The sequence below is a fragment of the Hyperolius riggenbachi genome, chromosome 8 (genome assembly GCF_040937935.1).
Source record: "Hyperolius riggenbachi isolate aHypRig1 chromosome 8, aHypRig1.pri, whole genome shotgun sequence".
Classification (NCBI taxonomy): domain Eukaryota; kingdom Metazoa; phylum Chordata; class Amphibia; order Anura; family Hyperoliidae; genus Hyperolius; species Hyperolius riggenbachi.
The window spans coordinates 254,655,090-254,718,407 of record NC_090653.1 but is presented as its reverse complement, the minus strand read 5'-3'; the positions used below and the strand labels follow the sequence as shown (position 1 = coordinate 254,718,407).

The window sequence follows — 63,318 nt, the reverse complement described above, 5'->3', positions numbered from 1 at the left end:
CTGGTGGCAGTTTTGGGTTGCACGGAAAGAGGAGGAGGGAGCAGAGGAGACCACTGAAGAGGACCGGCTGCCTGAACAGGCCTCAGTGTCGGCCGGAGTGGCACTGGTAAAGGGGGTTCTGTTGGTGCTTTTGGACGGAGGAACACTGCCAGCGCCAGCTTCCTTCAGCATCTTGAACTCCTGATGTTCGTGATGATGTTTGTTGGCCGGGTGGTTGATGAAGCTGGAGGTGCCGTAGTTGGAGGGGTTGCAACCTCTGCTCAACTTCACCTGGCACACGTTACAAGTCACAAACTTGCTTTCCACTGAGGGCAGATTAAAAAAGTGCCATATTGGGGATTTAAATTTTCCCTTACGCCCTGATTGGGCCGCTGCTGCTTTTTTTTCCCCCCTGCGGTGGTTGGGGCCTGGGGTTGAGTGGTGCGGCTGGTGGTAGCGACAGAAGATGAAGCAGCAGGCTGTGGGTCCCACATTCCACGCCCACTGCTGCTCCTGCCAATGTCAGCGATGCTGATCCTCCGTGCCAGACCCACGGATCCATCCTCCTCCTCAGACTCACAGCCAACATCTCCCTCCTGTGGTTGGTAGTCACGGTCCTTCATCTCGTCATCATTATCAGCATCATACTCCCCCTCCTCAAACAACTGCTGGGATGTTGATGACCCCCCAAACTCCTCTTCTGCTGACACCTCAGTCAAGGAATCCCCCCCAACTATCACCGTGACCATCTTTGACTCCTCCGCAAACCCCAGTGCGCCTAGAATGTCCTGCTCAAAGTCAGTGGAAACAGCCCTGATTGTGCTCGCTGTGTCTAGACTACAGAGCACGCTGACTGAAGAAAAAGACAGTGTGCACACTAACGGACGGTCTATCTGTCACACACACTGACAATCAGCAGCACAGCAGAAATGCAGTGATCTGTACCTAACACAGACACAGTACTAGTCTCTAACAACTAAGCACTGCAGTAATAACTACACAATAACACCGTAATCCCTATGCCCTAAACTATACTGTAGCTAAGGCAATACAGCACAGGCCTGGCCTGTGTGCACAAACAGCACACACACACAGACACAGACAGGACCTAGAGAGCTGCTGCAGCACCAGAGACTGTCACACACACTAGCTAAAATCACAAAACAATAAACTAGCTAAACAACAATAAAAGAGTGGTATAGTACAGGTGTTTATGTGTAAAAATGCTGGGTTTAACACAGTACAATGCACTTTCTTTAGCCAAACAGCACTGGAGTGTCTCTCAATGTGCAGTCACAAAGCAAGGACGAGTTCCCCTAAAATGGCCGCTTCTATATACAGGGGGACTGGCCAGAGTTCCCCTCTGTGATTGGTTGCTAGGGCTTCTGCTGGGAGCCCTCTGATTGGCTCAGAGACGTCAGGGGCGTCATCTCCTTAGTTATAGTATCCGGATTCGGATATCCGACCCATATCCGCGGATATCCGGGTATGCGACCAAATACCCGCATAGTGCTATGTGGATTTCAGCCCAGATAGCCAGAATCTGAATCCAGTCGGATAGCATTAAAAAGTTCGGATATCTGGTTTACCCGGATATCCGGAATCCGGATGAGCACCACTGCTGGAGACAGCTCATATGTCTGGACAAGATTCTGTTTGGTGCATATACGCTGTCAAAAACAAGCTTTTCCACTTCCTTCAACATATAACCGGAAAACTGACTTTTGTGGCGGGTAAGATAAGATCATGCTTAATATACTGACCACAACTTCACAAAAATGCTAAGAGGTGTGATCTGCAACTCAGAAACACCAGTGACTCTGTGGTCTGGAGACCCGTGGTGGGTGATGGGCATGGATGATGTGGTCCTTAGCATTTATATAACTAGAGACAGCTTGTTTGTTTGGACAAGATTCTGTCTGGTGTATTAACGCTCTGTCAAAAATAGGCTTTTCCACTTCCCCCTAACACATAACCGGAAAACTGACTTTGTGGCAGGTAAGCTCACAATCTAATCCTACCATAGTTATAGTGTAATGTCCCACCATATTATTATTATTATTATGTATTTACTGTATATAGCAGTGGCATCTTCTTCAGCACTTTACAGAGCACATAGTCATGTCCATTGTAGCCCCATACACACTCTTAGGAGTTCTGGTTCACCATGAGCTTGATGGGTACTCTGTACCTCTGGGTGTTTTAAGTCCTACCCCATAGAGCCACATTAATCCATGCCATGCACTGAAGAGGATAAATCAATTCGAAACAGTCTGTATGCCTGTTGGATTATTGTGGCTCTGTATTATTAAAAAGCTGACACATCAATGCATTCCAGGGGATCTGGAGGTGTGGCTAGCTCACAGGGACAACAATGGATAATTTGCATATTTCTGCAGTGATGCACTGGGAGACATCTCGGAGCTCACTCCAACCTGAATTATCGCAAATACTCTCTGTTTGAAGAAAGCAATCTTTTGTTTTCCATAGTCATTTCACTGAGTGTCCTCAGTGGAGCTCACAATCTAGCCCTACCGTAGTCACAGGGCTGGTCCAAGACTTTTAGCTGCTTAAGGCAAACTTGTGAAGATTTGCCCCCCCCCCCCCCCCCATTCCCGATTTGGAATGATCGCACAGCATCCAAAAATGTACTATGATTCATTTAATTCAGATGAATCACTGCTATTCCCCTGCCTTCCCCCTCCTCACTCACTTTTAGACTCCTCACACAGCACGACAAGCTGATTTTCCCCAATGATGATCTCTCCCCCTTCGCTCACAGTACAAAAATGCTGCCCCTGTAATCTCTGCGCCTGATGCGAATGTTTCACCTTGCTTCATGACAGAACCGGCCTTGCATAGTCATAGTGTAATGTATCACCATATTATTATTATGTACAGCGAGTGCAGAATTATTAGGCAAATGAGTATTTTGACCACATCATCCTCTTTATGCATGTTGTCTTACTCCAAGCTGTATAGGTCCGAAAGCCTACTACCAATTAAGCATATTAGGTGATGTGCATCTCTGTAATGAGAAGGGGTGTGGTCTAATGACATCAACACCCTATATCATGTGTGCATAATTATTAGGCAACTTCCTTTCCTTTGGCAAAATGGGTCAAAAGAAGGACTTGACAGGCTCAGAAAAGTCAAAAATAGTGAGATATCTTGCAGAGGGATGCAGCACTCATAAAATTGCAAAGCTTCTGAAGCGTGATCATCGAACAATCAAGCGTTTCATTCAAAATATTCAACAGGGTCGCAAGAAGAAAAACCAAGGCACAAAATATCTGCCCATGAACTGAGAAAAGTCAAGCGTGCAGCTGCCAAGATGCCACTTGCCACCAGTTTGGCCATATTTCCGAGCTGCAACATCACTGGAGTGCCCAAAAGCACAAGGTGTGCAATACTCAGAGACATGGCCAAGGTAAGAAAGGCTGAAAGACGACCACCACTGAACAAGACACACAAGCTGAAACATCAACACTGGGCCAAGAAATATCTCAAGACTGATTTTTCTAGGGTTTTATGGACTGATGAAATGAGAGTGAGTCTTGATGGGCCAGATGGATGGGCCGTGGCTGGATTGGTAAAGGGCAGAGAGCTCCAGTCCGACTCAGATGCCAGCAATGTGGAGGTGGAGTACTGGTTTGGGCTGGTATCATCAAAGATGAGCTTGTGGGGCCTTTTCGGGTTGAGGATGGAGTCAAGCTCAACTCCCAGTCCTACTGCCAGTTTCTGGAAGACACCTTCTTCAAGCAGTGGTACAGGAAGAAGTCTACATCCTTCAAGAAAAACATGATTTTCATGCAGGACAATGCTCCATCACACGCGTCCAAGTACTCCACAGCGTGGCTGGCAAGAAAGGGTATAAAAGAAGAAAAACTAATGACATGGCCTCCTTGTTCACCTGATCTGAACCCCATTGAGAACCTGTGGTCCATCATAAAATTTGAGATTTACAAGGAGGGAAAACAGTACACCTCTCTGAACAGTGTCTGGGAGGCTGTGGTTGCTGCTGCATGCAATGTTGATGGTGAACAGATCAAAACACTGACAGAATCCATGGATGGCAGGCTTTTGAGTGTCCTTGCAAAGAAAGGTGGCTATATTGGTCACTGATTTGTTTTTGTTTTTTGAATGTCAGAAATGTATATTTGTGAATGTCGAGATGTTATATTGGTTTCACTGGTAAAAATAAATAATTGAAATGGGTATATATTTGTTTTTTGTTAAGTTGCCTAATAATTATGCACAGTAATAGTCACCTGCACACACAGATATCCCCCTAAAATAGCTAAAACTAAAAACTAACTAAAAACTACTTTCAAAAATATTCAGCTTTGATATTAATGAGTTTTTTGGGTTCATTGAGAACATGGTTGTTGTTCAATAATAAAGTTATTCCTCAAAAATACAACTTGCCTAATAATTCTGCACTCCCTGTATTTACCATAGGCAGCACGGTGGGGTAGTGGTTAGCACTCTCACCTTGCAGTGCTGGGTCCCCTGTTTGAATCCCAGCCAGGTCAACATCTGCAAGGAGTTTGTATGTTCTTCCCGTGTCTGTGTGGGTTTCCTCCGGGCACTCCAGTTTCCTCCCACATCCCAAAAACATACAGATAAGTTTATTGGCTTCCCCCTAAAAATGGCCCTAGACTACAATACAATACAATACACTACACAATACATACATAGACATATGACTATGGTAGAGATTAGATTGTGAGCCCCTCTGAGGGACAGTTAGTGACAAGACAATATACTCTATACAGCGCTGCATAATATGTTGGTGCTATATAAATAAATATAAATAAATATAAATAAATGTATTAATATAGCACTGACATCTTCTGAAGCACTTTACAGAGTACGTAGTCATGTCACTGACTGTCTTCAGACTGGCTCACAATCTAATCTCTACCATAGTTATGGTCTAATATTTTCAATATACGTTTGTTTTGGGGTGAACCAGTTGACGTATTGGTATGTTTTTGGGATGTAGGAGAATATGAAGTGTCTGATGACATAAAATCCATGTAGATTTTGCCCTTGCCAATCTTTAAACCTAGGAATCAGCACTATAATACCATAGTGCTATCCAGTATGCCTGTATCACTTATATATCTATCTGCTAATATTTGTCATCAATTGGGACCCTCTACTACCCTTCCTCCCTCCATTTTACTTCTCTTCTATTGTCTCACTTACACTACAAACACGCTGTGCTTATCTCCAGAATGGGTTATGAATAAAACTATTAAACCATCTCACATTGGCCTCAATTCACTAAGATTATGCTGGAGATAATAAGGCAAGAGAAAACTTGCCACTGCACAGTGAGAGAGTTATCTTATCTCTTCATTCCTTAAGTTACCTTCTTTGTAGTTAAGGGCTGTTCACATGAGCTTCTGCTTAGCGTTTCGTTCAAACGCTGTGTTTTTTTTTTTAAGCATTCAGTCTAGCTTTGCCCCGAATGATTATGGCTGAGTCAGTCTTCTGTGATGTCTTTTCAAGTCCAAGCATGCCCCCTTGTGGATCTGATTTCCTGCTATGTATCCTCGTAGCAGGAAAGCAGAGCTACAAGGGGGCAGGCTTGGGCTTGAAAAGACATCACAGAAGACTGACTCAGCTATAATCATTATGGGGCAATGCTAGACTGAATGCCCAGTCGGTGATTTTATCAGAGCTGTTAACAAGCAGGCTAAGCAGTGAAAAATGAAACAAAGAGCAGAGTAGGTGTTTACTGTCATGTTCCCATTGATATATATGGTAAAACACATGAGGGTGCTTCGTCTCTTGTTCTCGTTAAACTTTTGTTTGCACATTTTTCCATCCCTTGCTTCTTCTGATGCCAAAACCTGGTCAATACATTTCACAGTCTTCAATGCTCTCCTCATGTTGTCTTTGCAGAGAAGGAGACAAGAAAGTGTCAAACCAAAAAAAATAAGTTCATCCAAGTTGATTGGTGATTGGTCAATAATGCAGTCAGAATTATTATTTGAGCAATCTTGCACTGTTACTTTTTGTCTGTTTCTTTCTTCTTTTTTTTGAGGATCTTTGAGATCATCTTAATTGTAGTTCTAACAGATTGCTTCTGAGAAGTAAGTAGGTGACTACCGGTTTCTATCTAAATACAAAATGTCTTTCCTAAATCAACTTTGCCTTTAAATCAGTGCTTAGTTTTCCCACTCAACCACTGTAGCTGGCCTTGTTTCTGAGCTGTCCATAGTTATAAGAACAGTGCACTGAATATTTTTAGATTCTTCAGTCTGGCCCGTGGAGTCAGAGACTTTGATGTTCTCTTGATGTTGTCTTTGCAGGGAAGGACACCAGAATGTGCACAAACTTGTGAATGTAGCTCTATATTTATCAGAAGCAAAGCAGTACAATATGGGGTCCATCAAGCAATTTGTTAACTGTATTGTTGCAGTAAAATTTAAGGCATCTTCAGCATTTTCCAACCATGAACAATAGCTTGGGAAGATCCATGCAATGGTGACAGCCACCACCCTGGCAATGTTGCTGGGAATGGAGCAGATTATGAATATTATCAAACTCACAAATATAGTCAACACTGACTTGGATAACACGATTTTGCTGAGGGTGTTCATCGGTTTAACCCGGATGAGATGCCTAATTAGTAGACTGTAGCAGGCCAACATTACAGAGAGAGGAATGAGGAGCCCAGACATGACGCTGACCCAGGTCCAGACAAACATTAAGTTTGTTTGTTCATTTTCATGGATGTTGAAGCATTTTTTTACTCCATCAATCTCTGAAGTTTTAAGGAAAAAGAATGAAGGAATACCTTGGCATATCAGTAAACTCCAGATAATGAGGCAAATTTTTTTGATAAATGGTTTACTGGTCAAAGCCTTTCTTTTGACATTGCGGGTAATTGAGAAATATCGGTGAATGCTGATTAAGGTGAGGAAATAAATGCTCCCATACACATGGATGCTCATTATGAAGACTTTGGACTGACATAAGAACACTCCAAAACTCCATTTGTCCGTCAGGGCATATGTAATGAGCAAAGGAACCGCTGGAGTGACCACAGCATCAGAGATGGCCAAGTTGAACTGGAGAACCACCATTGCGTTCCATTGCTTGACCTTGAACCAGAAGATCCATAAACTGATACAGTTCAGAACAAAGCCAGTGAAGAAGATGAAGCTTAAGAAGATAGGGATGAAGGGGTTGATGGGTTGTGGTTGGCAGCCAGTAATGTTCCCAGAAGAGTTCAACATCATGGGTGGCAGGTGTCTGTAGGATGAATATCAAGCAAGAGATTAACTCAAAGAAATTCAGCCATAGCTTGAACCGAGACATTTCTTTGAAATGCTGGGTTTGTTTCATAAATCTGATGCCACAAATTTTCTCCCCTTACTTATTTATGTACTAGCCGGACGCCCGGCATTGCCCGGGTATGTATTTGGCTGGTGTTGGCCCCGCCCACTTTTCCTAACCCTAACACACAATTACTTAATTACTTAATGACCACGTTTGTGAGCTTTGCGGTCTTTGGCACCAATAATTTGAATTGAAATAAAATATCTTATTGGCTGTGGCTCCCCCACTTTTCTGAATTTGAACCCCAATCACCCAATGGCTAAGTGTACCAGGTACAGGTGATTAACAGTGCAAAAAGCTTGTGCCATTAACAGTGCAAGAAAGGCAGCAATTAAATATTCCCCTTAAAAATCAATAGGTAGATTTTAATTGGCTTTTTTAGGCTCCACCCACCTTTCTGATTATTAATCCCAGTCACCCAGTGACCAACTGTGCAAAGCTTGAGAACCCTACCATTAACACAGGCGCGGAGCTAGGGCGGGTCGGGGTAGGACAAGTGCCCCGGGGCGCCTGGTCCCCAAGGGCGCCCAGCTGAGCTTCGGGGTTTTTTTTTTGTTGTTTTTCTTTTTTTGCGGGGAAAGGGGGGGGGGGGGGGTGAGGGGAGCAGCGCAGAGAAGAGGGAGAGCTGTGCGGACGTTGGGGAAGGGGGGCCATCTCCCCCCTCCTTCCCTCACCTTAGGAGCTCTCCCTCCCTCGCTGTCCCCTCCAATGTCCGGGTGGCTGGCAGCGGCGGGCGGAACTCACCTCCGTCTCGCTCCAGCGCCGGCCGGAAGTTCGGGTGCGCAGCCGCTGCTCTGGTCTGGACCAGACCAGAGTAGTGGCAGATCCATCCGGCGCTGCGACGAGACGGTGGTAAGTTCCGCTCCCGCCGCTGCCAGCCACCCGGACATTGGAGGGGACAGCGAGGGAGGGAGAGCAGCTCTTCCTCTTCTCTGTGCTGCTCCCCTCCTGCTGGGGAGGGGGACACCTGACTACCTACTCTGGGCACATATACCCCTAACTACATATACTGGGCATATACCCCTGCCTACCTACTCTGGGCACATATACCCCTGGCTACCTACTCTGGGCACATATACCCCTGGCTACCTACTCTGGGCCCATATACCCCTGGCTACCTACTCTGGGCACATATACCCCTGCCTACATATATTGGGCACATATACCCCTGGCTACCTACTCTGGGCACATATACCCCTGGCTACCTACTCTGGGCACATATACCCCTGGCTACTTACTCTGGGCACATATACCCCTGCCTACATATATTGGGCACATATACCCCTGGCTACCTACTCTAGGCACATATACCCCTGGCTACCTACTCTGGGCACATATACCCCTGGCTACCTACTCTGGGCACATATACCCCTGGCTACCTACTCTGGGCACATAAACCCCTGGCTACCTACTCTGGGCACATATACCTCTAACTACATATACTGGGCACATATACCCCTAGCTACCTACTCTGGGCACAAATACCCCTGCCTACATATATTGGGCACATATACCCCTGGCTACCTACTCTGGGCACATATACCCCTGGCTACCTACTCTGGGCACATATACCCCTGGCTACCTACTCTGGGCACATATACCCCTGCCTACATATATTGGGCACATATACCCCTAACTACATATACTGGGCATATACCCCTGGCTACCTACTCTGGGCACATATACCCCTGGCTACCTACTCTGGGCACATATACCCCTGGCTACCTACTCTGGGCACATATACCCCTGGCTACCTACTCTGGGCACATATACCCCTGACTACCTACTCTGGGCACATATACCCCTGCCTACATATATTGGGCACATATACCCCTAACTACATATACTGGGCATATACCCCTGGCTACCTACTCTGGGCACATATACCCCTGGCTACCTACTCTGGGCACATATACCCCTGGCTACCTACTCTGGGCACATATACCCCTAACTACATATACTGGGCATATACCCCTGGCTACCTACTCTGGGCACATATACCCCTGGCTACCTACTCTGGGCACATATACCCCTGGCTACCTACTCTGGGCACATATACCCCTGGCTACCTACTCTGGGCACATATACCCCTGGCTACCTACTCTGGGCACATAAACCCCTGGCTACCTACTCTGGGCACATATACCCCTAACTACATATACTGGGCACATATACCCCTGGCTACCTACTCTGGGCACATATACCCCTGCCTACATATATTGGGCACATATACCCCTGGCTACCTACTCTGGGCACATATACCCCTGGCTACCTACTCTGGGCACATATACCCCTGGCTACCTACTCTGGGCACATATACCCCTGCCTACATATATTGGGCACATATACCCCTAACTACATATACTGGGCATATACCCCTGGCTACCTACTCTGGGCACATATACCCCTGGCTACCTACTCTGGGCACATATACCCCTAACTACATATACTGCGCATATACCCCTGGCTACCTACTCTGGGCACATATACCCCTGGCTACCTACTCTGGGCACATATACCCCTGGCTACCTACTCTGGGCACATATACCCCTGGCTACCTACTCTGGGTACATATACCCCTAACTACATATACTGGGCATATACCCCTGGCTACCTACTCTGGGCACATATACCCCTGCCTACATATACTGGGCACATATACTCCTAATTACATATACTGGACATATACCCCTGGCTACCTACTCTGGGCACATATACCCCTGGCTACCTACTCTGGGCACATATACCCCTGGCTACCTACTCTGGGCACATATACCCCTAACTACATATACTGGGCATATACCCCTGGCTACCTACTCTGGGCACATATACCCCTGACTACCTACTCTGGGCACATATACCCCTGGCTACCTACTCTGGGCACATATACCCCTGGCTACCTACTCTGGGCACATATACCCCTGGCTACCTACTCTGGGCACATAAACCCCTGGCTACCTACTCTGGGCACATATACTCCTAACTACATATACTGGGCACATATACCCTTGGCTACCTACTCTGGGCACATATACCCCTGCCTACATATATTGGGCACATATACCCCTGGCTACCTACTCTGGGCACATATACCCCTGGCTACCTACTCTGGGCACATATACCCCTGGCTACCTACTCTGGGCACATATACCCCTGGCTACCTACTCTGGGCACATATACCCCTAACTACATATACTGGGCATATACCCCTGGCTACCTACTCTGGGCACATATACCCCTGGCTACCTACTCTGGGCACATATACCCCTAACTACATATACTGGGCATATACCCCTGGCTACCTACTCTGGGCACATATACCCCTGGCTACCTACTCTGGGCACATATACCCCTGGCTACCTACTCTGGGCACATATACCCCTAACTACATATACTGGGCATATACCCCTGGCTACCTACTCTGGGCACATATACCCCTGGCTACCTACTCTGGGCACATATACCCCTGGCTACCTACTCTGGGCACATATACCCCTAACTACATATACTGGGCATATACCCCTGGCTACCTACTCTGGGCACATATACCCCTGGCTACCTACTCTGGGCACATATACCCCTGCCTACATATACTGGGCACATATACTCCTAACTACATATACTGGGCATATACACCTGGCTACCTACTCTGGGCACATATACCCCTGGCTACCTACTCTGGGCACATATACCCCTGGCTACCTACTCTGGGCACATATACCCCTGCCTACATATATTGGGCACATATACCCCTAACCACATATACTGGGCATATACCCCTGGCTACCTACTCTGGGCACATATACCCCTGGCTACCTACTCTGGGCACATATACCCCTGCCTACATATACTGGGCACATATACCCCTAACTACATATACTGGGTACATATACCCCTGGCTACATATACTGGGCATATATACCCCTGGCTACATATACTGGGCACATATACCCCTGGCTACATATACTGGGCATATATACCCCTGGCTACATATACTGGGCATATATACCCCTGACTATATATACTGGGCACATATTATACCCCTGGCTACATATACTGGGCACATATAACCCTGACTACATATACTGGGCACATATACCCCTGGCTACATATACTGGGCACATATACTCCTAACTACATATACTGGGCATATACCCCTGGCTACCTACTCTGGGGACATATACCCCTGGCTACCTACTCTGGGCACATATACCTCTGCCTACATATACTGGGCACATATACCCCTAACTACATATACTGGGTACATATACCCCTGGCTACATATACTGGGCATATATACCCCTGGCTACATATACTGGGCACATATACCCCTGGCTACATATACTGGGCATATATACCCCTGGCTACATATACTGGGCACATATACCCCTGACTATATATACTGGGCACATATTATACCCCTGGCTACATATACTGGGCACATATAACCCTGACTACATATACTGGGCACATATACCCCTGGCTACATATACTGGGCACATATATCCCTGGCTATATATACTGGGCACATATACCCCTGACTATATATACTGGGCACATATACCTCTGGCTACGTATACTGGGCACATATACCCCTGGCTATATATACTGGGCACATATACCCCTGACTATATATACTGGGCACATATACCTCTGGCTACATATACTGGGGACACATACCCCTGCCTACATATATTGGGCACATATATCCCTGGCTACCTGTTCTGTGGACATCTCTACCCCTGGCTACCTGTTCTGGGGACATCTATACTGCTGGCCACCTATTCTGGGGACACCTATAGACCTGGGGCTACCTATTTTTGGGGAAGCACTGCTGTCAGATTGAGTGTATTTTGGGGAACTGATGCCAGGTGAGAGGTGTCTATCATATTAAGGGGGCATTCTGCCTATTTATGTGAAATGCTGTCTATTTATGTCTGCTGAATTTGTCTTGTTGGGGGCCTCATGGTTACTGAATTTGTCTTGTTGGGGGCCTCATGATTTGTTGGGGGCCTCAAGATCGCTGAATTTGTCTTGTTAGGGGCCTCATGATTGCTGAATTTGTCTTGTTGGGGGCCACAGGATTGCGAAATTTGTCTTGTTGGGGGCCTCATGATTGCTGAGTTGGTCATGTTGAGGGCCTCATGTTTGCTCATGATTGCGGAATTTGTCTTGATGGGGGGGCTCATGATTGCTGAATTTGTCTTGGAACATGCTGGAAGGTACATACTGAGGGAGGGTGGGTGAGCGTGAGCCTGCTAACCTCCATGTACATTTGAAGGGGCGTGACCAAATGTGGAGCACCCATAACCACGCCCACATTTGCTCACGACCCTTCACCTTAGGGGGCGCATTAATAGTCTTTGTCCCCGGGCGCTGAAAACCCTAGCTACGCCTCTGCATTAACAGTGTAAGAATGGCTGCAGTTTACATTTTCCCAATGAAATTTGTATTTTTCTCCACCCACTGATTTCCTGACATTGTTCGGGTATGTATTTGGCTGGTATTGGCTCCGCCTACTTTTTCTAACCCTAACACACAATTACTCAATGACCAAGTTTGTGAGCTTTCCGGTCTTTGGCATCAATAATTTGCATTGAGATTAAACATATCTGATTGGCTGTTTGTGGCTCCACCCCTTTGTCTAAATTTGAACCCCAGTCACCCAATGACCAACTGTACCAGGTTTAAGGCTTGTGCCATTAACAGTGCAAGAATGCCAGCAATTACATATTCCCCTATAAAATCAATAGGTGAATTTTGATTAGCTTTTGTAGGCTCCACCCACCTTTCTGAATATTAATCCCAGTCACCCAGTGACCAACTGTGCAAAGTTTGAGAACCCTGCCATTAACAGTGTAAGAATGGCTGCAGTTTACATTTTCCTAATTAAATTTGTAATTGTCTCTGCCCACTGATAACCCGGTATTGCCCAAATATGTATTTTGCCGGTGTTGGCTGCGCCCACTTTTCCTAACCCTAACATACAATTACTCAATGACCAAGTTTGTGAACTTTGCTGTTTTTAGCATCAACAGCCTGCATTAAAATGAAACAAATAAGATTGGCTGTTTGTGGCTCCACCCCCTTTTATCCATTCAAATTCAAGTCACCCAATGATCAACTGTACCAGGTTTGAGGCTTGTGCCATTAACAGTGCAAGAATGGCAGCAATGAAATATTCCCATGAAAAATCAATAGGTAATTTTTGATTGGCTTTTGTAGGCTCCACCCACGTTTCTGAATATTAATCCCAGTCACCCAGTAATTAACTGTGCAAAGCGTGAGAACCCTACAGTTAACAGTGTAAGAATGGCTGCAGTTTACATTTTCCCAGTAAAATTTGTATTTGTCTCCGCCCACTTATGACCCCGTGTTGCCCGCTTATGTATTTGGCTGGTGTTGGCTGTGCCCACTTTTCTAATCCTCACACACAATTAATCAATTACTCAATTACCAAGTTTGTGAGGTTTGCTGTGTTTGGCATCAATAATTTGCATTGGAATGAAACAAATCTAATTGGCTGTTTGTGGCTCCACCCCCTTTCTGAAATCAGTGGCGGACACAGCCAGCAGTGGGCCCCTGTGCAAAATTGCAATTGTGGGCCCCTACGACCTGCGCGTCGTGGCAAAAAACGGGTGTGGCTACAAAAAATAAGTGTGGATAGAACCGGCAAAAAATGGGCGTGGCAATGATCGGATGAGGGCGGAGCTAACTAATTTAAAGCGAACCCGGGGTGAGGGTTTATTTCCTTTTAAACAATACTAGTTGCCTGGCAGCCCTGCTGATCTATTTGGCTGCAGTAATAAACTGAATTACACCAGCAACAAGCATGCAGGTAATTTTCTCAGTTCTGACAATATTGTCAGAAACCCCTGACCTGCTGCATGCTTGTTCAGGGTCTATGGTTGAAATAATAAGAGGCAGAGGACCAGCACGGCAGCCAGGCAACTGGTATTGCTTAAAAGGAGAGAAATATGGCAGCCTCAAGATTATTCTCACCTCAGTTTCCCTTGAAAATTGCAACGCAAAGACAGTGGGCCCAAGTTTTGGTGACCCTTTCCCCCAGAAAATTCACATAATTGTGCAGGTTGTCTCAAGAAAATACACATCATGTCGGGAGATATGCCCAGAAAATACGTGCAATCATGTCGGCAGATATGCCCAGAAAATATGTGCAATCATGTCCGCAGATATGCCCAGAAAATACGTGCAATCATGTCGGCAGATATGCCCAGAAAATACGTGCATTCATGTCGGCAGATATGCCCAGAAAATACGTGCAAACATGTCGGGAGATATGCCCAGAAAATACGTGCAATCATGTCGGCAGATATGCCCAGAAAATACGTGCAATCATGTCGGCAGATATGCCCAGAAAATACGTGCAATCAAGTCGGCAGATATGCCCAGAAAATACGTGCAATCAAGTCAGCGGATATGCCCAGAAAATACGTGCAATCAAGTCGGCAGATATGCACAGAAAATACGTGCAATCAAGTCAGCAGATATGCCCAGAAAATACGTGCAATCATGTCGGCAGATTTGCGCAGAAAATACATGCAATCATGTGGCAGACCTGCACAGAACATACACCTGCTAATATAACTAAAAAAACTAAAACATTTACTCACCTGCAGCAGCAGACCTCCTGTCCCAGCCTCCATCCGGCGCGCAGCTCCCATGGGTGGTTGGGTGGATAGGTAGCCTGGTGGGTGGGTGGGTGGATAGGTAGCCTGGTGGGTGGGTAGGTAGGTAGGCAGCCTGGTGGGTGGGTAGATAGCCCTTAGCCAGGTGGGTAGGTAGCCTGGTGGGTGGGTGGGTAGGCACCCGGGTGGGTGGCTGGTTAGCTGGGTAGGTAGGTAGCCTAGTGGGTGGGTAGCCGGGTGGGTGGATAGCCGGGTGGGTGGGTAGGTAGCCCTTAGCCGGGAGGGTAGGTAGCCTGGTGGGTGGGTGGGTAGGTAGCCCTTAGCCGGGTGGGTAGGTAGCCTGGTGGGTGAGTGGGTAGGTAGCCTGGTGGGTGGCTGGGTAGCTGGGTGGGTAGGTAGCCTGGTGGGTGGGTAGGTAGCCTGGTGGGTAGGAAGCCAGGTGGGTAGGTAGCCTGGTAGGTGGGTTGGTAACTAGCCCGGTAGGTATGTAGCCGGGTGGGTAGGTAGGTAGGTAGGTAGCTGGGTGGGTAGGTAGGTAGGAAGCCTGGTGGGTGTGTGGGTAGGTAGCGCTTAGCCAGGTGGGTAGGTAGCCTGGTGGGTGGCTGGGTAGCTGGGTGGGTAGGTAGCCTGGTGGGTGAGTAAGTAGCCGGGTGGGTGGGTAGCCGGGTGGGTGGGTAGGTAGCCTTGTGGGTGGGTAGGTAGGTAGCCAGGTGGGTAGGTAGCCTGGTGGATGGGTTGGTAACTAGCCCGGTAGGTAGGTAGGTAGGTAGCCTGGTGGGTGGGTAGGTAGGTAGGTAGGCAGCCTGGTGGGTGGGTAGCCAGGTGGGTAGGTAGCCTGGTGGGTGGGTTGGTAACTAGCCCGGTAGGTAGCCGGGTGGGTGGTTAGGTAAGTAGCCGGGTGGGTAGGTAGCCGGGTGGGTGGTTAGGTAGTCGGGTGGGTAGGTAGGTAGGAAGCCTGGTGGGTGGGTAGGTAGCTGGGTGGGTAGGTGGTTAGGTAGCCGGGTGGGTGGGTAGGTAGGCAGGTAGCCGAGTGGGTGGGTAGCTATCCGGGTGGGGGGCCCGACTCCTATCCTCCCCCCCCTTCCTCACCTCGGAGGGCCCCCCTCCTGATATGCGCGGCGCGAGAGCGGCAAATACAGGAAGTCTTCAGGGCTCCAGGCAGACGCTAGAGGCTCAGCCGCTTGGTCTCCAATATGTCTCCAACTCTGTATACTGCTCACTACTTCCTGGTTTAGTAGCGAGCCGTATATAGAGTTGGAGACATTGGAGACCAAGCGGCCGCTGAGCCTCTAGCGCCTGCTTGGAGCCACGGAGACATCCTGTATTTGCCACTCACCCGACGCGCATACCGGGAGGGGGGCCCCCCGAGGTGAGGGAGGGAGGGAGGATAGGAGTCGGGGCCCCCCAGGGAAAAAATATATATATATATATTAAAAAAAAATACTTAATGGGCCCCTGAAGCAACGGAACTTCAGGGGCCCTTGTGCGGCGGCACGGCCTGCACGGCCGTATGTCCGCCACTGTCTGAAATTGAACCCCAGTCACCCAATGATCAACTGTACTAGGTTTGAGGCTTGTGCCATTAACAGTGCAAGAATGGCAGCAATGTAAATATTCTCCTTGAAAATCAATAGGTGAATTATGATTGGCTTTTGTAGGCTCCTCCCACCTTTCTGAGTATTAATCCCAGTCACCCAATGACCAACTGTGCAAAGTTTGAGAAACCTACCATTAACAGTGTAAGAATGGCTGCAGTTTACATTTTGCTAGTAAAATTTGTATTTGTCTCCGCCCACTTATGACCCCCTGTGGCCCCCTTATGTATTTGGCTGGTGTTGGCTGTGCCCACTTTTTTAACCCTCACACACAATTAATCAATTACTCAATTACCAAGTTTGTGAGCTTTGCGGTGTTTCACATCAATTATTTGCATTGGAATGAAACAAATCTAATTGGCTGTTTGTGGCTCCACCCCCTTTCTGAAATTGAACCCCAGTCACCCAATGATCAACTGTACCAGGTTTGAGACTTGTGCCATTAACAGTGCAAGAATGGCAGCAATTACATATTCCCTTTGAAAATCAATAGGTGAATTTTGATTGGCTTTTATAGGCTCCACCCACTTTTCAGAATATTAATCCCAGTCACCCAATGACCAACTGTGCAAAGTTTGAGAACTCTACCATTAACAGTGTAAGAATGGCTGCAGTTTAAAATTTCCAGTGACATTTGTATTTGTCTCCGCCCCCTTTTCGGTTATGGGAATACAAATTCTCCTTTACTTTATTCCAGGTAATGTAATGTGTGTGTCAAATTTCATTCAAATCCATTCAGTCATTGTTGTGTGATCGAGTAACAAACATCCAAACATACAAACATCCGAACTTTCCCATTTATTATATTAGTAGGATTACGATTACCTCTATGGCAGGGAAGTCAAAATCCAGTCCTCAAGGGCCCTACCTATCCGCACACATTTTTTGGCACAGCTAGAATAAACTTAAAGGGACTCCGAGCAGTGCAGAAACTATGGAAAGATGCATATCATTTTAAAGCTCTCTTTCTCCTCTTTCCAATGATATATAAACCGCCACCCTACGCCGTTTAGTTTTCGCTAGTTTCGCGACTGAAAGTGCCGCGGCCGCAATTTCAATCGCGAAAATAAAGAAAACTAAAAGGCGTAGATCGACGATTTAGGTTTTGCCAGAAAGAGGAGAAAGAGAGCTTTAAAATGATATCCATCTTTCCATAGTTACTTGTATTACACAGGACGACACTTTCCCCAGTGTCAGCAGCTCCATTCAGCAGAAAAAGTCGGCCTGTGTAATACAATGTAACTATGGAAAGATGGATATCATTTTAAAGCTCTCTTTCTCCTCTTTCTGGCGACACCTAAATCGTTGCCCTACGCCTTTTAGTTTTCTTTATTTTCGCGATTGAAATCGCGGCCGCGGCAACTTCAATCGTGAAAATAGCGAAAACTAAAAGGCGTAGGGCAGCGGTTTATATATCATCGGAAAGAGGAGAAAGAGAGCTTTAAAATGATATGCATCTTTCCATAGTTTCTGCACTGCTCGGAGTCCCTTTAAAGAACTGAACCAGGAAAGGTTTGGTTCATCAAGTAGAAGACATTTCTCAATTTCTTAGTCCATCCTAAGCACTGGCATGGATATTTTTAGAACTGTCTAAGCAAAACAAAGCTACTCATAAAAAGTTGGGGTTCTTTTATCTATTAACTTAATTATTACTTTCTTGCCTTATTTTTAACACCTCTTTGCTTGTTGGGTGTTTAAAGTTCAACTTTTATTAAAAAAAAAAAAGTTTAAAATTTAAAATACATACATAGAAATGTACTTTTCTCTATAAATAACTTTTTCTTATGTTGCTGCAGCTTACGGAAGGTAGAGAAAATCTGACAGATCTGTCAGGTTTTGGACTAGTCCATCTCTTTATGGGGGATTCTCAGTTATTACTTTATTTACAAAAGCACTTACTGACCTGCAGTTGGTCAGTCTAAGGGCCTTTTTCCACTAGCCTGCGATTTGCGATTTGCTTCTGATCGCAAATCGCAAGGCACATTAAACTAATGGAAACTGCAGCAGCAATTTCCATTAGTGCGATCCGATTGCGATGCGATTTTGGTCAAATCGCAATCGTCGTCCTGCTGCGTTTTGTATGCGATTGAGCTGGACTATAATGAATATAGTAGCTCAATCGCAATCGCATGGTGGAAATTGAAACGCGATCGCGATCGGAATCATTTCATAGTGGAAAAGAGCCCTAAAGGTGGCCACACACGATACAATAAAATGATCCGATTTTACAGTAATTCGATAAAAACGATCGTATCTCTCGAAAACATCGAAAGCTTTTTTTTCATTTGACTGAAAAATCCGATCAGATTTCCCGTTTTTGTCGATTTAAATCGATCAGGAATGCCAGATATTTCTCTTCAATTTCTACTAAAGATTGTATGGTGTGTGTTGGATTGTTAATTTATTAATATACACACCCTAGCAACTTTCTCTGAGTTTCCAATCATTTTATCATAATTGAGGAAAAAATTGAACATTCCGTATATACTCGCAAGCAAGCCGACCCGCATATAAGCCGACCCCCCATCTTTTCCCTAAAAAACCAGGGAAAAATGATTGACCCTCATATAAGCCGGGGGTAGGAAATGTTGGCCGTGTGATCCCCCCCAGTGTGTTCCTGTATAGTTAGTATAGTGGCCAGTATGGGTAGGTAGTGCCCAGTATAGCTAGTGAAGTGCCCAGTATAGCTAGTGAAGTGCCCAGTATAGCTAGTATAGTGCCCAGTACAGCTAGTAAAGTGCCCAGTATAGCTAGTATAGTGCACAGTATAGGTAGTATAGTGCTCGGTATAGCTAGCATAGTGCTCAGTATAGCTAGTATAGTGCCCAAGTATAGCTAGTAAAGTGCCCAGTATAGCTAGTATAGTGCACAGTATAGGTAGTATAGTGCTCGGTATAGCTAATATAGTGCCCCAGTATAGCTAGTATAGTGCTCGGTATAGCTAGTATAGTGCCCAAGTATAGCTAGTATAGTGCCCAGTATAGCTAGTATAGTGCCCAGTATAGCTAGTATAGTGCCCAGTATAGGTAGTATAGTGCTCAGTATGGCTAGTATAGTGCCCAAGTATAGCTAGTATAGTGCTCCGTATAGCTAGTATAGTGCTCAGAATAGGTAGTATAGTGCCAGGTATAGCTAGTATAGTGCCCAGTATAGCTAGTATAGTGCTCAGTATAGCTAGTATAGTGCTCAGTATAGCTAGTATAGTGCTCAGTATAGGTAGTATAGTGCCAGGTATACCTAGTATAGTGCCCAGTATAGCTAGTATAGTGCTCAGTATAGTGCTCAGTATAGCTAGTATAGTGCTCAGTATAGCTAGTATAGTGCTCAGTATAGTGCCCAGTATAGCTAGTATAGTGCTCAGTATAGCTAGTATAGTGCTCAGTATAGCTAGTATAGTGCTCAGTATAGGTAGTATAGTGCCAGGTATAGCTAGGATAGTGCCCAGTATAGCTAGTATAGTGCTCAGTATAGTGCTCAGTATAGCTAGTATAGTGCTCAGTAAAGCTAGCATAGTGCTCGGTATAGCTAGTTTAGTGCCCTAGTATAGTGCTCGGTATAGCTAGTTTAGTGCCCAAGTATAGCTAGTGCCCCCCACCTCACCCAGCGTGTCCCCCCCTCCCCCCCCCCCCCCCCCCCCCGCGGCCGCCGCTGCTATTAGCTTACTGTGCGGCTTCCTCTATTCCCCTCTCCGTCTCCGTCTCCCGGGCATGTAAATAGTTCACAGCAGCTTGCTCCACGGCGGCTGCTGTGTGATGACAGGAAGCTGTAGGCAGAGCGGTTTCCTGTAACGGCAATGTGTATCGCCGTTGCTATGGAAACCGCTCTGCCTCCAGCTTCCTGTCATCACACAGCAGCCGCCGTGGAGCAAGCTGCTGTGAACTATTTACATGCCCGGGAGACGGAGAGGGGAATAGAGGAAGCCGCACAGTAAGCTAATAGCAACGGCGGACGCGGGGGGGGGGGGGGGGGGGGGGTGACTCGCAAGCAAACCGACCCCCCCACTTTTGGCCCACTTTTGGGGGGTCAAAAATTCAGCTTGCTTGCGAGTATATACGGTACGTATGTGGTACATTGGTCATATTTTGGAAATGTTACAATCAGTCAGAAAAATGTATTACAATTCTTAAATTAAACAGATATTTAAAAAATTGTATGGTGTGTGGCCACCTTAACTGGCAAATTAGTGTGCAAACAAATAGGCCAGCTAGCTGACATCTCTGTATAGATTCTTTCCAGGGAGTGCTTTTGTAAAGAATATGTGACGGATTGCGGAGAAACCGCCGCGCGTTCTGGCAGTGAGGCGGCGGAATCCGCGCACAGAGCGGCGGTTTCCCCGCAGCAACATGCTTCTGGTTTGTCTGGACCTAGTAATGCACACAGATGGAGAGCTACGCGCGCGTGCGCCTCAAGACAGGCTCTTTATGCCAATAGGAGAAGGGTCAGCTGATCGAGGCGGTCAGCTGATCCCAGCTCAGCAGGTGATTGGTTGATGGGAGCTGGGCGGCGTTGTGGAGCGCTTTACTATATATATCTCTTGCTGTTCAGTTGCTGGTTGTCTGGCGTTGCGAATACCTATGTGTTAGCACTCAGACCGTAGTCAGATCCTTCAGTGTGGTGGAATCAGAAGGACCTGGGAATCCACACTTAGCCAGTTCGCTGTATTATTATCTGTGTTATTCTCTAGCATAGTTCCAGGGTGTAGAGACCACGGACCTCACACCCCAGACTAGGAATATTGTACAACATCTGTGTTATTCTCTAGCATAGTTCTAGGGTGTAGAGACCACGGACCTCACACCCCAGACTAGGAATATTGTACAACATCTGTGTTATTCTCTAGCATAGTTCCAGGGTGTAGAGACCACGGACCTCACACCCCAGACTAGGAATATTGTATATCATCTGTGTTATTCCTTAGACCAGTTCCAGGGTGTAGAGACCACGGACCTCACACCTCAGACTAGGAATATTGTATATCATCTGTGTTATTCCTTAGACCAGTTCCAGGGTGTAGAGACCACGGACCTCACACCCCAGACTAGGAATATTGTATATCATCTGTGTTATTCCTTAGACCAGTTCCAGGGTGTAGAGACCACGGACCTCACACTCAAGACTAGGCATTATTGGATATCTGTTTATGAATTGTATCTCTCCTGACTTCTCTTCTGTTTTCTGATTCGGTACCTTCGCACATCTGATCTACTGTTGCCGACCCTGCCTGTCCCTGGTTACCGAATCAGTGTCCTGTCTCTGTACTTTATCTGCCTGTGTGTTGCCGACCCGGCCTGCCCGACCCTTCTGGCTGTCACCCACCCTTTGGGTGCTCAGTCCTCCTGCAGGGGTCCCCTGCTCCTCAGAGGGGGGCCCTGCCGCAAAACCAGTCGGGGACTCTCCCTCCTGGAGCCCTTGACTGCAGTAGAGTCTTTCTCTACTTATTGGACCACCTGCTACCCCCGGTGGTTCAATTCCTACAGTTACACCAAACACTTACACGCTTCAGGTGTCTAGAGGTTAGTACTATATCTGTATTATTGGTGATTCTACAGATCATCCATAATCAGGTATAGATCTGTATTCTTGGTGATACTGCAGATCACCAATAATCAGATTCTCTCTGGTTGCTGACAGCCATCGTTACAGAATAAAAGTACCCCCATGAGGTGCTAGAATAGTCCAACATTTGTCAGATTTATACTAGCTACTGTAAGTGACAGTAACATACTGTAGTAAAAAGGCAATTTATAGTACAATTTACTCTGGGAGAAATGTACATTTTATATGTTTATATTTATAATTTTACAGTTTTCTCAATAGTGGTACTTTAAATGGTGATTAGTAATCTGCTAATTATGATTATGCGACATTTTGCATAAAGTTATGATTTGGACATTCACTTGATTTTATGTAATTCATTTGCAATTTCACTTAATTTTCGCTTCCTTTTTGCATTATTTCGTGCCAACTTTAGCAGTTAATATTAAAGCCTCCAAACGTGCTGTGGTCACCAAAACTGCTACTTATGTTGAGGAGAATTGTGGGAAAAAGTAAAAAAAATACAAAAATAAAAAAGACCTTGCAGTTTTTGATAAAACAACAAAAAAAAAAGATTTTAAAAATGCAAAGGAAAAATGATTTTTAACCACTTCATGATAACTGGACGTTTATAAACATCCAATGTATTTGTGGAGAGTGCACCACCAGTTTGTTACTAATTGAGGTATCATTTTAAATATGACGAGTTGTATAATGCATTTTGATGCGTCTTAAAGCTTGGACACACATCACATAAAAAATAGGTAGGGACAAACTCAATCCAACATAAAAAAGTAATTTTCAAAATGATAATCAAATCTGTGAAAGTTTTAGCAAAACCTCAAGAAACATATGTGGTAACATTTTAACCGTGATAAGTAGTAGAATAGAGTTTGGAAAGTTTTAGGGTTACTACTTGGTAAACATCTGATAAACCTTGGATAAAGTTATGCAATTGATCTAATACAGTGATGCTCAACCTTTTTTGGCCCGAGGGCCGAACTTCAAATCAAGAAAAATCTCGAGGGCCGGAACACATACAAAATTTCGATGTAAAACTTTTAACGTTTTTCTAGTAACAGTTAACATGGTTTTGGAAATGGAAAGAAAACGACAATATAAGAATTGTTGTACTCACCATTTGATGCACATTTTCTTAAAGAGACACTGAAGCGAGACTAAATCTCGCTTCAGGTCTTATATATAGCAGGGGCACGTGTGCCCCTGCTAAAACGCCGCTATCCCGCGGCTTAACGGGGGTCCCTTCACCCCCAACCCACCCCCCGCAAAAGATGGTCGGAAAATGGTCGCTGGCTGTCTCTCTTCCTGGAGGCAGGGCTAACGGCTGCAGCCCTGCCTCCCAGCGCGTCTATCAGACGCGCATCGCCGCCTCTCCCCCGCCCCTCTCAGTGAAGGAAGACTGAGAGGGGCGGGGGAGAGGCGGAGATACGCGTCTGACAGACGCGCATGGGGCAGGGCTGCGGCGGTTAGCCCTGCCCCAACCAGGAAGCGCTCCCCCGCTGCACGGAGGGGGTTTGGGGGGACAGGGACCCCCGTTAAGCCGCGCTATAGCGGCGTTTTAGCAGGGGCACACGTGCCCCTGCTATATATGGGGTCTGAAGCGAGATCTATTCTCGCTTCAGACTCTCTTTAATGAGAAGTCTTTCAGAAACCAATTTCTGGATATTTGGCTCCAAATTTGTAACATTTATTCTTAATACAGAATGAAGATGATCATCTGTGATGCGAGAACGTGAGCCATTTTTTTCCCTTTCCATCACTGAGAAAGTTTGCTCACAGACATAAGTGCTGGCAAACGTTGTGGCCATTTTCAGGCCGTGTTTCCGCAAATTTGGAAAGTCCTGCAGTGGGAGTTCCGCATAAAATTCAGGTAGCAATTTTTCTCTAAAGTTGTCCTGCAGCTGCTGAGGAGGCTGTCAGCTCTGCTGAGGAGGAACAGAGGCTTAATTACCAACACGTGGCCTGTAGCGTGCTGGCTGAGGAGGCTGTCAGCTCTGCTTAGGAGGAACAGAGGCCTAATTACCCACACGTGGCCTGTAGTGTGCTGGCTGAGTGAGCTGTCAGCTCTGTGTGTGGCTGAGGGGGCTGTCACAGCGTGTGCCCCGGTGTCTGCCCGCGGTGTACTGCGGAGGGGGAGAGGTTCGGGTGGTATTGTGTCTCGCGCATACACCAGCGTGTGCTCCGTATTCAGCCCCGGGTAGCGCTGGGATAGTTAGAAAGCCTCGCTCATTGGTTACTGCAGGAACCTTCCTCCAATAGGAATCAGCCTAATTCCTATTGGAGGAAGGTTCCTGCAGTAACCAATGAGCGAGGCTTTCTAACTATCCCAGCGCTACCCGGGGCTGAATACGAGCACACGCTGGTGTATGCGCGGAACGCAATACCTGCCGATACTACGCAATACCACCCGATCCTCTCCCCCTCCGCAGGACACTGCGGGCAGACACCGCGCGGGCCACAGAAACTGGCTTCGCGGGCCACAAATGGCCCGCGGGCCGTAGGTTGGGCACGCCTGATCTAATACATGAGATGTGTAATATCACTCTTTTTCTTTGTACAAAATTATAATCATTAAGTCTATTGTACTATGAGTGTAATACATTGTAACTGAATTGACAATTGCCAAGGTTGTTAATGCTATAAATGGTACTGTTAAAAATTATTCAATAAAAACATAAAATGAAAAAAAAATAAAGTTTTAAGGTTGAGGCCCATGTGTTTTGTATTCTTTTTAGTCACAAACTGAATCAAAGGCAATTACATTTTTGCATATGCTGTACCTAAATAAAAGACTTGTAAAATGAAAACAAAGTGACAGAATATGAAAGAAACAACATATATTGTTACCTTAGGAACTTGGCTTTTTAATTATGTATGCCATGAGAGTATATTACTATTATTTTTGCAAATAAGGTCTTATAATCATCAATAGTGTACAATGAGAAAGCAAAAAAATGAAAAACACACCTTTATTTCCAAATACAATATTGTCGCCATACATTGTGCTAGGAACATAATCTAAACTTTGTTGTAACCAGGGTGAATAAGCAAGTAAAATGTGTGGGTTTAACTTATAGTTAGCACTGTTTATTGTAAAGCTATAATGGATGAAATGGAGAAAGTGTGTTTTCAGTTTTTGTTTCACCCTTCTTTTCCCTTTAAAATGCCCTGAAAATAAGGTAATTACTAAACAAAATTACCACGCACCAAAAGCCTAATTTGTCTTGAAAAACAATATATAGGTCATTTAGGTGTGATTAGTAGTAATAAAGTTATTGGCGAATGAACGGGAACAGTGCTGATACGTGAAAATTCGTTTGGTCCTGAAGTGGTTAAATTGTCATTTTTCTGAGTTAAAAACCATTTTTCCTTTTTATTTTTAAAATAGATTTTCTCAAAAACTACAAGGTCTATTTGAAAAATTATTATTTTGACTTGTTTCCACTCTTCTCCTTAACATGCATTGCAATTTGTGACACTGGAATGTATGGAGGTTTGCTATTAACCGCTAAAATCGGCATGAAATGATCCCCAAATGTACACTAAATTGCAAAATTATTTTTCCTGAAATTTTGCATTCAAATTTCGCAACATAATTGTGAATTGCGATACGAAATTACGATTATGTGAAATTCATGCTCTTATGCATACAGTGAAAACTGATACGGATAGATCATTTATAAGAAAGCACAAAATAAGGAGAAATATTGGTTGATAAAAGTTTATAAATAATCCCCAATGTATTTTGACAGTGCCCTACATTCAAAATTCAACTAGTAAATTATAACTAGTAGATTATAACTAGTAAAGGACAATGTACTAACCTGCTTGAGACAGAACCCAGAGACAGCTCATATGTCTGGACAAGATTCTGTTTGATGTCTATACTCTGTCAAAAATAGGCTTTTCTGCTTCTCCCAACACATACTGTAACCGGAAAACTGACTAGCAGGTAAGATAAGATCATTCTTACTGACCACAATTTTAGAAATACTGTACATTGAGAGGTGTGCTCTGAAACTCAGAAACAAAAGGCAAGTCCTTTGCACCAGTGACTGCCCAACTGTGGTCTGGAGACCCGTGGTGGCTGATGGGCATGGATGACGTGTTAAAGAGGAACTCCAGCCTAAACAAACATACTGTCATTAAGTTACATTAGTTATGTTAATTAAAATAGATAGGTAATATAATCTCTTACCCACACTGTTTTAAAAGAACAGGCAAATGTTTGATTTCATGAGGGTAGCCATCTTTTTTGTTGAAAGGGGGTGACAGGGAGCATGAGACACAGTTCCAACTGTCCTGTGTCCTGAGCACCTCTCCCAGTTGCTAGGCAACGTGAATAACAACATAGGAAATCCCATCATGCTCTGCACAGCATCAGGGATGGGTGGAGCTTAGATAAAAATGCAGCTAAAAATGATGCTTTGGTAAGAAAAAGAAAGTTCTGATGCTGTGAAACTGTTAAAGAAACACCAAGCCTTTTCAGTTCTGCTGAGTAGATTTTTAGTCCGGAGGTTCACTTTAAGCTTAAAATAAAAAAAAAACAAAAAAAACAGATATACACCTATGGAGAGGGAAGGCTCTGGGTCCTTATACAGCCTTCCCACTCATGGTCCCCGGGTTCCAGCAATATCATGCCGGTTTAAATCCCCTGCTGTAGGAGGCTTCAGAAGTCTTCAGTAGCACGAGTGGTCCTGAAGATGGGCGGCTCTGTACTGCGCATGCGTGAGCGCGCTAGAGAGCGCACTCAAGCATGCACACTATGGAGATGCCTATCTTCTGGAGTACTCAGGTTTCTGAGAACATCCCAGGCATCCCGTGGCAGCACATAGCAGTATTCAACCGATTGGTCAGATACTGTTATGGGTGACAACGCTGGAATGCGCTGACCTGGAGAGGAGCAGGAAGGCTCTATAGGACCCAGAACCTTCCCCTCAATAGGTGAGTATCTGGTTTGTTTGTTTTTTTAGTAAGCTTAACATTCACTTTTAAGGGAACCTGAACTGAGTAAAATTATTTAAAGGACACCCGAGGCGAAAATAAACAAATGAAATAAACAATTGTATCTATCCTCCTTCTCCTAAAAAAATGACTTTTTATTATATTCCACAGTTTTATTTTATGTTTTATTTTATGTTTACTCTACTCCATAGAGCCAAATTAATCCATGCCATGCACTGATGAGGATCAAACAATCCGAAACAGCCTGTATGCATGTTGGATTATTATGGCTCTGTACACATTAACCTGCTGAGCGGTCTGGACGAGCTCAGCTCGTCCAACACCGCCAGAGGCTGCCGCTCAGGCCCTGCTGGGCCGATTTTTGTCAAATAAAAAGCAGCACACGCAGCCGGCACTTTGCCAGCCGCGTGTGCTGCCTGATCGCCGCCGCTCTGCGGCGATCCGCCACGAGCAGCGGCGAAAGAGGGTCCCCCCAGCCGCCTGAGCCCAGCGTAGCCGGAACAAAAAGTTCCGGCCAGCGCTAAGGGCTGGATCGGAGGCGGCTGACGTCAGGACGTCGGCTGACGTCGATGACGTCACTCCGCTCGTCGCTATGGCGACGATGTAAGCAAAACAAGGAAGGCCGCTCATTGCGGCCTTCCTTGTTTATTCTGGGCGCCGGAGGCGATCGGAAGAACGCCTCCGGAGCGCCCTCTAGTGGGCTTTCATGCAGCCAACTTTCAGTTGGCTGCATGAAATAGTTTTTTTTTAATTTAAAAAAAACCCTCCCGCAGCCACCCTGGCGATTTAATCAGAACGCCAGGGTGGTTAACAAGCTGACACATCATTCCATTCCAGCGGTTCTGGAGGTGTGTTTAGCTTCTAAGGGTACAATGGTTAATTTGCATATATTCAGCAGTGGTGCCTGGGAGACATCTCGAGCTCACTCTAACCTGAATTATCGCAAATTCTTTCTGTTTTAGGAAAGCAAACTTTTGTTTTTCTTAACATCTTAGTAAGGGGGCTTTTAGGACCATTGTAGTCCCTTACACACCCCAATGAGTTCTGGGTCACCATGAGCTTGCTGGTTAGTCTGTGCCTCTCGGATTTACAAGCCCTACTCCATAGAGCCAAATTAATCCATGCCATGCACTGATGAGGATCAAACAATCCGAAACAGCCTGTATGCATGTTGGATTATTATGGCTCTGTACACATTAACAAGCTGACACATCATTGCATTCCAGCGGTTCTGGAGGTGTGTTTAGCTTCTAAGGGTACAATGGTTAATTTGCATATATTCAGCAGTGGTGCCTGGGAGACATCTCGAGCTCACTCTAACCTGAATTATCGCAAATTCTTTCTGTTTTAGGAAAGCAAACTTTTATTTTATGTTTAAATCTACTTTTTAAATTGTAGCAGTTTTATTGTTTTTGCTAAATGACACGTTCATCAAAGAATGCCAAAGCTAAAATCTATTAACTATTGACCCTTTTTATCTCTTTCCTGCTCTCAGAAGCCATTTTCTGCTAGGAAAGTGTTTTATAGTTACAATTTCTTATTAGAGAGGTGCACACTGTAGTCACTTCCTGTCTGGGTCAGGACTGAGTCAGCCACTTACATACCTGATATTTAACTTTTTCAGGCAAAGAAAGAAAAAAAGGAACACAGCACAGTTATTTGTATCTCATCATGTCACATGTCACCTAGGGTTTCCTTTAAAATAAACACATAATGTACATGCAAATGAATATTACATACTTACCTCGTCATCAGTTCCTCTTAGAAGCTCACCATTTTCTTCTTACAGTGACCCCTTCCAGTTCTGACAAGATTTTGTCAGAACTGAAATATACTAGTTGCTGTCATTTATATATCAGCTGCTGTCAGTTACAACTGAATGTGCAAGGTAATGTCCATGTTTCCCTATGGCTGAAGTGGGTGATATAACAGTGTGCTGACCAGGAAGCTGTTATGGGGTAATGGCCATTTTCAAAATGTAGGACAGAGAATTCCATTGATCACAGTGGAGAAACAGGATGCAGGAGAGGAGAACGAGATTGTTGAGCAGACTACATGAGAGGTAAGTATGACCTGTGTATGTTTATTTTGACTATTTATTTTCAGGTCAAGTTCTCTTTAAGTAAAAAGAGGTTATACTGTATAACCACTACTATTGCAAAAGGATACCCCATAACAGAAACATTACAAATTATTCAGGATACCGATTTTTAATAAGCGTTATCCTGGTTTTAGCATCAAACATGCTTCTTATGTCTTTATATTGCTATACTAGCTGATGACCTGGCATTCCCCGGGTATGTATTTGGCTGATGCTGGCTCTGCCCACTTTTTCTAACCTTCACACACAAATACTCAATGACCAAGTTTGTGAGCTTTGGGGTCTTTGGCATCAATAATTTGTATTTTCCCATTGAAATTAAATGAATCTGGCTGTGGCTCCACCCCCTTTTCTGAATTTGAACCCCAGTCACCCAATGAATAACTGTACCAGGTTTGAGGCTTGTGCCATTAACAGTGCAAGAATAGCAGCAATTAAATATTCCCCTTGAAAATAAATAGGTGGTTTTGATTGGCTTTTGTAGGCTCCACCCACTTTTCTGAATATTAACCACTTCACCACTGAGGGGTTTTACCCCCTGAGCACCAGAGCAATTTTCACCTTTCAGCGCTCCTTCCATTCATTCGTCTATAACTTTATTATTACTTATCGCAATGAAATGAACTATATCTTGTTTTTTTCGCCACCAATTAGGCTTTCTTTAGGTGGGACATTATGCCAAGAATTATTTTTTTCTAAATGTGTTTTAATGGGAAAATAGGAAAAATGTGGGGAAAAAAATAATTATTTTTCAGTTTTCGGCCATTATAGTTTTTAAATAATGCATGCTACTGTAATTAAAACCCATGAAACGTATTTGCCCTTTTGTCCCGGTTATAAAACCATTTAAATTATGTCCCTATCACAATGTTTGGCGCCAATATTTTATTTGGAAATAAAGGTGCATTTTTTTCAGTTTTGCGTCCATCCCTAATTACAAGCCCATAGTTTATAAAGTAACAGTGTTATACCCTCTTGACATAAATATTTAAAAAGTTCAGTCCCTAAGGTAACTATTTATGTATTTTTTTTAATTGTAAATTTTTAAAAAAAAATTTAATTACAAAAAAAAAAAAAATGGGGAGTGTGGGAGGTAATGAGTTAATTTTATGTGAAAAAGTCATTTATTTGTATGTGAAAAATGTGTAGGGTGTAGTTTACTATTTGGCCACAAGATGGCCACAGTAACTTTTTGTTTTAATGCGACCTCCAAGCTTCCTTCCGGAAGCTTGGAGGAAGAATAAGGAGGCTGGACACGTGAGTTTTTTCTCACAATGATCGCGCTGCCCATAGGAGAGCAGCTGATCATTGCGGGGCTTAGATCAACGAACGGGAATGGATTTTCCCGTTCATTGATCTCTGGGCGAGCGGGCGGCGGCGGTTTTACTAGCGGCGGGCGGCGTGTTTACGAGCGGGAGCGCGGGCAGCGTCGGGAACGCGGAAAGTACGTGTTTGTCCGTCCCTGGTTTTTAAAGGATGGAAAAAGGGGCGGAGAAATACGTACGCGCGGGGGTAAAGTGGTTAATCCCAGTCACCCAGTGACCAACTGTGCGAAGTTTGAGAAGCCTGCCTGTAATGCTTGGGGGGTATACTTTCTGAGTCAACGTGTATGCTCAAGACTGGAGGGCTCGCTCTTCACCTGCTGACCCTGCCTGGCACACCACTAGCTGACCCTCAACATGTCCCTGCCTGGCACACCACTAGCTGGCCCTAATAGGACTTAGGTGAGCAAGCATACAAGCTGATGCAGAAAGCAGACCTATCACCAAGAGCAACAAGACTATGTAGCTGGGTAATGGAAGAGGCTACACAGGTGGCCACAGGAGTAATGAACAAGGGAGCAAGATTGCCCAGAGCAACTGCAGCTCTGGCCTTCTGATACCGCCTATCACGCTAGATGCTATGTGATAGAATACACAACAGACGTAGTCGGTAAAAGGCTCGAGTCATACAGGTTAATTCAGATGGCTGCCGTACAATGGACTAGGCGGAATCGGAGTCGTTAACAGGCTAAGGTCATACACGTTAGATCAGATGGCTGTGGTACAAAGGACTAGGCGAGAGAATGGTCAGTAAAGCTAAGATCGTATCTAAGTCAGTCTGGCAGTCGCATTGAAATACAATAATTGAGTAATGAAAGTTGCATCAAGACACAATGGCTGCTTAGTGCAAAGCCGCACTAAGCCCCAAGCTGAGTAACAAGACAAACAACAGACAGACAGGCGGAATGCTTTGCCAATCTAGTCGCTGCCCCAGCGACATTCACACTGACATAGACAAGACAAACAGGTAGGAGCATAACTAATGGCAACCGCTGCTTCAGTTACATCCTCGGGAACAAGGCAGAAGGATAACTACCAGTCATCAGTGTGGTGAAGGCAGTCTCCAATTAGCAGGATAGTGGACTTCATTGACCCGCCGTGGGTGCAGCAAACATTCAGCAGGCATAGAAATCCAAAGCAAGAATACACAATATTTTCACAGCATGGGCCCAGCAACAACTCAGGGAGCTGTACGCTATGTCAGGCCGAGTCTGAAATGGGAGGCAGACTTTTATGTCACCATCATCAGCCAATGGATGCTGGCATGCACATTCCCATACAGCTGAATGGTAATTACTCAATCCTGAGCTGGCTTGATTACAAGCTGCTAGCTGACTATGAAAAAGGAGAAAAAGGACTCTCATAACCAGGCATGCTCGAATGTACCCAAATTCGATTCGAGTACATTCGAATTCGGGTCCGGGGCAAATTCGAGTTCGAATTCGATCGCAACCACTTCGGTTCAGGTTCGGTAACTAAATTCGGGAAAAATTTGTGTTCGTGAATTCGGGTGTTTTTTTTAGGGGAAATCAAATTTAAATAGGTGTAATTTAATTAAAAAAAAAATAATTTGATGGAAAAAAAAAATTTCCGCATTTCTTGTGTCACGTGGAACTTGGCATGTGTCACGTGGCACTTGGCACATGTCACTTGCCACGTGTCACTTGGCATGTATCACGTGGCACATGTTACGGCACATAACGACACTACGTTACGGCACGTAACGTCGCTTGGCACGTGTCACATGTCACGTGTCACTTGGCATGTGTCACTTGGCAATTGCCAAGTGACACGTGCCAAGTGCCATGTGACATATGCCAAGTGACACATGCCAAGTGACACATGCCAAGTGACACGTGCCAAGTGCCACATGACAGTCAGACAGCAGAGGAGAAGACACTAGTGCACACTGGCACTGCTCACAGCACAGCAGTTCTGTAGTTAGCTAACACAGTAGTACTACTACTCTAACAAGCAACTAGCACTCACTGCAGTACTACAGTACTATAATAACTACACAATTACACAGTAATGCTATTCCCTAATCCTAACCTAACCTGCATTGTAGCTAGCTAAGGCTAAAAGCTGTCCAGCAAGCAGCAGCTGGCCTAGTCTGTGCAGAGCAGCACACACAAGACACATAGCTGCAGCAGCACACACACTAAGGGCCCTTTTCCACTAGCAGTCGCTAGCGTTCGCGCTGAACGCTAGCGATTGCTGAATCGCAATTCCGCCGTTTTCCCGACGTTTGCGGCCGCGATTTTGCTATGCTATGCACTGCATAGCAAAATCGCGGCAAAAGTCGCTCCGCGGCGCGATCGCGATCAAGTAAAAAACGAATCGCGGTAGTGGAAATGACCTACCGCGATTCCTATGTTAAAAAGCAAACCGTAGCGATTGTAAAATCGCTAGCGGTTTGCGGTTTTGCGATTCAGCTAGCGCAAACGCGCTAGTGGAAAAGGGCCCTGACTGTCTGTCAGACAATGACATCAAGCTAATTAAGGAATTAACATAGTGATAGTGAAGGGGTTAATCACTGAACAGCTTTAGGTTATGTATACAGCGCTAGGCCAGGCAGTAGGCACTGGCAGCACCACACTGGAGCATGTCTCTCAGTACGCATTCAGCAAGCTAGGGATGATCTGTCTCATCATGGCAGCCCTCTATATACTATACCGGGGGGCTGGCCAGTGCTCCTTTGTGTGATTGGGTGCCAGGGTTTAGGCTGTGAGCCCTCTGATTGGCTCAATGACGTCAGGTGGGGCTGGCCAGGGTTCCCCTCTGTGATTGGTTGCTGGGGCTTCTGCTGGGAGCCCTCTGATTGGCTCCCAGGACGTCCTGGACCTCTTACAGTATTTCAATGGTCAGATTCCCCAGAATACCGAATCGAACCCAAATTTGCGATCATTCGCCAACAGCATCAGAATTCGAATTCGGATTCGACTTTAGCAATCCATGAAAATTGACCTGAATTTTCAGGTACATAACGAATTCGCAAATTTGTAGAGCAACCCTGCTCATAACAAATACATGCAATATTATGCAATAACATGCATGTAGGAAATCCAGGGATATCTGGCTGCAGTTCAACTGCAGCAAGCAAAAGGGGGAACCATGACAGCATCCTGAGCTGCTCTGAACTGTAGAGTGATTGCAAATGACAATGAGACTTATTGCGAATGCGCAACCGAATGCAAGCAGATAAGTCAGAACTGCCCGGTTGCAGTTCCACTGCAACTGATAGAACATGCTACAGGAGAGATCCTGACATTGCCATTAACAGTGTAAGAATGGCTGCAGTTTATATTTCATGTAAAAAGTTAGTTGTTTTTGGCTCTGCCCACTGTTTGCAACCTTGACATACAATCACTCAATGACCAAGTTTATGAGCTTTGGGGTACTTGACATCAAAATGTGCATTTTCCCATTGAAATTAAAGAAATCTGGCTGTTTGTCGCTCCGCCCCTTTCCAGAATTGTCACCCAATGGCAGACGGTACCAGATTTGAGGCATCTGCCATTGAAGTGGTTTAAAACTCTGATATAATATTCAATAAAAACATGTTTTCCTACTTTTTATATGCCATACGGTTATCATATTTGCATTTGTGCATACGTTTTTTTATTCATTTAGAAATTATAGGTTCCCAAAAGTACAGTTTTTTGTTTTGTGAGCTGACTTGGCATTTTATTAATAACTGGTTTTATTCATTATGTATTCAAGGCAGACATGCTTTGACTCTCTGTCTGTGTCGAGCTGCTTCTCCACAGTCAGAGAAAGAATGTGTCACATTCTTCACTTGATACATTTAAGTAAACACAAGATAACATTATCTAAAGTTCGGATGCGTAGGCATTTCCCTGCACTGAACTTTCAAGCTCTGTGTGTAACCCTTCGAATTCTGGTCTAGTAAAAAAAAAATGCTGGTTGCATATAATATGCTGTATATAACGTTTTAGAGCAAAGATGAAATGCTGGGTTATATTCCGCTTTAACAGTGTAAGAATGGCAGCAATGTAAATGTTCCCCTTGAAAATCAATACTTGAATTTTGATTGGCTGTTTGGCTGTGACTCCACCCACTTTCCTGAATATTAATCCCAGTCACCCAGTGACCAGCTGTGCCAAATTTGAGAACCCTGCCTTTAACAGTGTAAGACTGGCTGCAGTTTATATTTCCCATGTTCCCCTTAAATGCATTTAGAATTAAATAATTCTTAACAAAATGTACCACCCAAAGAATGCCTAATCGGTGGCAAAAAAACAAGATTGAGATGATTTTGTTGCGATCAGTAGTGATAAAGTTATTGGCGGGTGAAAGGGAGGAGTGCTGAAAAAATGTTAAATTAGCTCTGGTCCATAAGGGGAAAAACCCCTTAGTGGTAAAGTTGTTAACTTAATTCAAAGTACACATGGATGCCAACAGATTGGCAGTAGAAGCAAGGGTTCCTATTTGATTGCACGTTTCCAAAAACACTGTTTCCCAATTACTTTTTTGTAAAAAGTGATGTCTTTTTAGGTGGGAGCAATCTGAATACACTCATGAAGTTGACCTAAGTCACATATAATTTCACTTTTTCTTATTTCCATGTCCATGTTTTGGGGGGACACGCAGACTTAGTGTAGGGACTCTTGTACTCCAACTCTATGACAAAGGTGGATGGACCAAGCAATCAGTCAGACGTGAAACGACCGTCGCTCCTCCCTGTTCTGTGCCCGCCACCCACACCCATCCCCCACAGCTGCTCTACTTGTTGACTGACATGACATGTAAAGGCGAGTTCACTTTTGAATGTTTGGATATGGTCACTGTCAATAAATTTGCATATCTAGACGGGTGGTCGACGTGCTGCTTTCTTGTTATATGGATTTATCATTTGACTTTCTTTGCTTTTACATGACTGAGCACATGTCTGTCCAAGCACAGCTTACCACTTGAACGCCAGCAGCTTTGGTGAGAGAATTGTCTGTGTTTTTCATACTTTCTCATGACATATTGACTGCATTCTGGAGAGTGCCTCACATCTTTCACTTCTTGTTTACAACGAGAGTTCTTATTTAATTGCACATTTCCAATTTTGGGGGTAAAATGTCTGGCTGCCAGCAATACACTGTTTTTACAGTAGTTTGAGCTCTGCTCTTTGACAGCACACAAATAACTGTCTGAGCGCCGATATAGCCGTAATACACATTACGACCTATGGCAGCGCATGGTGTGCCCAAATTTCCCTGCGCTGTTTTTCACTGTCTCGTCCCTCTCTTCTCTTCACTTACACTGTAAGCCAACTCCAAACACTGACCTAAATACACCTGAAATTAACTTAGATAGAAAGAGGCCAGAATGTTAAGGTGGGCAGACATCACTCGATCTGCCACCATATCGATTATTAGATTGATCCCTCTTTTTTCAGATTTGCTTACACACTGTATAGCAATTTCCAATAGATTTCAGCATGAAGTCTATTGAAAATAATAATAATAATAATAGATTTCAGCATGAAGTCTATTGAAAATAATAATGCTGCCCCCCCCCCCCCCAAGTGTATATATGCCCCCTCATCCTTTTGTGCATTGTTGAAGGTTCACCTGTCACACACTGGTGCAAATCCTGGCCTCCTCCAGTGATTGGCGACAGCGCATGCACCTGTACCACATGACACCCGCGCATGTAGTGACGTCAGGAAAGGAATACATTACTACATTTCTCTGTCCATTCCAAACAGTAATATGGATATGGCCCTTGAGGACTGTGTTTGGGCAGCCCTGGTCTATGCTATAGATCTACAGGCCCTACCATGGAAAGGAAGGGGGGGGGGTTGTACAAGCTCACACGTAGCATAGCAATCAGGTTCACAGGAGAACCTCTCTAATGGACATATCCATGATTGGGAAGAGGACGAGCCAATCCAGTTGGTTTGTTGGTTTCACTTCACTGCTTCCTACAGTAATAATTGTAACATGAATACGTTTACAGTCATGCTTATGAACATGAGCTGGTATACTGTAAATACAATTGGCGGAAGGAACAAAAATACCTTTAGGTGCCTAAACCTGGTTGTCACACTCACAGTCTCCCATGTTCTCCTGATGTTGTCTTTGCAGAGAAGGACGCCAGAAAGTGCACACACTTGTGAATGTAGCTCTATGCGGTTCATTAAGCAACGTGTTTATTTATTATTTATTGTATTTATAAAGCGCCAACATATTACGCAGCGCTGGACATTAGTTAGGGGTGACATACAGCAAAATGACAATACAGGAATACAAGAAAAACCAGATCACACAGCACAGTATGAGTAGAAGGTAATGCTTAGTCACTGGATGGGAGCATGGAGATTAGGCAATTTGAATTAGACAAATGCATAGCATGGGTGCACAGCAGGGGCGGCGCCAGGGGGGTGCTTGGGGGTGCTCGAGCACCCCCTAGAATTGTCCAAGCACCCCCAAAGCACCCCCTGGAGTGAACTGACTTCAGGCGTCTAAAAGACGCCAAGTCAGTTCACACAGCGGCAGCCCAGAGCAGCAGGCAGGGCTACGGTAAGATGGCCGCCCGAAGCCCAGTTCTGCAGACTTCGAGTCTGCAGTGCATGGCTTCGGGCGGCCATTTTCCCGTAGCCCTGCTCTCTGCATGCAGGCAGGAAGTCTCGTCGTGACGTCGGGCAGGAAGAGGATCGTGGGCGCGCGGGCGCTGCGAGCCACAAGGAGGTCGGGACAGGAGGTCGGGAAAGAAGGTCTTCTGGCTGTAGGTGAGCAAATGGGTTTTTCTTTTCTTTTTCAGGTGATGCTGATTGTGCATATTGGGGCCATATCTGCTACGGATTGTGCATATTGGGGTCATATCTGCTACGGATTGTGCATATTGGGGTCATATCTGCTACGGATTGTGCATATTGGGGTCATATCTGCTATGGATTGTGCATATTGGGGTCATATCTGCTACCGATTGTGCATATTGGGGTCATATCTGCTACGGATTGTGCATATTGGGGTCATATCTGCTACGGATTGTGCATATTGGGGCCATATCTGCTACGGATTGTGCATATTGGGGTCATATCTGCTACGGATTGTGCATATTGGGGTCATATCTGCTACGGATTGTGCATATTGGGGTCATATCTGCTATGGATTGTGCATATTGGGGTCATATCTGCTACCGATTGTGCATATTGGGGTCATATCTGCTACGGATTGTGCATATTGGGGTCATATCTGCTACGGATTGTGCATATTGGGGTCATATCTGCTACGGATTGTGCATATTGGGGTCATATCTGCTACGGATTGTGCATATTGGGGTCATATCTGCTACCGATTGTGCATTTTGGGGTCATTTCTGCTACCGATTGTGCATATTTGGGACCATATCTGCTACCGATTGTGCATATTTGGGACCATATCTGCTACCGATTGTGCATATTTGGGACCATATCTGCTACCGATTGTGCATATTTGGGACCATATCTGCTACCGATTGTGCATATTTGGGACCATATCTGCTACCGATTGTGCATATTTGGGACCATATCTGCTACCGATTGTGCATATTTGGGACCATATCTGCTACCGATTGTGCATATTGGGACCATATCTGCTACCGATTGTGCATATTGGGGCCATATCTGCTACCGATTGTGCATATTGGGGCCATATCTGCTACCGATTGTGCATATTGGGGCCATATCAGCTACCGATTGTGCATATTGGGGCCATATCAGCTACCGATTGTGCATATTGGGGCCATATCTGCTACCGATTGTGCATATTGGGGCCATATCTGATAACGATTGTGCATATTGGGGTCATATCTGCTACCGATTGTGCATATTGGGGCCATATCTGATAACGATTGTGCATATTGGGGCCATATCTGATAACGATTGTGCATATTGGGGTCATATCTGCTACTGATTGTGCATATTGGAGCCATATCTGATAACGATTGTGCATATTGGGGTCATTGGACGTGTTTTTTGTTAAAATCTGCTCACATTACGTGTATTTTCTTGAGAAAACCTGCACAATTATGTGAATTTTCTGGGAAAAGGGTCACCAAAACTTGGGCCCTCTGTCTTTGCGTTGCACTTTTAAAGGGAACCCGAGGTGAGAATAATATTGAGGCTGCCATATTTATCTCCTTTTAAGTAATACAAGCTGCCTGGCTGCCGTGTTGGTCCTCTGCCTCTAATTCTTTCAACCATAGACCCTGAACAAGCATGCAGCAGGTCAGGGGTTTCTGACAATATTGTCAGAACTGACAAGATTAGCTGCATGCTTGTTTCTGGTGTAATTCAGTTCACTACTACAGCCAAATAGATCAGCAGGGCTGCCAGGCAACTAGAATTGTTTAAAAGGAAATAAATATGGCAGCCACCATATCACTCTCACCCTGGGTTCACTTTAAATTACAGTTAGCCCCGCCCTCATCCGGTCATGACCACGCCCATTTTTTCGCCGTGGCGCGCTTTGCGCGCCGCAGGTTGTAGCCACGCCCATTTTTTTCGCGCGCCGCAGGCCGTCAGCTCCCCCAGAAATTGGTCCAGCACCTGCATAGCACCCCCTAAAAAAAATTCCTGGAGCCGCCACTGGTGCACAGTAATGGAGGTGCATGATCAGGTAGGAGTAGGACACAAAAGGTGGAGGACCCTGCCCAAAGGCTTACAATCTAGAGGATTGGGAACTTGTTCCCAGTAATGTTGCAGTCATATTAAAGGCATCTTCCATAATGAACAATAGCCTGAGAAGATTCATGCAATGATGATAGCTACCACCCTGGCAAAGAGGAGTCATCAGAGTTGAAGGCTCAGTCAGACCAAAAAAAATCTAAATTTATGCAAGTTGATTGGTCTGTAATGCAGTCAGCATTGTTATTTGAGCAATACTGCACTATGTTACTTTCTGTCAGTTTTTTTCCTTTTTTTTTTTGTCTGAGGATCTTTTGATGAGCACACATTTCACATAGTCGTAATTTCACATCATAATTCGCAATTATAATGTGAAACTGTAATGCGCTTTTTCAGGAAAAATCTTAATTAAATAAATTTGTAAGCGTAATCAGGAACTGCAATTTCGCATAATTGTTGCGTCCTTTTTGTGCCGACTTTAGTGGTTAAATACTTTTTTTTTTTTTTAAATCCTGGTAGTTTTTGAGAAAAACTATTTTAAAAATGCAACATAAAAAATTGTTTTTTTAAACTCAGAAAAATGACAATTAATCAACCATATTTTCTTGTAATTTAAAATTGATTTCCTCAAAAATTACAAAGTTTTTTTTTTGACTTGTTCCCACTCTTCTCTGTAACATACTTTTGGTGGCAATAGCATGTATGGGGGCTTTGCTATTAACCGCTAAAGTCAGCACAAAAGTACACGAAAATTACGCACAATTACGATGGTATTACATGAAATCAATTGTATGTCCCAATCGTAATTACATATAGCTATACAGGTAGTCCCGGGTTAATGACCGAGATAGGGACTGTAGGATCGTTCTTAATCTGAATCTGTTCTTTAGTCGGAACATTGTGCCATCTTTGTCCCCTGCACCTCATCTCAGCCCCCCTGTCCCTCCAGTGTCCTCCTCTGTGTCACCTCTGCACTCTGTACCTGCCTATACAAGTTTCAAAGCCATTTTTTTTCTTTGAATTTTTTAAAATAGATTTTCTCAAAAACTACAAGTCCAATTTGAATTTTTTTTGACTTGTTCCCATAGAAACACAGAATGCATGCCGTTCATATCGGCGGGTTGTTCGTAAGTCTGGAACTACCTGAAATTGCAAAAATGTATGCAAAATTTTGCATAATTGTAATTAGCAGATTGTGATCATCACTATATTTGAGATCCTTTCAAGCGCAGTTCTAACAGATTGCTTTTGAGAAGTCAGTAGGTGACTTGTTCTACCGGTTTCTATCCAAATCCAAAAGGTTTATGCTAAATCAACTTTGCCTTTAAATCAGTGCTTAGTTTTCCCACTCAGCTGTTGCAACCGGCCTTGTGTCTGAGCTGTCCATAGTTATAAGAACATTGCACTGAATATTTTTAGATTCTTTGGTCTGGCCCATGCAATCAGAGACTTTGTTGTTCTCCTGATGTTGTCTTTGCAGAGAATGAGACCAGAAAGTACACAAACTTGTGAATGTAGCTCTATATTTATCAGAAGCAAAGCAGTACAATATGGGGTCCATCGAGCAATTTATTCCCACTATTGTTGCAGAAATATTAAAGGCATCTTCAGCATTCTCCAGCAATGAACAATAGCCTAGGGAGATCCATGCAATGGTGACAGCCACCACCCTGGCAATGTTGCTGGGAATGTAGCAGATTATGAATATTATCAAGCTCACAAATATAGTCAATACTGACTTGGATAACATGATTTTGCTGAGGGTGTTCATCGGCTTGACTCGGATGAGATGCCTAATTAGTAGACTGTAGCAGGCCAACATTACAGAGAGAGGAATGAGGAGCCCAAACATGATGCTGACCCAGGTCCAGACAAACATTACGTTTGTTTTTTCAGTTTCATGGATGTTGAAGCATTTTGTAACTCCACGAATCTCAGAAGTTTTAAGAAAAAAGAAAGAAGGAATACCTTGGCACATCAGTAAACTCCAGATAATGAGGCAAAGTTTTTTGATGCATGGTTTTCTGGTCAAAGCCTTTCTTTTGACATTGCGGGTAACTGAGAAATATCGGTGAATGCTGATTAAGGTGAGGAAATAAATGCTCCCATACACATGGATGCTCAGTATGAAGACTTTGAACTGACATAAGAACACTCCAAAACTCCATTGGTCCGTAAGGCCATATGTAATGAGCAAAGGAACCGCTGGAGTGACCACAGCATCAGAGATGGCCAAGTTGAATTGGAGAACCACCATTGCGTTCCATTGCTTGACCTTGAACCAGAAGATCCATAAACTGATACAGTTCAGCACAAAGCCGGTAAAGAAGATGAAGCTTAAGAATATAGGGATGAAGGGGTTGATGGGTTGTGGTTGGCAGCCAGTAAAATTCCCAGAAGAGTTCAACATCATGGGTGGCAGGCATCTGTGAGATGAATATCAACCAAGATTTTAACTCAAAGAAATTCAACCTTAGCTTAAACTGAGTCATTACTTTTAAACACTCGGGTTTGTTTCATAAATCTGATCCTACAAATTATCTCTCCTTACTTATTTCTTACCTCTATGGCAGGGATGTCAAAATCCAGTCCTCAAGGGCCGAGGTCCTCACACATTTTTGGCACAGTTCAAATTAATTGATAGGACTGAATCAGGAAAGGTTTGGTTCATCAAGTAGAAGACATTTCTCCATTTCTCAGTCCATCCTAAACACTAGCCTGGATATGGCCCTCAAGGACTGGAGTTTGACACTTGTGATTTAAGGTAAAATGTCTTTTATCACTTTCTTAGCAAAAAAAAAAAAGTTACTTATAAAAAGTAAGTAGTGCTTAAAGGACAACTTTCATGAAAAAATGTAAAATGTAAAATACATACATAGAAATGTACTTTTCTCTATAAATTACTTTTTACTATGTTGCTGTCACTTACAAGAGTTAGAGAAAATCTGACAGATCTGCCTGGTCTAGTCCATCGCTTCTCAGTTATTTCAGGGGTCAGGAACCTTTGTGGCTGATTGAGCCATGAACGCACTGCATACAGACCCCCTGGAAACCCCATCAGGAAACTCATTGCTCTCTCTTTTGATAAATGTAAATTTACACTACCGTTAGGTTTGCTACATTATCTATAAAATTATATTAATAATAACATGCGCTAAGGAGCAAAAATACTTCACTGTTTATTAAAATATTTTAAAATCATAAAATACAAAGCACCAGTTCCAACTATCTGATCACACACACCACTCCTTTCATTCAAACACTCAAACCATAGAGGGCCCCTCTATTCAATCCTATTCCACCAGTATCATAGATTTCTCTATGAAATGTACATTTTATATGTATATATTTTAGATTCTACAGTTCTTTGCAATAGTCCTTTAAAAGGTCTTATAAATACATTGGAAGCCAATACAAATAGATAATTCATGAGAAAGGACCGAATAAAGAGAGATATTGGATGAGAAACGTTTCTGAATAATTCCCAAGGTATTGTGACGGTACCCTCCATTCAAAATTCAACTAGTAAATTATAAAAAGTAAAATATAAGTAGTAAAGGACAATGTACTAACCTGCTTGAGATAGAACTCAGATGCCTGATGAAGACTGGACACGATTCTGTCTGGTGCATATAATCTTTCAAAAATGGGTTTTTCTGCTTCCCTCCAACACATAACATAACCGGAAAACTGAGCTTGTGGCAGGTAAGATTGTGCTTAATATACTGACCACAATTTTATAAATACATCGAGAGGTGTGATCTGAAACTCAAAAACGCAAGTCCTTTGCACCAGTGACTCCAAATCTGTGATCTGGAGAACCGTGGTGAGTGATGGGCATAGATAGTCTTTAGTATGAATTGTAACATTTGAAATATATTTATTTAAATAGATTATAAAGTGAAAATAAGACATTAGCTGGATCCACTTGTGATAAAAAAAAAGTTATGACCATGTCCATTTGCTTAGATCTCAATTCCCGAGCCCTATATGCGCCAGGCCGTTTCACACTATTTTATTAGTTGATGCTTTTTAGTGCATTTTGCATTTCTGTTGTTATGATTCATTTGGAGTTTATCAGATTTTTTACCATTTTTTCTAGTGTTTTCATGGATTTTTTCATGGGCACTTCAAGCACAAGCACTTTGTTCACGCAAGAATTGGAAGAAATTCTTCATATTATTTATTTGTGACACATAAAGTATTTATATATTTTTCCTATAATTATTATTTTATTTATATTCGTAGATCGCTATTTATATATATTTTGTGCATAGTATAGCAAATTTCACGATATTTATTGTGTCCTACATGTTCTTTATTTGTTTCTAACTACTCAAACGAGATGCACTGTGTATTATAATGCAGTTTTATTGTATTTTTTACAATGACCACTAGATGGAGTGTTCATGTTTGCATGTAGGTTTTTTTACTCTAAAATGTTTAACTTATATTGAAGATATATCTTTTTGTACTGCAATCAATGACCCATGATTATTAATTGAATGGAATTATATGTGTTGATATGTTTATTGGTCAATACCATCAGCGCTTCTATGCTGCACCACCTCTGCTTTCCCTTTCGGATATAGTGAAATATGCGCAGGCGCGCGGCTCGCTCTGAGTGAGACGAGCTGCGTCATTGCGCACATGCATGGCCACGCATGAGAGACAGGAAGTAATCGCGGAGGGTGACGTACGGCAGCACTACTTAGATGCGCACTTTGCACCTCACATGCACCTCTTGAAAAAGTGGCAGGGGACGCGATACGCGTGGAGGGGATCCTGGGGATCGCGTGCATTACCACATTACGGGCAGGTATTGATTCTTTCACTTTCATTCACTGTCTCACTAGAAGCGCTGACTGCCTGTTGCTGTGTATATTACATATTATCATCCATGTTGTGCGAGAGGTCAGATTTTTTGTGCATAGTGCTAGTCGCCATCTTTGTGCTGACCAGTGAGTTTCTCAGCCATTTATGCTGTTGAGTCTGTTTATGTATACAGACTCAGGTTCAGTGATATGGAGAATATGTGATCAATTGTATTTCTATTACTGCCTTATATCATCATTTTTGTGAGCTATTTTTTTTCTCATTGCAAGCCATTACAGTACATTGTTTGTATTCATGTGCTGATTCCCCAGGGTCCATGACCCATATTTTAAGTGTTTTTATTGTTAGTATTTGGTCTTAGTGTTTGAATAAACATATTGTTTTGAAGCTTCATTTGGTATTGTGGATATTTATTCATTCTTCATGCAGATGATCTTTTTTTTTTTGGTTGTGAAGACTGGACAAGATTCTGTCTGGTGCATATAATCTTTCAAAAATGGGCTTTTCTGCTTCCCTCCAACACATAACATAACCGGAAAACTGAGCTTGTGGCAGGTAAGATCGTGCTTAATGTACTGACCACAATTTTATAAATACATTGAGAGGTGCGATCTGAAACTCAAAAACGCAAGTCCTTTGCACCAGTGACTCCAAAACTGTGGTCTGGAGAACCGTGGTGGGTGATGGGCATGGATAGTCTTTAGTATGAATTGTAACATTTGAAATATATTTATTTTAAGAGATCATAAAGTGAAAATAAGACATTAGCTGGATCCACTTGTGATAAAAAAAAAGTTATGACCATGTCCATTTGCTTAGATCTCAATTCCCGAGCCCTATATGCGCCAGGCCGCCGGCTTCATGTACTTAGCCCCACCCCTCACAGAAGAGTGCTGTGGCGCTTCAGTGGCACTCTCTATCTCCAATACAGAGAGTGCCATGGCACTCTTCTGCAAGGGGGCGGGTCTAAGTGTGGGGAGTCGCTATAACATTTTGTTCCACTTTATTGGGCTTGATTCACAAAGCGGTGCTAACTGTTAGAACGCCTGTGAAAACTCCCTTAGCATGTCTAAACTAGCTTTTCGCACGCAAAACTTTATGCGCGTAAAACTTTACGCGTGTAAAAACTTTACGCACGTAAAACTTCACGCACGCACTGCACAGAGCGCAGGGCGCTCCGCGCGAAGTGCCCATTAAAGCCTATGGGACTTAGCGCGCTCATAGAACTTTGCACGCGTAAAACTTTGCGCGCGATCTGATTGAGAAATCCGGTGCTAACCTACTTAGCACCCTGGTTAGCGCATCTAAAGACTTTAGACGCGCTAAGTAGGTTAGCACTGCTTTGTGAATCAAGCCCATAGTCTCTTTAAGTAATAAGAGGTTATACACTGTATAACCATTATTATTACAAAAGGACGTTACAGATAGATCTCTTTCTTAATGAGGACCCATAATGAAAACATTACAAATTATTCAGGATACCAATTTTTTATAAGCGTTATCCTGGTTTCAGCATAAAAAAATGCTTCTTATATCTATATATTGATATTTAACCCTGCCCTCCCAGTGATGTTTAGTCTAGGGAATGATGATATCACACAGTCTTCTGCACCAGAGCACTCTGGGAGATCAAATGACATTCCTGCTCACTTCTCAGAAGGGAATTTTTTTTTAACCTCTTGCCGACCGCATCACGCCGATGGGCGTGGACGCGGCGACCGCCCCAGGACTGCCTAATGCTGATCGGTGTGAGGCCTTTGGGACCTGTTTAGCAGGAGATCACGTACGCTGATGCGCGCAAATCTCCGCTTGGTAGATGGAGAGGAGCTCCGCCTTCAGCCTCACAGCGGCGATAGCCTCTAGGAGACTGTTAGACAGCGAAACCGCTGTCTAATTAGCTTGTACAGCGATGCGATCCACGGCAGCGCTGTACTGGGGCCAGCCATGTGACACCGCTGGCGGGGGGAGGGTGGGGAATAAATGGTAAACAAGGTCCAATCTATTTAGAAAATAAAGAAAATAAATATTTATAAAATGTTTTACATTGGGCATACCTCCCAACATTTTGAGATCAGGAAGAGGGACACATAAGCCACACCCCTGATCACGCCTCCATCACACCCCTAGTCACGCATACCATAAAGATTTCCTAAGAAAAATATGTTGTTTTATAATTCAAACCACGCTGGTCCTTTCTATCCTGGTTCGTTTTTCTTCATAGTAACATTTTAAAATTAGTAATATATCAATTTAAAGGATGGGAATAAAGTTTAGAGTCAATTAAACACATTTTTTAGTAGAGAAATATATATATATTTACATAGAAAGAGGGACAAACTCCTGAAAGAGGGACAAATGAGGAGGAAAGAGGGACAGAGGGACAGGGCTCCCAAAGAGGGACTGTCCCTCTGAAAAAGGGACAGTTGGGAGCTATGATTGGGGGAGCAATCAGACCGGACCAACAGAAAGCTCTCTTGGTGGGGAGAAAAACTGCGGTCCTCAAGTGATTGAAGTAAGTGATTCACCTTGCTATCGATTAAATTGTACCAGAGATGAATGGGTGTAAAACATTTATACTTACCTGGGGCTTCCTCCAGCCTCCTTAAGGCCGTTGGCCCCCTCGCCATCTATTCAGGCTGCTCTGGTCATCTGCTAGTCATCCCAGTACTTCTGTCACGTGCATGAAAAAAGGGCACCAGGAAAAAAGGGCCCGGCTGGATAACAAAATGGCTCCGGTGGATAATGAAATCTCAATAACGATAAACATCATTAACAAAATTGGTTAGCAATAAATCCCATTTAAAAAATAGATGGGAGTTGATAACAAATATATATTAACATTAAAAATCATAACGTAATTCAACAATACAGCTTAACCCAACCCTACTCTCACACAGAACCCTCCCCTGGTGGTGCCTAAAACTACCCACTCCCCTGGGTGTGCCCAACCCCCCCCCCCCCCCGGTGTTGCCTAACCCTAACCATCCCACTGAGTGGTGCCTAACCGTAACCACCACCCCTGCAGAAACACCCTTTTAGAATCAGTATTTATTATCGCCAAGTACAATGGTGGATTGTACCCGGAATTGGTTTTGGCGCATACAGGGTCGTCGATGAAAAGAAAACAGAATAGCATATGGTTAAGCATACATAGACATGGGACAAGCATACATAGGACAACATTACAGCTTGTGCGTACAAATAAGCAGAGTACAGCATCGCATACAGTTAAGCATGGTACATACATATAAACAATAAAAAAAGCAACAATAAAAAGCAAAACAGAGCATTACAGCATACACGTACGTAACATAATACAAACATAGCAAGAACATACACTGATAGCAGGAACAGAAAAGAGTGGGACTGGAGGAGCAGCCTGAGAGCTGATATGAGCGCTGCCATTTTCAGCACTGGACTCTACACAGTGACACGCTCCCAACAAGACAGGTGCACGAAAGTAGAGAGAAGGCTGTGAAAGCTGAGGGGCATCATGATGGAGGCAGACGGCAGAGTTCACTCGGACCAGGTTGCCCGAGGAGTAGCACTCCTGATTACAAGTCCGCACGGCTGGTAATGAGGGTGCAGACACAGTGGGGGCCCTGTGGGGCCAGGGGGCACCTTTGCTGGGCCGCAGTGGTGTTGGACGCGGGGCCAGGGGGCACATTTGCTGGGCCGCAGTGGTGGGGGACGTGGGGCCAGGGGGCACATTTGCTGGGCCGCAGTGGTGGTGGACGTGGGGCCGGGGGCCACCCCGGCTGGGCAGCAGTGGTGGTGGACGTGGGGCCGGGGGCAGCAGTGGTGGGCAGGCCAGGAGGTTTACCTCGGTGGTGACAGGACACTGATGCCCATATGCAGCAGCCGGCTCCACTGGGAGGGGGGCAGCATCACCTCCTCTGTGGCTGCGATGGGGCAGCATCAGGCCTCCATTTAAGCGGTGGTGGTGTGGATCCAGGCAGCCCAGAGCGCTGGGTTGATGGTGCATGCAGAGTGGATCCAGACCACTGCTGCATGAGAAGGCTGTCGGCAGCGATGGAGATCCGGAGCTGGCTGCAAACTGGGCAGCAATGGGGAGAGATCGGGCGGAGAGAAATCCGGATCCTCCTTGGCCCGGTCCCGCAGGCTGCATCGGGGAGCATGCCCCGGTCTTCCCTGCAGCGGCGAGAGAGTGGAGGCCAGTTCCGGAGACCCAGCGCAGCCAGAGCACGTGGGCGCGATCAGCTGAGCGCCCGATCAGCTGGCCACCCGCCACCAGGCCTGCGCGTCTCCACGTGTTCCCGCGGACAGGCTCCCCGACAAGGACCCCCAGGCAGTGTGCTGGTGATGGAGCTGCCGGCGAACAGCAGCGGTGACCCCCGCCCCTTCACCATTCCCCCAGAGGGAAAGAAAGAGCAGGTGAAGGATCTCAGGGGGAGAAAGGAGGGTAAGGACCGGAGCCCTGTGACCGCAGCGTCCTGTTACGGCGCCATCTTGATGTTACACATAGAAACGATAATATCTTTGACAACGTAAAATCTGTAAATACAAATGAAATAATATGACAAAAACTATATTGTTGCAAGCTTCTAAAACAATAACATACTTCAAAAACTTTAATGTTCTAATGTTGTTAGCGATATTTATCGGACGCCCTATTTTCTGCTTTTTTGCCTTCTTAACCACTTTGTCCTCCTGGACATAGAGTTACGTCCAGGAATCCATGTGCGCTGCGGTGCGCTCCCAGCCGCGGATCGTTAATCCGGGAATCAATGAATCGGGCCATGGTGCCCGATCACTGATTCCTCTCCCCCGCAGAAAAAGCGACAGCTTCATTCGGAAGCCTTGCTTTTTCTGCCTCCTACGTCCCCCTACGTCCCTCTAAGCGTACATGTTACGCTTAGAGTGACGTCATGTAAACAAACCTAAGGTTGCCATCTTGTGGCCAAAAAGTAAAACTACATCTACATTAAAAAAATAAAAATAAATAAACATATATTTACATTAAAAAAAATTACTATTTACATCCCACCCTCCCAAAAATACGCAACTAAAATGTTTAAAGCCAATGGGTACCAATTTACAAATAAAAAAGTCAGTTACTCACCTAAGGAGAGGGAAGGCTCCGTCCTAATGAGCCTTCCCTCTCCTCTCCCGGTGCCCTCGGTGCTGCGCTGGCTCCCCCATTCGCGTCCGCCACCGCAGGGACTTCGGAGGTCTTTGGGTGCACTCGGGCTTCCGAAGACGGGCCGCTCCATACTACGCACGCGCGAATGCGTCATAGAGGGCGCTCGCGCATGCGTACTATGGAGCGCCCCATCCTCGGGAGCCCGAGTGCTCCCGAAGGCTTCCGAAACATCCCTTCGGCAGCGGAAGTGACAGTATTTGACCGAACTGGTCGAATACTGCTACGGGGAATTCTGCGCGGGACCGGGCACCGGGAGAGGAGAGGGAAGGCTCATTAGGACCGAGCCTTCCCTCTTCTTAGGTGAGTATCCGACTTTTTTATTTTTAAATAGGTAAACATTCACTATAATAATAAAAAAAAAAACCATTACAATAAAAAACAAAAACACATAAATATTTACCTAAGGGTCTAAACTTTTTAAATATCAATGTAAAGATGAAATATTTCTATTTTTTTTATTATAAGCTTGTAAATAGTGATGGATGCAAAACTGAAAATATGCACGTTTATTTCCAAGTAAAATATTGTCGCCATACATTGTGATAGGGACATAATTGAAACAGTGTAATAACCAGGACAAATGGGTAAATACAATATGTGGGTTTTAATTATGGAGGCATGTATTATTTTAAAACTATAATGGCCGAAAACTGAGTAATAATGATTTTTTTCCGTTTTTTTCTTATTCTTACTGTTACAATGCATTTACAGTAGCAAAATGTACCACCCAAAGAAAGCCTAATTGGTGGCGGAAAAAAAAAAGATATAGATCAGTTCATTGTAATAAATAGTGATAAAGTTATAGGCTAATGAATGGGAGGTGAACATTGCTTGGATGCATAAAGTGAAAACGACTGAGGGCTGAAGTGGTTAAGGATTATTGCATTAGAGTCTATGGCGGCACCCGTTTCGTCCACTAACCACTGGCGCTCTTTTTTACTGCTTCCCTCCTGTCATTTGTATTTTATCGCACAACTGATTGTGCCACCAGGCCATGCATGCGCAATGGCCAGGAAGGCTAGCAGACGTCCTGAGCGGGCCTGAAAGACGGCGAGGGGGCCCACAGCCTAAGGGGCTGGAGGAAGGTAAGTACCGTATAAATGTTTTGCATTCATTGGTCTCAGGTTTCCTTTAAGATAAAAAGCAGCACTGAGACATTTAAGAATGTAAATCAGAGTGAGATTTTATGATGGGCAAGCAGTGACTAAATAATTTATAAATGAATAATGTAAAAAAAAACAAGTAAATCTACTAATTTAATTATATTCAGAAAAGTTCCTCTTCAACTCAATTCAAACGTACACATGGATGCCAACAGACTGGCAGTGGAAGCTAGAGTTCTTATTTCATTGCCCATGTTTCCAAAAATAACTTTTTAAGAGTGATGTCATTTTAGGTGGGACGTAATCTGGATGGCCTTATGAAGGTGACCTAAGTCGCATACAAGTCCACTTCTTATGATTATCTCCACATGTATTTTTGTGTTGTAGGGACTATTATACTTCAGCTCTATGACAAACATGCTTTGCAGTGGTGTACCTAGTGAATTTGAAACCTGGTGCTGATTTTTTACAGACACGCACCAAAAAATTTTTTTTTTGATGCAGGGTTGATGGGTTGGGGATTTGGGGGGAAAAGGAGTCATCAGTATGTAAGATGGAGCTAACCATTATGAAACTCTGTACTCTATACAGTGCTGTAGAAGATGTCAGTTCTATATAAATATACAATAATAATATAGTAGGACATAAGACTATGACTATGACTATGGTATGATTATGATTGTGAGCTCATCTGAGGACAGAAAAGGTAGAAAAACAAAAGAGGGGGATGTATGGGGGGAGGGGGGATACAGAGGTAGAGGCACATGACAGAGAGCCTGGTGAGAGAGGAGAAATGGCAGGACGTTTTGCAGGGAGCTACTAAGATCTGAAAAGAGAAAAGGGTCATGGGGTAAGACAACAGGGTAGGAGGGGGAGCTGGGAAAAGAGATAAGATTACCTGCAATCAAGCTAATCTAAATTGCCTGGAGCTTGCTTTTCTGCTCACTAAGTCGGCTGTCAGTGCTTGTATCACTGTCTTCTGCAACAGTAGACTGCACTGCATTATTATTTAATTTCTCTGATCAGGATAAATAATCAATAGTCTAGGGCACTCTGGTATTACAGCAGCCAGTGCACATGACTACTAATGACAGGCAACTTCTGAAGCACTAAACCCACCCTGCCACCTCTTCCTGCTAATGTCCCAGCTGCAGCACAGCAATCATTCTCTCTACTCACCCTGATGCTCTGCACATTCACTCACTACAGGCTGTGTGTAGACAGCAAGGAGGCTCCTCACCCACGGGACAGGATGGGGAGGGGTGCTACATCTAGTACAGGAAGTAGTACAGTCCCTTGCTCTGCCTGCTGCTTTTTTCCCGAATGTTGCCCAAACTATAAAAAAAAGTCCCTGGTGGAAGAACACATTGACTGAGCACCACAGCGGCACCCCTAGCTATGGCTACACCCGGTGCTGTGAGCACCTGCAGCCTTAGGGTAGGTACACCACTGGTGCTTTGTGAAACGGGAAAGAGTTTGCCACCCTTGCAATAAACTCAACCTTCCCCATAGCTTAAAGTCAAAATGAGATACTTACCTCAAGAGAGGGAAGCCTAAGGATGCTATCGAGGCTTCCCTCGCTACTCCGATGTCCCCGTGGCTGAACGCGGCTCCCCTTCAGATCGGTGCTGCGCTCCTCCTCTTTTACGAGCGCGCCCGTGCAGTAGCCATGCATGCACGGGCGGGCTCACGCGACTACTGCACGGCCAGGCTACAGGAAGTGTGCTAATATTCTGGGGGGCCGTGCTCAGCGATGAGGGACATCAGAATACAGAGAGAAGCCTCAATAGGATCCTGAGACTTCCCTCTCTTTAGGTAAGCTTCGGGCACAAAGAGAAACAAAAAGAGAAAAGCGAGAGCCCACTATGGTGTAGTATGTATGGATTTGTTATGGTATTTGTAGACAGGAGCAAGTGTGGGTTATCAGTCACACTAGCAACCACTGTAAATGCAAAAGTTGTTCTCTGTAGTAAGTAGTGGTGCTCATCTGAGCTAGGATAGCAGTAGGAGAACAGAGGCGCCAGCAGGATAAAAGCGGATAAAAACTTTAAAATTTGCTGGGAGGAAGCGGTGGACTTACCTCCATAAAGCAGACACGAAAGACTGTCTGAATAGTAGCAATCACATTTATTAACTAGTACCCCAAAACAGTGCAACGCGTTTCGCAGGCCCAGCCCGCTTCATCAGGCAATAAACATGGGGACAAGACAGAATTTCAGCAATAGCAGGTGTAGGGTCTTGTCCCCATGTTTATTGCCTGACGAAGCGGGCTGGGCCTGCGAAACGCGTTGCACTGTTTTGGGGTACTAGTTAATAAATGTGATTGCTACTATTCAGACAGTCTTTCGTGTCTGCTTTATGGAGGTAAGTCCACCGCTTCCTCCCAGCAAATTTTAAAGTTTTTATCCGCTTTTATCCTGCTGGCGCCTCTGTTCTCCTACTGCTATACCGTGTCCACCCCTGGTGGAGGGGTGATCTACCCCCTTTCGCATCTACAGAGAGCGACTTCTTATCCCTGAGTGAGGACAGGTCTAATCTCCTCACCTGCCTATACAGTGCTTGCCTTTGTGGTAACCCACGTTTGTGAGTATAATTTTCTCACGATAACCTTTACTTCATTTATGCTTAACATACTACACTATATTGGACTCTCGGTTTCTCTACACTTTATCTGAGCTAGGATATCCGAGTTACTCGGATATCCTAGCTCTTTTTTCACTATTCGAGCTTGAATACCGAGCTCGAATAGTAATAACTATCCGGGCTGTGCTATCCGAGCGCACTCGGATAGCAAGCAGCTATCCGGAGATATCCTAGCTATCCGAGCTCGGATAGCGTCACGACAGATGTCACCTCGAGTCCTCACAAGCGAATCAGAGGGCTCCAAGCCCTCTGACTGTAGCCAATCACAGAGGGGGAGCCTGGCCAAGCCCCCCTCTATAAATAGCGGACGCCATCTTGCCTCACTCGTCCTGCTTGCGACTTACTGACTGATTGTACTGAGAGACTGCTCCAGTGCTTTTTGTCTGTGTGCAAGTGCATTGCTATTGTTCTAAACCTAGCGTTTTTACACTCCAACACTTGATCTTCAACTGTATTGCTTTGTATTGTAGATAGATTGTATTTTAGGCAGTTTAGGTTGTGTGATTAGGGACTAGGGAGGGAGAGTCTGTCACTGGTGCTGCTGTTGGAGATACAACTGCATGTACTTTATATAGTACTGAGTATTAACACCACTAGACCAGTAGATGGCACTGTAGCAAATACTAAGGTTAACAGTTATGTGTGTCTGTCTGAAAACTTGTTTTCTTTATCTCTTCCTCTCTCTTCACAACTAAGATGTCTGCTGTTACAGGTTACTGAAATGCTCTGTATGCTTGCAACTTAATCCAGCCAAGTAAACCAAGTTCTGCCTCATCACGAGCTTCTAGTGTCTTCTCTAATACATAACCAACAGGTTATGGGCCCAGCTCCAGACACTGGAAAGAGGAAAACTACAAGCAAGTAAGTGCTGCATCTATAATCATACTGAATCCTGTGTGAGGAAACAAGAGCTGCACCCAGAAAGATGGCAAGCGCTTCAGATATGAAGTTTACAATAGCAAAGCTTAACAATACAAACTACCAGCTGTGGAAGTTTAAGCTTGAAATGCTGTTATCCAAAGATGACTTGTGGCAGGTGCTGGATACAGACAGGCCCAATGACAACCCAGAAGAATGGGACAGAAAAAACAGGCAAGCAAAAGCAGTCATAAGCCTGCTAGTGGAGGATGATCAACTCATTCATATAAGGAAAGAAAACACAGCTAAAGGTATGTGGACTGCATTACAAAGGCTGCATGAACGTGCAAACCTAAACAGTAAACTATATCTGCTACACAAACTGTATAAGATGAGGCTGGAAAAAGGGCAGGAAATGAGTGAACATGTAAATGCTATGCTAGAGATTGTGGACCAGCTGGGTGCAATAGGCGAAGAAATGAAAGACAATCACGTAGTAGCATTACTGCTATGCAGCCTCCCGGAATCATACAGTGCCCTTATAAATGCTCTAGAAACTAGACCAGAAACTGAACTGACGCTAGAATATGTTAAGGGAAAACTAATTGATGAATACAGCAGAAGAAAGGAAAACCTGCATAGTGAAGAGAACGAGAGATCAGAGACAGCTCTAAAGGTGCATGAAGGCACAAGACAAAGCAAAGAAACCAGGGTGTGTTTTCGCTGTAAAAAGGCCGGTCACCTGAAAAAGAACTGCTCAATCTGGAAAGCTGATCAATGGAAAAAAGCAGCTGAAGAAGAAATAAAATCACTTCAAGAAAATAAAACTTGGTCACTAACAGAACTCCCTCCTGGTCGTAAGACCATTGGAAGCAAATGGACTTTTAAAGTGAAATATGATGCAGAGGGAAACATCTATAGATGCAAAGCAAGATTAGTTGCCAAGGGATACTCCCAGAAATTTGGAGAAGATTATGATGAAACATTTGCTCCAGTTGTGAAATATTCCACCATGAGAACACTCCTTAGCGTTGCTGCCGGAAAGGGAATGCAAGTGAAGCACCTAGATGTCAAAACTGCCTTTCTATATGGAGACATCAAGGAGGATCTATACATGGAACAGCCACCAGGATTTGAGGAGAAAAAGAACCTTGTATGCAAACTGCAGAAGAGCATCTATGGGCTCAAGCAAGCGGCAAGAGTGTGGAATGAAAAAGTGAACGAAATACTCAGGAAAGAAGGATTCTCAAGAAGCAAAGCGGATCCATGTCTGTACTCGAAGAATCAAGAGAACAGATGGACATATATCCTAATTTACGTTGATGACATCGTGACGTGTTTTGAACAAGAAGGGGACTATGACCAAATAGTTCACAAACTGAAACAAAACTTTGAAATTAAAGAGTTGGGGAACATTACTCACTACCTAGGAATTCAAATAGAGCGGGAAGAGGATGGAAGCTATCTTCTTAACCAAAAACAGGAAATTACAGAAATATTAGAACAGTTTCACATGCAAGATGCAAAGGAAGTGAGAACGCCAATGGAGCCAGATTATCCAAAATACAATGGAACAGAAAATTTGTTACCTAACAATGATTACTACCGCAGGGCAATTGGAAAATTGCTATACATTACCACCGTGACAAGACCAGACATTGCTGTAGCAGTGGGAATACTTTGCAGAAAAGTCGCATCACCGTGTCAATGCGACTGGAACGCAGTAAAAAGGGTAATGCAATACCTAAAGGGAACAAATCAGATGAAGCTGAGACTTCCAGCATCGTCAAACCCAAAACTGATTGGATATGTGGACGCCGACTGGGCTGGAGACACCACTGACCGGAAATCTACAAGTGGTTACATCTTCCAGTATGGACAAGGAACCATAAGCTGGTCAAGTCGGAAACAAGCGACTGTTGCACTCTCTTCAACTGAAGCGGAATACATAGCAGCAGCTTATGCATGTCAAGAAGCCATTTGGATTCGTCAGCTTCTACTAGACATGGGACTAAATATGTCACAACCCACACCCATCTTTGAAGACAATCAGGGATGCATAAAGCTCACACAATCTGAGAAGGTTAACCCAAGAACCAAGCATATTGATGTAAAATATCATCTGCTTAGGGACATGCAAAAACAAGGAGTTATTGACATTCAGTACTGCCCATCAGAGGAGATGACTGCAGACGCACTCACCAAACCTCTGCCAAGGGAACGTCATTGTTTTCTACAAAAGAGACTGAATGTTGTATAATAACGCACATGCCGTTGAGAAGGGGTGTTGGAGATACAACTGCATGTACTTTATATAGTACTGAGTATTAACACCACTAGACCAGTAGATGGCACTGTAGCAAATACTAAGGTTAACAGTTATGTGTGTCTGTCTGAAAACTTGTTTTCTTTATCTCTTCCTCTCTCTTCACAACTAAGATGTCTGCTGTTACAGGTTACTGAAATGCTCTGTATGCTTGCAACTTAATCCAGCCAAGTAAACCAAGTTCTGCCTCATCACAAGCTTCTAGTGTCTTCTCTAATACATAACCAACAGCTGCTGCTGCAGGCCTGCAGCCAGCAGCTAGGCCATGTGCCTGCCCTGCTCTGTGCTCTTGCTCTAGTCTCTAGTTACCTCACCTCACCTGTGCTCTCACCTGTCCTTACTGTACTACTTCTGTGTTAGATAGATATTGTACTAGTTTATAGTTAGCAAGGCCCAGCTTTACTGCTATACCTGTCCTGCTGTATCTGCTCTCTGTAATCTAGTCACACCTGTTGTATTGTTTAGCTAGATTCTTCTATTGTTTAGTTAGTACTGTAGTGTACTCTAGTCTGTGTATAGGTACCGTCCGTCACCGTGTTACCTAGGGTCTCTGTGTGCGCAGTCAGTGCAGTTCTACACCCGTCCTATTGTTTATTACTTCTATTGTGTATTTGCTGACTTGTACTGTAGTCTGTGTATAGGGACACCGTCAGTCAGCGTCAGCTAGGGTCTTTGTGTGCGCAGTGCGCACTCTCTCGTTAGCGCTACACCGATCTCTGCTGTAGAGTACACCTGTCCGTCACCTCACACACCCACCACCATCAGTCCCACCCCATTAAAGTATCCCACTTGTCCCACCCGCCTTTACATACATAAGTTTTTTTTTTTCATTTGTATAATATTAAAAATATACAATGTCTGGCACTGGCAGCCGCGGTCTGGGCAGGGGCAGCAAGGGCATCGCCAAGAGAGGATGTCGTGGGCATGGCAGCCGCGCCACCACCACCATGCGCAGTTCTGCGTCTGCACCAGTGGCTATTCCGCCATTAGCCACTGGCCGTGGACGCCTTGGCCGCCCAACAGCTGGGAGTCACGCTGCAGAGACACAGCAGCAGCAGCAGCAGCGTGTGGCCCAGATGTTCCTCCCACCGCCAGGTCGTAGCCGTCCTATTGAGGAGAAGGACGCAGATGCTGTGGTGGAACTGATGGTGGATGAGCAGGCCACCATTAGCTCTGGAACAGAGTCCTCCACCCCCGCCACCACTCCTGTTCGCAAGAGCAGCAGCAGCCGCCCAGCACTGCCTGGGGGAGAGGAGGAGGAGTGCAGTTCTCCAGCCCCAGCGGGCGATACCAGCACCCTGTTACTCAGCACCTTCTTATGGACCCCAAGCCCAGAGAAGGTATGGAGTGCTGTTGCGGAAGAATTGGCAGAGGAAGGAATGCTCATGGGCACTTTGGGGGATGATGCTTTGGACAGTCAGACAGTGGTGACTGTCCATCCGCCCATGCATGCAGAAGGGGAGTTTGGGGGATCCCAGCAGGACATGTTTGTGGAGGGGGAGGATGATGATGACAGGGAGCAGGACAAAGACTGGTTGCCAGGTCCTGGGAGTGGGGATGTCATCAGCTCTGAGGAGGAGGAGGATGCATCTGCGGGCCTTGCTAGAAGGATCAGCATCGCAGGCATGGGCAGGATCACAAGTGGGCGTGGTATGCAGGCCACACAGCGTGCTGATCAGGAGACGAGTTCTGCCAGTGCCACCACCAGCCGCACCAAGAACCCCCCCTAACCACCACAGGGAGACCAGCGGCAGCAGCACCTTCCAGCCGAAGGGGCAACTTCACCTCCCCAATATGGAATTTTTTCACCCTTCCATATTTGGAGTGCGAGTATGCCACCTGCAACCAGTGCCGCAAGCAGCTCAGCAGAGGGAAGGAGCCCTCTGCGTTTGGCACCACCTCTCTGGTCAACCACCTTGCAGGGAAACACTTTCACGAGCATGAGGAGTTCGTGAAGTTGAAGGAAGCTGGCAGTGGCAGACCCGCCACCACTGTGAAGCCATCGGCAGCAGGAGTGCGTCAGCAATGCACTGCTCCTCCTCCCTCTGCAACTCCTGCCGCCGACACTGAGGCCTGTTCTGGCAGCCAGTCCTCAGTGGCCTCCTCTGCTCCCTCCACTGCTTCCCGTGCCAGCAAAAGACCTTGCCAGACCCTGCTCAGCGACACCTTCCAGGGGGTGGTCAGGGTTTTGCCTCCCAGCAGCCGTCGCGTGCGTCACCTGAACGGCTTGCTGGCACGGGCCATGTGCTCCCAACTCCTGCCTTATTCCCTTGTGCAGGTGGGGAGCGACATGCGTGCGATCCTGATGTGTGCAGCCCCCGATTGGCCAATCCCCAGCCAACATTATTTTGCACGCACGGCCATCCCTGCACTTCACCGCTCTGTGATGACCAATGTCGGGAGAGGGCTGGAGCACGCGGTGGGTCAACGGGTCCACGTCACCATGGACTCGTGGAGCAGCCGGTTTGGGACAGGCCGCTATCTGTCCTTCACCGCGCATTGGGTCAGCTTGGTGGAAGGGGGTGAGGAGGGGGGAGCAGCATCTGCCGGCACTGCCAGAGCAGCAGCAGCACCAACAACGCAGTGGGTGGTGCCACCATGCAGGGTCAGCGGAACAGCAGCAGGTTCCTCTGATCCGCTTCCATCCTCCGCCACACCAGCCCAAACCCCCCGCCTCAGCAGCAGCGTGAAGCCCCGAGAGCAGGAGAGGAATTGGCTGACCCCCAGAGGCCTCAGAGTCGGAGAGGTGGTGTCCGACAATGGGGCAAACCTGGTCGCTGCCATCAGCAGGGGAGACCTGACCCACATCCCCTGCCTGGTGCACGTCCTGAACCTGGTAGTCCAAAAGTTCCTGCGGACCTACCAGGGGATGGACCGACTCCTTGAGGTGGCAAGGAAGGTTGTGCAGCACTTCCGGCACTCGCCTGCAGCCGTGGCGAGCCTGGAAGAGGTGCAGAAGGAGCTGCACCTGCCACAGCACCGGCTCATGCTCGATGTTCCAACTTGCTGGAACTCCACCCTGGTGATGTTGGAGCGTCTGGTTGAACAGAGGCAGGCTGTCAGCCAGTACGTTGCACGAGCAACAGTTGCCTCCCTCACTGCAACTGGGCGTGCCGCCACCAACCTCCTGTCCATCATCTCCACGGAGGACTGGGGGCAGCTGGACTGGTGCGGGGGTGGAGAGAGGATGAGGTGGAGGAGGCAGAGGAGGACAGCAATGTCGGCTCTGGGGCTGCCGATGATGTGCCAACAGACGTGGCCAGACTGTTCCCAATGGCAGCGCACATGCTGAGGTGCCTGCGCAAGGACCCAAGGGTGATCCAGATGAATGGCAGAAGTACTAAAAGAAGATGAAGCGCGCCATAGTGCATTAAATGTGGAGGAGATTTTATTAACAATTAAAAGTTATACTCACAAACATGAGTGATAAAATCGCTTCTCAGCGGACTGCCAGGCGCTTGCCTCTGCAGTGGGGGATGACGCGCTGTGGCCAGCAGCGCGGTTTCCGATGGCTTGGAATCCGTCTCACTGGGAGGTGGGCGTCGCTGGAGTGTCGATCTGACGAAGGCGATGTGCGCCGAAACGCGTAATGACGTCACACGCCGATTGACACTCCAGCGACGCCCACCTCCCAGTGAGACGGATTCCAAGCCATCGGAAACCACGCTGCTGGCCACAGCGCGTCATCCCCCACTGCAGAGGCAAGCGGCTGGCAGTCCGCTGAGAAGCGATTTTATCACTCATGTTTGTTAGTATAACTTTTAATTGTTAATAAAATCTCCTCCACATTTAATGCACTATGGCGCGCTTCATCTTCTTTTAGTACTTCTGCCAATCATCCTCTGTTGGAGCGCTGCGGAGTGCTGAATGTGTAAAGGAGAGCCATCCTTTGAGTGTGCAGCATTTACTTGGAGCGCAGGATATCTTCGTGCTTGCTTGTGATCCAGATGAAGCAGAGGGAGGACATCTGGATCTGCATGATGCTGGACCCACGTCTGAAGGGGAAGCTCAGCCAGTTCCTGACTGCAGGAGGAGACCATGCGCAACAAATGAGGGATTTGCAGCTGTCCCTTGTTGAGCGCTTGCAGGAAGCCTTCCCTGAGCCATCCACCCCCACTGTCCAGCCAGCACAGAGGCAGCAGCAGGTGCCTGCATCCACCAGCAGCAAGCGCTCGCGCACCACAGACCTGCTGTCTCTGACCCAAGAGCTCTACATGAGTGTAGAGCTGCCAAGGACTAGAGAGGAGGTGCCTGCAGCAGCGTCCTTCTCCAGTCACAGGCAGCGCTTGACCCGCATGGTGGCTGACTACATGGGGTCCTTCAGCGGGCTTGACAGCGTGGCCCCTGTTGATCCCATGGAGTATTGGGTCAAGCACCTGCCGATCTGGAGCGAGCTTGCGCAGTACGCCAGGGAAGTGCTCTCCTGCCCCCCTTCCAGCGTACTGTCAGAGCGTTGCTTCAGTGCAGCCGGTGGAGTCGTCACTGAGAAGCGATCTCGTCTGTCTCACAAATCTGTGGACAGACTGACGTTTCTCAAAATGAACCAGGCTTGGGTGAAAGGCAAATTCATGGCCCCTGTTGTCGGCGAGAGGGGTACATGAAGTGACGACTGCCACACACACATACACCTGCTGCTGCTGCTGTTATATTTCATCCTGCTGTCTGTGTCTCCACTGCCAGGGAACACATTACAAGGTGCTGCTGCCCAAGCGCCACCAGCTATTACGCTCAAAAATAGCTGCATTAATTTGAAGAAGAAAAAAAATTGTAATTATTTTAGAGGTGTCCGGGTTGAAAACTGTGCTGTCCCAATTGTGTATTGGACACAATGTGGGCTTCACGACCGCTGTCTGGAACCTCATGCTGTGTATTTATGGCCCTGGAACCACCGCCAGGACCCAGGGCCTACTATGTCTCGCTGCCTGCCCTGCTGCCTGCTGCCAAATGCCAGTCTGCCACACACACTTATCCTCCTCACGCTGCCTGCTGTTATATTTCCTCCTGCTGTCTGTGTCTCCTCTCCGCTGCCAGGGAACACATTACAAGGTGCTGCTGCCCAAGCGCCACCAGATATTACGCTCAAAAATAGCTGCATTAATTTGAAAAAAAAAATTGTAATTATTTTAGAGGTGTCCGGGTTGAAAACTGTGCTGTCCCAATTCTGTATTGGACACAATGTGGGCTTCACGACCGCTATCTGGAACCTCATGCTGTTCATTTACGGCCCTGGGACCACCGCTAGGACACAGGGCCTACTATGTCTCGCTGCCTGCCCTCCTGCCTGCTGCCAAATGTCAGTCTGCCACACACACTTATCCTCCTCACGCTGCCTGCTGTTATATTTCCTCCTGCTGTCTGTGTGTTTCCACTGCCAGGGAACACATTACATAGTGCTGCTGCTCAAGCGCCACCAGCTATTACGCTCAAAAATAGCTGCATTAATTTGAAAAAATAAAAATTAAAAAAAAATTGTAATTATTTTAGAGGTGTCCGGGTTGAAAACTGTGCTGTCCCAATTGTGTATTGGACACAATGTGGGCTTCACGACCGCTGTCTGGAACCTCATGCTGTGTATTTATGGCCCTGGAACCACCGCTAGGACCCAGGGCCTACTATGTCTCGCTGCCTGCCCTCCTGCCTGCTGCCAAATGCCAGTCTGCCACACACACTTATCCTCCTCACGCTGCCTGCTGTTATATTTCCTCCTGCTGTATGTGTCTCCTCTCCGCTGCCAGGGAACACATTACAAGGTGCTGCTGCCCAAGCGCCACCAGCTATTACGCTCAACAATAGCTGCAATAATTTAAAAAAAAAAATTGTCATTATTTTAGAGGTGTCCGGGTTGAAAACTGTGCTGTCCCAATTGTGTATTGGACACAATGTGGGCTTCACGACCGCTGTCTGGAACCTCATGATGTTCATTTATGGCCCTGGTACCACCGCTAGGTACCAGGGCCTATTATGTCAGTCACATCACACTGCCTGACACACATTACTCCTCCTCCTGTAGCTGCATTGAGCTTCTTCTGTCTGTGTGCTGCTACCACTGCCAGAGAGAACAGAAGAAGAACTATTTTCTACTGCCACCTGCCCAACCACTCTCCTACCGAGTACCGACTGACTATTACCACACACTACAAATAGCTGCAAGCCTGCAACTACTACTTCCTCCTCCTGCTGATGTCTGTGTTTTACCACCGCCAGGGTACACAGAAAAAGGCGCTGTGGCTTGCAATGTGCCACTACCTACCTATTATGCCATCAACACAAATATAACTATGGTGTTATTACAATTAAATATTTCCACAAACGAAGTAAAAAAAATATTACAAAAGAAAGGAAAACCAAGACACATAATATAATGATAAAGAAGAAGAGGAAGAAGAAGAAGAAGATGAAGAAGAAGAAGATATAGAAGTAGAAGATGAAGAAGATATAGAAGAAGAAGAAGATATAGAAGAAGAAGATATAGAAGATAAAGAAGATATAGAAGAAGAAGATATAGAAGAAGAAGATATAGAAGAAGACGATATAGAAGAAGATGAAGAAGAAGAAGATATAGAAGAAGATGAAGATGATATAGAAGAAGAAGATATAGAAGAAGAAGATATAGAAGAAGATGAAGAAGATATAGAAGAAGAAGATATAGAAGAAGAAGAAGATATTGAAGAAGATGAAGAAGATATAGAAGAAGAAGATATAGAAGAAGAAGATATAGAAGAAGAAGAAGAAGATATAGAAGAAGAAGAAGAAGAAGATATAGAAGAAGAAGAAGATATAGAAGAAGAAGATATAGAAGACGAAGATATAGAAGAAGAAGAAGAAGGTATAGAAGAAGAAGAAGATATAGAAGTAGAAAATATAGAAAAAGAAGATATAGAAGAAGAAGATATAGAAGAAGTAGATATAGAAGAAGAAGATATAGAAGAAGATAAAGAAGAAGAAGAAGATATAGAAGAAGAAGATATAGAAGAAGAAGAAGATATAGAAGAAGAAGATGAAGACGACGTAAATGAAGACTTCCAACAACCATTTTGGACACACCTTCTCATGCAAACACTTTTCATGAAGTTAATTTACTTTTTTTGAGACCTTTTTTATAACTACTACATCACCACATAATCACTTGATGTTTTTCTTCATAAAAAAGGTGGTTTCATGCATAATTGACCACCTATACAAGTTTTACAAGCTATTTAACCTCCCTGGCGGTTTATTAAAATCCGCCAGGGGCAGCAA

The 63,318-nt window shown here is 45.2% G+C and overlaps 2 protein-coding genes across 3 annotated transcripts; both read right to left on the bottom strand.

Moving 5' to 3' along the window:
• Positions 1-5,732: 5,732 nt before the first annotated feature.
• On the bottom strand, positions 5,733-31,682 carry LOC137527769 (lysophosphatidic acid receptor 6-like). 2 transcript variants are annotated; one of them, XM_068248644.1, is made up of 2 exons: positions 31,563-31,682; positions 5,733-7,251 (listed from the first exon to the last, which is right to left on the bottom strand). In XM_068248644.1, exon 2 carries the CDS (start codon positions 7,236-7,238, stop codon positions 6,162-6,164), a length of 1,077 nt encoding a protein of 358 aa, XP_068104745.1. In that variant the 5' UTR covers positions 7,239-7,251; positions 31,563-31,682; the 3' UTR covers positions 5,733-6,161. The 2 variants fall into 2 exon arrangements, with proteins under 2 accessions (XP_068104745.1, XP_068104744.1); XM_068248643.1 differs by lacking the exon at positions 31,563-31,682 and adding an exon at positions 20,246-20,328.
• An 8,241-nt stretch (positions 31,683-39,923) lies between these two features.
• On the bottom strand, positions 39,924-41,559 carry LOC137528523 (lysophosphatidic acid receptor 6-like). The gene has a single exon (XM_068249835.1). It carries the CDS (start codon positions 41,557-41,559, stop codon positions 40,486-40,488), a length of 1,074 nt encoding a protein of 357 aa, XP_068105936.1. The 3' UTR covers positions 39,924-40,485.
• Positions 41,560-63,318: the final 21,759 nt, after the last annotated feature.

What these genes read in the sequence shown, in the direction of transcription:
- LOC137528523 (XM_068249835.1), bottom strand. Translation starts at nt 41,559, where the DNA reads ATGTTGAACTCTTCTGGGAATTTTACTGGCTGCCAACCACAACCCATC.
- LOC137527769 (XM_068248644.1), bottom strand. Translation starts at nt 7,238, where the DNA reads ATGATGTTGAACTCTTCTGGGAACATTACTGGCTGCCAACCACAACCC.